This window comes from Stegostoma tigrinum, chromosome 13 (assembly GCF_030684315.1).
Source record: "Stegostoma tigrinum isolate sSteTig4 chromosome 13, sSteTig4.hap1, whole genome shotgun sequence".
NCBI classification, from domain to species: domain Eukaryota; kingdom Metazoa; phylum Chordata; class Chondrichthyes; order Orectolobiformes; family Stegostomatidae; genus Stegostoma; species Stegostoma tigrinum.
The window spans coordinates 54847119-54919207 of NC_081366.1; the positions used below are offsets into that span (position 1 = coordinate 54847119).

Here is a 72089-nt window from a genome sequence, read left to right on the forward strand (position 1 = left end):
TCTTAAATTCACTTTGTAAAGTTTTAATCTTTTCCCTAAAAACATTATTCCCATCTATGTGAACAATGTTACAGTGACTACCTCAAATTCTGTCGGCGGTCGGAATCAGGAAGGTGTGGCCACAAGCGAGGCAGGTAGAAGAATCCCAAAGGTGGTTCCTATATAACGTCAGCCCTTAAGCTAGTCTATCAGGTTTGAAAATCTTGTTCCCTGCGTGGATAAGAACAATGGTTGGAGGGAGAATGAACAAACAGACTATAGCAATGTGGTACAGGGGCCCATTCAAGAGAGGAGGGAAATGAGGCTCTAATGGTGGATAATATACTCAAGGCAACAGATATTTGTCTATGACCAGGATTGAGAGTCCTGAAGGCTGTATTCCCTGCCTTGTGCCTCGGTTTGGGATATGTCATCTGGGCTGTAGAGGAACTTAAGAGTTGGAAGGGAGATCCATTTGTCATGGCCCATGTAAGTACCAACAATATACGTAGAAAGAGGATAAAAAGGTTCTGCTGACGGAATATGAGAAGCTGCCATCTAAACTATAAAGCAAAACCAAAACGTTAGTTATCTCCAGATTGCTATCTGAGCACCAATCAAATTGGCAGAGAGTCAACAATATTAAAGAGGTAAAAGCACTGGTCAAAGATGGTTTGGAAGAAACATGTTTGAATTCATGGGACGTTGGCACCAATGCTGGGGAAGGAGACAGCTGTTCTGAATGGATAGGCCCCACCTCAATCATGCTTGGACCAGAGTCCTGGCAAAATCTCATAACTAGAGCTGCAGATAGGGCACTCAGCTAAATAGTGGGGTGCTGGGTTCAGTAACATGGTAAATCAGGGAAAAAGTTAAAATGCAAGGGGGGTTCAGAAGAGGTTGTTAAGATTTATACAACGGGTAATAGGACAGAGAATATGGAAAGGGTCAGCAATTTAACTACAGTCACTGCAGATAAGAGGACAACTATGAGAAGAGGGGGGACAGTCAATGTAGGAGTGAGAGTGTTTTATTTAAATGTGTGCAGTATGCAAAACAAGATAAATGAGCTTGTCGGGCAGATTGAAACTGGCAGTTGCACGGAGAAAGCAGAAGACAGCTAAGAGACATTTCAAAACGAAACAAAACAAAATCAAATGGCAGAGCATACTTGATGAGCAAAATGGCCTAATTCCCCACTTATATCTTACGTCCCAACAGTCATCTCTGCATGGTGTGAGGACCTTCAAGGGTGACAGGAATCTTTTGAATTCTCTAGTGCATATTAAGTCATGGAAGCTCCCTGGATATCTGGTACACGACCTTCAAGATTTGGCATAAATGGTCAAATACATTTTGAATGCTGATGGATTGGGACCCTTTTCTATTAATAATCTCTGAAGATGCTGATAGAATGCCACACAGGTCCCTAGTTGTTCCTTCAAACAGGCTACTGGCACAGAAACTCACTTTGGCTGCATATTGACAGCCACTGCAAAGGGGCGGTCACCCAGTTTTTCTGAGCACAAGCCCTGCTCTTGAAGATGACATAGTCTGGTTTAGATGATCCAGGACATCCTTAATCAGTGCCTGTACTTTCGGTCAGGCCAGTAGACCTGGGGTCTCATCGTGTTCCGCCTCCCCTTGGAGGGTCTGCATTTGATACTTCTCACTCTACAGGCTGTGCAGCAGCCATTGGAGGGTGCTGTTCTTTTTGCGCTTGTTAACAAAGTTGCAACTGCTGTTTCTTTCAATGCGGTCTTTGCATGTGAAGCAAGGGCCACAGGAGACCAGTCACATATTACAACTTAATCAGGATGAGTGTGCACGATGTCGTGTTCTATTATTCTACATGTTGTCCCAAAATATTTAAAGCCCCAATATGACCACCTTTTCAGGATGAAGACACTTCATACCAGGCTTCATCATTAACAGAACATAACTCTGAACAGAATCTTATAAGGCCCATAAATGGCAGAGGCAATGGCAAGATACTTGGAAGAATTGACAGAGAAGTTGAGCAAGGTATTTTTTAACATTGGGGGCAACAAATTACATTTTTCGATGAAATTCTCAGCATCAAAACAAGATTCTCACTGGTGAATGGAGAGAAGCATTTTCATTGAGATTATCACTCATCATCTCTATCAATGTTACATAATCTCACTTCATTGATATATAGATTCCATTCCCCCACCCACTGGATAGAAACAAGATGCAGAGAATTAACAACATGTAAGTCAAAGCAGGTACATAGGGCTCTTGTGCTGCAGTAGCAAAGTCCCTACTTCTGAGGCAAGAGACACAAGTTCAAGTCCAACCTATTCCAGAAGTTTGTAACAATGTCTCTGGAACAGGCTGATCAGAAAATATAATCAAAGCAATTGCGTAGGGCTGTTGTGGTACTATGGTAATATCCCTACCTCTGAGGCCGGTGGTGTAAGTTCAAGACCCACCAGCTCCAGAGTTAGTCGTAACATATCTGAATGCACTAATCAGGAAAAATCTCAAAGCAGATACATGGTGAATTTAGCTCACCGCCTACTCCTCCAAACCTTGATCAGCGGTCCGTGGTCAGTGGCCACTATTGTATCTGACATGCGCCAGCCTCTCCACAGCATCATAGGACATTTCAAATCCACTTACAGGACACTTCTGCACTTCTGAGTGCACCGGCACCTCTTATTGAAATGTTACTACTAGGTTACTCATAAGAACATAAGAGCCAAGAACAGGATTGGGCCATCTGGCCTTTTGTGCCTGTGCCGTCATTCAATAAGATCACAGTTGACCTTTTCATGGCCTCAGTTTCACTTACCCACCCTCTCACCAGAACCCCTAATCCTTCACTATTCCAAAGATTATCTTAGCTTTAAGAACATTCAAGAGGAAGCCTCAACCACTTCATTTGGCAGGCAGTTCCACAGATTCACAACTCTTTGGGTGAAGAGGTTCTTCTTCAATTCAGTCCTAAACCTGGATCCTCCTAATTCTGAGGCTATGCCCTCTTGTTCTAGTTTCATCCACCAGAGGAAACAACCATCTTATCTATTCCACCACCATTTTATGTTTCTATAAGATCCCCCCTCATTCTTCTAAATTCAAATGAGTATAAAATCCTAGTCTATTCAACCTTTCCTCATAAGCCAACCTTATCAACTCTAGAATCAATTTAGTGAATCTCATCTGTACTTTCTCCTGTGCCAATACATCCTTTCTCGAGTAAGGAGACCAAAACTGCACGCAACATTCCAGGTGTGACCTCACTAGCACCTTATACAGCTGCAACATAACTTCCCTGCTTTTAAACTCAATCCCTGTAGTACTGAACGACCAAATTCCATTTGCCTTCTTAATCACCTGTTGTACCTGCAAATCAACCTTCTGCGATTCATGCATAAGACACCCAGGTCCCCCTGCATAGTAGCATGCTACAATTTTTTACGTTCAAGGAATTGTCCCTTTTACTGTTATTCCTACCAAAATGGGTGACTTCACATCAATGAACATTGAAATCCATCTGCCAGGCCTTCGCCTACTCACTTAAACTATCTATATCCCTCTGCACACTTTCAGAGTCCTCTGCACATTGTGCCCTTCCACTCATCTTTGTGTCATCCACAAATTCTGACACACTAATATGGTCTCCAACTTCAAATTTCTATGTAAATTACAAACAATTGCAACAACGATTCTTGAGGCACACCACTAGCCACTGGTTGCCAACACAAAAAGCACTCATTTATCCCTACTCTTTGTTTCCTGTTAGTTAACCAATTCTCAATCCCTTACAACACTTGGCCTGTGACACTGTGCGCCTTTATCTTATGCAGCAGCCTTTTCTGCAGCACCTTCTCGAATGCCAGTCAGAAATTCAGATACATCATATCTACTAGGTCCCCATTGTCCACTGTGCTCATAACATCTTCACAGAATTCTAGCAAATTAGTCAAGCATGACCTGCCTTTAATGAACCCATGCTGCATCTACCCAATGGGGCAATTTCTATCTAGATGTCTTGCTATTTCTTCCTTAATGATAGATTTGAGCATTTTCCCCAGTGCAGAAGTTAAGCTAACTGATCTATAATGCCCCATCTTTTGTCTACCTCCGTTTTTGAACAGAGGCATCACATTGGCTGTTTTCCAATGTGCTAGAACTGCCCCAGAGTCCAGCGAATTTTAGAAAATTACCAGAAGTGCATTTGCTATTACTCCCGCCATCACTATTCATACCGTGGGATGCATTCCAGCAGGGCCAGGGGACCTGTCTACCTTTACCTCCATTAGCTTGCCCAACACTACCTCCTTCATGGTAATGATTGCGTCTAGGTCCTCATGTATTAGTCTCTTTGTCATCAAATACTGACAAGTTATTTGTGTCAGAATATCAATGAAGGTCTCAGCTTTTTCCTCATTTCCTGTTATTAAATCCCCCTTCTCATCCTCTAAACAACCAATGTTTACCTTAGCCACTATTTTTCATTTTAAACATTGACAGAAACTTTTGCTCTGTCTTTGCTATCTGAGGTAGTTTAGTGTCATAATCTATTTTACTTCTCTTTATAGCCTTATTTGTGCCTTTCTGTTGACCTTCAAACTTTTCCCAATCTTCTAGTTTCATGCTGGGTTTTGCTACTTTGTATGCCTAATGTTTTAATTTGATCTCCTGCTTTACTCCTTAGACATTCATGGCTGATTATACCTTTTCCTACAGTCGTTCTCCTTTTCAGGTGTACACTTTTGCAGAGCACTTTGAAAAACTGCTTTGAAAGTCCTCCACTGTTCCTCAACAATCCCACCATAGAGACTTTGCTTCCAGTCTACTTGAGCCAACTCCTCCCTTGTCCTACTGTAGTCTCCTTTGTTTAAGCACAGGACCCTGGTACTGGATTTTATTTCTCACTTTCTATCTGAATTCTAAATTCAACCATACTGTGATCACTCCTTCCAAGAGGTTCCCTAACTATGACACCATTAATTACTCCATCTCATTAAACATGACCAGGTCTAGGATAGTTTCCTCCCTTGTCGGTTCCATTACATGCTGTTCAAGAAACCTATCACAGATACATTCAACGAACTCCTCTTCAAGGGTCCCTTGACTGACCAGGTTCGACCAAAATCAACATGTCGATTAAAACCCCTCACGATAATTGCCATACAATTCTTACAGGCATTAGTTATTTCTTTGTTCATTGTCCGTCCCAATGTGATGTTATTATTTGGTGGCCTATAGACTAAACCAATCAGTGACGTTTTCTTCTTAGAATTTTTCATTTCCACCCAAATGGATTCAACCTTATTCTCTATTGAACCTACATGATCTCTTACAAATGCCCTGGCATCATCCTTAAATGTCAGAGCAACACTACCTCCCTTACCTTCCAGACTGTCCTTCCAAATAGTCCGATACCCCTGGATATTTAATTCCCAGTCGTGACCATCCTACAACCATGTCTCCATAATGGCTACTAAATCATACTCAGTTGTGATCATTTGTGCAGTTAACTCATCTACCTTGCTTTGAATGGTACAAACATTTAGATAAAGTGCCTTTATGTTAGTTTTTACACCTTCTTTTTAAATTTTAACATCTCTATTAATAATATCTCGAGTTTTCCTTTCTGTTAATTTCTTCCATAGTCCTCAATGTAGTTAGATCGTCCTGCATTAATGTTAACCTGCTGTTTCCTTTTCTATTTACTATTATATTTCCTCTTGTTTTACCCTTCCTTTCCCACTATTTCATTAGTTTAAAGTCCTAGTGACCACCCTACTTATCCTTTTTGCTAGAACACTGATTCTAGTTCGGTTCAGGTGGAGACCATCACAACAGTACAGATCCCTCCTGTTCCAAAACTGATGCCAATGTCCCATGAAATGGAACGCCTCTTTCCCACACCACTTCCTTAGCCACGTCTTTACTTCCCTAATTTTCTTATTCCTACGTCAATTTGCATGTGTTTTGGGAAGTAATCCAGAGATTATAATCCTTGAGGACCCATTCCTTAATTTTATTCCTATGATTTGATAATCCCCAAATAGGCCCTCCTTCCTAGCCTTGCCGATATTGTTTGCCCCAATATGGCCAACAATTGGATCCTCACAATCCCGCTCCAATATCCTTTCAAACAGGTTAGAGATATCCCTCACCAGGGCAGGCAACACACCATGTGGGGCGCTTCCCCCTCTTGAATAGCTTCCTATACCATGGTGCAATGATCAGCGGTTCATCCTCCCTACAGCAGTTTTCCTCACCCTCACAGGGAACAAGTACCTCATACTTGTTGGACAAGGTCAAGAGCTAAAGCTCCTCCGTTCCTAAATTCAGGATCCCCCTACCTGCCTCACTTGCAATCATACACTGCTGTTCGTAATCAATGACTGAATTTGAAGTACTTAATCTACCAGGTGTGACTGCTGCCTGAAACAGTGTCCAGGTACTTCTCCTCCTGGATGTACCGCAATATTTGAAGCTCCGACTCCAGCTCATCAATTTTGAGCTGAAGTTCCTCCAGCAAACAACACTTGCTGCAGATGTGGTCATTGCAGCTCACAATGGGATCAGTCAGCTCCAAATCATACAGCTACAGCACATCACCTGTCCAACCATTTCTACTTGTTTAGTTAACTTATTAGTTAGTAAATCCTGGTGAGTTAATTTATTTATTAGTTCTGGAGTGTCCTTTTCAAATTTAGGGGAAGTTTCCTAACTGCCAATCAGGTCATAGCTCTCCTGTGATGTCACCTTCCCAGTAAGATTTTGATTACTCCGGCTGCTCCTCTCTCTAAGTCCACTCCTGGAAACAAGGTCAAATAGCAAATAGAGTCTTTAGAATCATTACAATGCAGAAACAGGTCTTCTGGCCCAACAAGTTCACACTGACTCTCCGAAGAGCATCCCACCCAGACTTGCCATCCACTGTATTCCTGTAACCCTGCATTGCCTATGGCTAATCAACCTAATTTACACATCCCTAGACACTACATTAACATATGGGTAATCCACCTACCCTGCATATCTTTGGACTGTGGGAAGAAACCAGAGCTCCAGGAGAAAACTCACGCAGACACAAGTAGAATGTGCAAACTCCACACAGGCAGTCACCAGAGGCTGGAACTGAGCCCAAGTCCCTGAAGCTGTGAGGTAGTAGTGCTAACCATTGAGCTACCATGTCAGCCCACTTGTGTGCAAGGACAGGCACCCAGCTCATGCAGTGGAAAAGGCTGCATCCTATGACTGCTCACTTGCACAGAGATGACGGTAAAAATGCATAGTTATAATGTAACAACTTACGTAGAGTGACATGTCACCCATGCTTCCAATATGCCCTGAGAAGGTCTTTTTCTCCCTCCAACTCATTGGCAATCACTCGCTAATGCATATGATTGTCCACCTAGGAAAGTCCACCTAACTGGTCGTGGGTTCTGTGGGTTCTGGCTGTAGCCGATGAGCCTGATCCTAGAATCATCTCCCTGACCATACATTTGGCAGATGTTTCTGGATTGTGGAAGTGGACGGGCATTTCTCTTTTCAGTTCCCCTGCCGTACTTTCTCTTACCGACTAGTGTTCTCGAAGAATTGTGTCCCTTCATAACAGGAGATCCCTCTAAGTCAGTTTGTTCTAAACAAAGGTCTCCCATGCATTGATATCTATGTTGCATTTCTTGAGGGAAGCCTTCGAGGAGTCTTTGAAGCAGTTCCTTTGTCTTCCTCTTGTTCAGGTGCCTTCCTTGAGTTGGGCAAATAGAATTTGCTTTGGTAATCAAAACATGGGCAACCTAAGCATGAGGCCAGCCCAGCAAAGTTGGTTTCAGATGATCAAGGCCTCAATGTTAGTGCTAGTAGCTCCTTCAAGGATGCTGATGTTAACACATCTGTCCCCCTTGACTGATGTAGAAAAATCACTTTGAAACAGCACTGATGGTATTTCTGAAGAGCTTTGAGGTGACATCTGTACGCTGTCTAAGTGTCAGGGCCATATAGAAGAGTCAGAAGGTTTGACCGCCTTATCCTTAAAATTTTGTTATCGGTATGGATGTCACTGTCAGAGTCTCATCCTTAGCAATCCGAAGGTGGCAATTGCTGATTGTTTGCAACATTGAATCTCTGCATCAATGTCAGCCTTCCATAAGACATAGCTTCCTAAGTAAAAGAAATGTTCCACATTTGGGAGAATTTCTCCATTGATCTTAACAGAGGGATGAACCACAACTTGACAGATTGGTAAAATACCACTAGGTAGATGACTTGTGCAGCACATCAGCAGACACACAGTCCTTGACAGAGATGGATCCAGATTCAGGGGCAAGGAAATCTTAACATCTGAGGATCTCCTTACCACTGTACCTTTCATTCACCATTGCAGCCACTGATATCACAAGGTGGCAATCAATGGAAAGGATCCTCCTACTACATTTCAGTGAAGTCCCAGGGTAACACTGGAACCTACTGACCTTGGAAGTTACGTTGGGCAATCTCAGTGGTGTTTTTGTCTAGAGAACCCAGATATGCTGAATTGGACCTGTCCGGAGATAAAGGCACCCTCCTCAGCTAGACCTCCCACAGGTTTCAAGATAGTAGATAGGGTAGAGGTGGAAGGCCCAACCACCTCTGCAGTACCCTGAGAGATGTCTACTGGACTTGTATCTGGTTTTTCCTCTAGTTAGGAGCCTACTGACACTGCCCTGTTTCCTTGTCAAGGAGTAGACAGGGCAGAACAAACTCAAGGTCTTTCATTCCCCGTTACCTTACAATTAGTGCTGAGCACCCATGGCAAAAGTAATATACGGCCGGTTGTGCATATATCAAACACAGTCTGAGACTGAGAAAACATGTTGCACCTAAGGGGTAGATGCCGTGGTATAACAACAGCAAGGGAAGATTGTGCACGTGATACTGAGAGTGGAGAACCTGAAACTTGGTGGGAGGTGTGTGCAATATCAGAGACAGAGTGACTGCGAGGTAGCAGACAGAAGATGGCTGCATTAACCTCAGAGAGCAGATAATATGCCTTCTTCCTGGAATACTGGGTGTTTTTTCAAGACCATGGAGACCATACTGATCTGGGTGGCACCTTCAGACTAGCTGTCAGGCTCTCTTGGTGTGAACTCCACGAAAAGGACAGCCTGCTCTATATCACCCATTCTTCAGAGCCTCCAGATTCCTGAACCAAATTACTCTTATCAGCCACACTGTGGGAGAATAAGAAGAATCACATAGGACAGCTCTCAAATACCAGTGAGACACCTTTTTAAATACAGTGCCAGTGGTATATGCCGGGATATTTGTGGTAGTTAATGAGGGAAATTTGGGTATTATTGAGAAAACTTGCTCAACCTTGCAGAAATGTTCAGTGATAAGTAACAAAAATGACAATGACGAAATACAATAAGATTTAACCTTATTTATAAGTTAACTTTAACAAAAGTCAGGGAAAAGAAAGATATTTGGCAATGACGACATACAATTGTGAACAGGCATTCTATGATTTGACAGCTGATCAGGAGGACCTTGAACTTTACTTATTAGAATTCCATCTTTTAAGCTTTCTTGGTTTTCTGCCCTTTACCCACATGGACAAAAAGACAGAGACAGTGGACCCTTCTGACAAAGGGTCACCGGATCCGAAACGTTAACTCTGTTCTCTCCTCCGCAGATGCTGCCAGACCTGCTGAGCTTTTCCAGCAACTTTGTTTTTGTTCCTGATTTACAGCATCCGCAGTTCTTTGGTTTTTATTAGAGACAGTGGCTGAGATGGATTGCCGAAACATCAGCTTTCCTGCTCCTCTAATGCTGCTGTGTTCATCCAGCTCTACACCTTGTGGTCTCAGATTCTTCAGCATCTGCAGTTCCTACTGACTCTGGGTTCTATCAGTTTGCAGGTTCTGAGTGCTCCTCTCTCACTGTTGTGGCACTTAGAGCTTTATAACACTGCAGCTTGATCAGTAGGCTGTTATGAGGCAGAATTTAATTCACTCAAAAGACTCTCAATGTCATCAGTCTTGAATTCTCTATTTCACTTTACCCTACTTAACAGTGTTAAGGAATTGCACAACTCAAAAACCACAAACTTCATTTTCAAGTTAGAAAACACTTCCAGTAGTAGTTGTATAACGATCCAACCTCTTTTCAGTTTACAGTCCTAAAACAGAAAAATTTCTGAAGGGTCTAGGCCTGAAACATCAGCTTTCCTGCTCCTCTGATGCTGCTTGGCCTGTTGTGTTCATCCAGCTCTACACCTTGTTATTTCAGATTCTCCAGCATATGGAGTTCTTGCTATTTTAAAAAAAAATCTGGTATCTTACAACACCAGTGTGTATATCATATAAGCACAAGCAATAAAACTGTAGCGAGATCAGAAAGATTACAAACCATTACTGCAGTGATGTCTGAGCCCTTAGATCCATCATAAGAAAGCCTCACGTAATGACTTCAGCATGGCATGAAGGCTTCCCAAGGAAGCGCACATCATGGTTAAATAAGGAGCTGTGAGGTATGCAATCCAGATGTATCGAGCATGAAGTTTTCATGTTATTTTGGGGCAACAGATTCTGCCAGTGAGCCAACACAATAGGCCTGCACCACAAAAAGACCACTTTGCCCATCACAGAGTACGCTCCTGAATGCTAACAATTTGATGTGAAAACGTCTGAAAGGTCAGGTGAGGCTTTTAAATGCATTTGTCTGATTACATTTGTTTAGCTGACAATGACAAGGGGGCAATTAGTTTGCACAACATTGTGATCTTGATTGCTTGAGACCTAATTCTTCATGTGCATTCTTGGACAATCAGCTGATGAACCACAAATTGAAGCCACATGGATGGCATTATTAAATCGCTGCAGTTGTGACTTTTGCAATTGCCACTAGCAGGGCATCGACTTCCAAACATCCACACCTGCAGTAAAAAAAATTCACATTTGCATGCATTTAAATAAAGCTTCACATACATTATCTGCAGCATCAGCCATTTTACGCAATTATTGCAGGTGATTTTAAAATGGAGTTGGCACAATTCCAAGTGTGCATTTTCACGAGTGATTTGCAGACTCCAGCTGAGATTTAAGTTGATCCCACCATCCTTCACATTCCCTTTGAGTTGTTGTGCCTGTGGCCTTTGTACTCTTTCAGCTTTTGCGTATTTCTGTGAACTTTCTTAATACAACTACCACCAGTTATCATCAGAGCCCATGGTTTTGCAAATTTCTGTATCCTTATTGGCCCTACAGGGTTCTCAAATATATGGACCAATGACTATGACCTGTGAAAAACCTGTTCTCCCAGGCCCCTCCAACGGTCTTTGAGTTCTAACCTCGCTGGAATTGGCCCTCCTCACTGTAATCACTCCCTCAGCAACCCACTGCAATAGATCCCATCCCCAGATTTTAGCTGTCTGCATTTCCAGGACTACCCCCTGACATTATTGATCAAAAGTCCATTGCTAATGCCCCCGGGCCGACCAGAAGCTAAGCCCAGTCTAGCCTATGGAACAATATGTCCTGACTGCAGCTCATTAACAAACTGCAAAAACACAGATTGCTGGACCTTGGTAAAACTAATCACCTGACTCACCGTGATCAACCCAGTGGACTGGAATTAGACAAGTACCTTTTTGATTGTGAAGGCCAGTTCTGAATAAACACAGTGCCTCTTAAACACACTAACAATTGCTCCTCTTTGATTTCCAGACATGAGTATTTTGAATTAACCACATGCAGTGCATTTGCCCCATAAGCTGCTGGTGCATGCTGCATGTGACACTGATGTAGGCCAATGACATATAGTGACATATCCATCCTCTTGACTGTTCAGTGCTCTCCACTATGATAAGCTGCCTGTTCCTTTCTCTGCAGTAAAATAAAAGAGGGTGGTGTGTATGAAACAAGCTGCCAGAGGAAGTGGTGGAGGCAGACACAATTACACCATTTAAAAGGCATCTGGATGGGTATATGAATAGGAAAGGGTTTAAAGGGATCTGGGCCAAATGCTGGCAAATGGGACTAGAACAGACTGGAATGTCTGGTTGTGGCGGATGAGTTGGACTGAAGGGTCTTTTTCTATGTAGTATCACTCCATGACTCTATAACTGAGCATTTTCAAAACTATGCTCTGTAAAGCAATGCCATCCACAAAGGCTGGCAGTCTCCAAGTAGGTGCAAAATGAGTGCTAAGAAAACAAACTTCGAGCTACTATGACCTGTATTTACACCTGTATTGTGTAAATACATGAAATTTGTGTCTGTCCGGATGTATAACAACGAGCAGAAGTATGCATGTCGTAGATGCCCTGAGCTCCAAAGTACAATGTTGAACGGCCAAAGTGGTGCATATGTTGATCCAAGACGAAGCAAGTGATGTACTAAAGCTGCTGGTTTACTACTGCCAATGTACATGAGCAATGGTTCAAAAAAGACACCAGCCATGGAGCATATAGGGAAATAGTTGTGAATACACAGCTGAGTGATGGCCAGGCCAGACAACTAACAAGGTACAGCTGCCAGGTACCCACTGTGACTTATATATCAGTAATTTGCACCACCTAGTTTCACAGAGAATGTGAGGACAACTGGAATTGGCATAGACCCAAAGTGAATTGAGCTAATAATGAGATGCAAATGCAAGGAAATAAAATAGTTGACACTCAATAAATTTTGAAGTTACTACTTAAAGCTTAAGGGGAAAGTCACAAAACATCTTCCTGCTGTCGAGATTCTGTCCTTTTCTATTCTTGCCACACCACACCAGGGAGGAAGAATTCTGCCCACCACTGACAAATAAACTGACTAAAAAACAAGAGTGAAAACAATATTTCCACCCACATAATGACAAAGTTAAACACATTTGCTAGGAATCGTCTTGTGGAAGTCCACTCATTTGCCGTTCAAAGTACAGCAACTAACTTCTTGGGAAAATTTCCATCCATCCACAGAAATTTTCATTGATTATTCTAAAAAACTACAAATGTTAAGATTCATGCTACAATTTATCTCTAATGACTCTTAAATAGCATCATTAAATTCAGAGTTCAAATCACAAAAACATAGACCACCTTTATCTGGACCTACTTCAGCAAAATCCGAAGTGACTGAGAAGAAAGAATTATACAAATGTCAATATAATCTGCTCGGGCAGTTAAAGTGAATATGTGTTTAATTGCAAGCGTTTTAGGAATTTATTAACATGTTTAAATCCAACACATACCACACTTTTCTTCTTCTTGTTTTTGCTTTTTGCAGCATCGCTGTTAGCTGGTAAAGGAAACTTGAAGACATCACTGTTCTCTGCAGTTTCTGAATTCAAATATATTACACAGAAAATTACTATTTTTGAGTGTTTTTAGGTATTAACAATATTTGGTGCCTTCAATCCTGAAAACTCTATAATTACCAAAATGTTATGCTGGATCAGTAACTGTACAACCAAAACGCAGTTTCAGTTACAGCTTACTGGAATGATTTTCTGTTGATATTGTTACTGCACTGCAGCATCTTGGAAATCATAGAAAAATTGTGAAAATGTACATATTAGTAATTCTCCCAGACCTAGTTTAAAATGTTAACTCATACTTATGTTTTCTCTGTTATTAATGGTAGAACATTAGTCTCTAACACTGATAGTAAGACTATATGAGGACCTGTCATATTCTTGCCAAAGATTTAATAGATGCTTAAACATTGCCCAATGGTCCATAATACAATCTGCCCCCAAATTCAGTGAATTTGATTATTATTTTGCATAATTTGAAATGAAGTACGTCCAACGATGGTCTGCAGAACTATTTGCGCCATTATTTTGCGCATATCTGCATATCCATCGGAGCAGCCACCTTCAGAGAAAAAGACTGCACAGGCAGGAAATGTATGAAAAATCATGATTTATAACTTTATTAATAAGTTATGGCAGAAAACCAACCTAGAGATGCGTGAGTGTGTACAAGTGGTAACTCTGCTTGTTTCATACGCTTTGGCGGAGTGAAAGTAGCTTTTTTCACGACTCTGCGATTTTTCAAACCCACATCCAGCCTCGTCGTATGTGTGGGCGGACATATACTGCCTTCAGGTGAACACATAATATCCTGTTCCTGTTGTTCCTTGGCTTCGTTATCCACGAACCTGATAACTGCGCCAGATAAATGTCTGCCGAAGCGGTTCACATACACGGCGCTTAGGAAGCCTTTCTTACCCCGGGGCTTCGTCTTGCCGCCTTCTTCCGGCGCCATTTACCCTAAGATAATTCCAAGTTGTTCTTTAAAACAATGTATCTCGACAATCTGCCACGAAATGAAGCTTCAATACGCAAGTATAGATTCCGTTAACTCCAGTTCAATTCACGGAGCCTTACGGAGGGTATAACGCACGTGAACATGACTATCTGAAGCACGCGAACCTCTTCCCGCCCAAAGCTATACGCTGTGATTGGTTGAAACGGACCGCGGGCATCCTGGGGACTAACGCTTTGATTTCTTCGTCCTTCCCCCGGAAAGGGGACTACGATTTGCGCTGTTATTGGTTTATACGTCCCGCAGGATTCACACGGCCTATGATTGTATACAGTATCCACTGTTCCCGATGTGGCCTCCTCTACATTGGGGAAATCAAGCGGAGACTTGGAGACTGCTTTGTGGAACACCTAAGTTCGGCTCGCTACAAAGGATTGCACCTCCCAGCCGCGAACCACTTCAACACCCACTCCCACTCCTTGGATGACATGTCCGTCCTGGGCTTCCTCCAGTGCCACAACAATGCCACCCGAAGGTTGCAGGAACAGCACCTCATATTTTGCTTGGGAACCTGCAGCCCAACGGTATCAATGTGGGCTTCACAAGCTTCAAAATCTCCCCTCCCCCTATCGCATCCCAACACCAGCCCAGATCATCCTGCTGTGTTCATCCAGCTCTATACTTCGTTATCCTTGTACAGATTGGGACATGTTGGCGGTAATAACCAATCATAGCTATGATTGGTTATTACCGCCAACATGCCCCAATCTGTACAAGGATAACGAAGTATAGAGCTGGATGAACACAGCAGGCCCAGCAGCGTCAGGGGAGCCGGCAAGCTGACGTTTCGGGTCTAGACCCTTCTTCAGAAATGGGGGAGGGAAGGGGATTCTGAAATAAATAGAGAGAGTAGGGGGAGGCGGATGGAAGATGAATAAAGGGGCAGATAGACGGACAGGTCAAAGAGGCGGGGATGGAGCCATAAAGGTGACTGTAGGTGGGGAGTTAGAGTGGGGGTAGTTCAGTGCAGGGAAGACGGACAGGTCACGGGAGGCGGGGATGAGGCTGGTAGGTTGACGTTGAGGCTGAGGGTTGAGGTGGGAGCAGTGGATAGATGGGAGACAGGCTAGGGAGGCGTAGGGATGATCTGGGCTGGTGTTGGGATGCGATAGGGGGAGGGGAGATTTTGAAGCTTGTGAAGCCCACATTGATACCGTTGGGCTGCAGGTTCCCAAGCAAAATATGAGGTGCTGTTCCTGCAACCTTCGGGTGGCATTGTTGTGGCACTGGAGGAAGCCCAGGACGGACATGTCATCCAAGGAGTGGGAGTGGGTGTTGAAGTGGTTCGCGGCTGGGAGGTGCAATCCTTTGTAGCGAGCCGAACTTAAGTGTTCCACAAAGCAGTCTCCAAGTCTCCGCTTGATTTCCCCAATGTAGAGGAGGCCACATCGGGAACAGTGGATACTGTATATTACATTAGCAGATGTGTAAGTGAACATCTGTTTCATGTAGAAGGTTTTCTTGGGGCCTGGGATGGGGGTGAGGGTGAAGTGTAGGGGCAGGTGTAGCACTTCCTGCGGTTGCGGGGAAATGTGCCAGGGGTGGTGGGGCTCTTGGGGAGTGTGGAGCAGGCGAGGGACGACGGGGACAGCAGTCCCTCCGGAAAGCAGATAAGGGTGGGGAAGGAAAAATGCCCTTGGTAGTGGGGTCAGATTGTAGGTAGCAGAAGTGGCGGAGGATGATGTGTTGAATCCAGAGGTTGGTGGGGTGGTACGTGAGGACAAAGGGGATTCTGTTTTTGTTATTGAGAGGAGGGAGTGTGAGGGATGAGTTGGAAATGCAAGAAATGCGGTCAAGGCTGTTTTCAATCACTGTGGAGGGGAAGTCGCGGTCCTTGAAAAACAAGGACATCCTGAATGCCCAGGAGTGGAATGCCTCATCTCAGGAGCAGAGGAAAAGAAATTTGGAATGGGAATTCTTGCAGGAAGGTGGATGAGAGGAGGTATATTCTAGGTAGCTGTGGAGTCGGTAGGCTTGAAATAGATATCGGTTTCCAGGTCGTTGCCAGAGTTGGGAACATAGAGGTCCACGAAGGAGAGAGAGGTATCGGAGATTTGTACAATGATTGGTTAATGCCCCCAGTTCGCCCCTACATGTCAGCCCTCTTTTGCGCGACAGTATTCCAGTAAAGCAACCATTGTGGGTCAGATAATGCAACTGCTTTTTAAGTTTTTTTTGAAAGGTTAACGGCTTTTTTTTAGTACTAACATAGATGTAAGTTCCTGAAAAGGTGAGATTTTAATATCTCTTTTACTTCCTAATTTGTGGTAAAGGGTAATGAGGCCACTTTTTTTTCTTCATTTTACAGATTCTGTCCAACGTTCGAAGCATTTCCAGTCACTTCATGTTAATTCAGTTATTTTGTATGTTTAACTAATTCCAAGTTTCATTTCAGTCAGGAATGTGATACTGTGAAAACTGATTTGAAACACTTTAGCAAAATGATTTTTGTCAATATTTCATAGAATTGCTACAGTGCGGAAACAGGTCTTTTGACCCAACAAGTCCACTCTGACCCTCAGAGCATCCCACCCAGACAAATCCCCCTTGAACCCACCTAACCTACACATCCCTGAACACTATGGGCAATTTAGCATGGCCAATCCACTAAGCCTGCACATCTTTGGACTGCTGGAGGAAACCGGAGCACCTGGAGAATGTGCAAACTCCACACAGACGATTGCCGAAGGGTGGAATCAAACCCGAGTTCCTGGCGCTCTGAGGCAGCAGTGCTAACCATGGAGTCAGCGTGCTGATTTAGGGCTTTTTTTTAAGATCACTTAGTTTAACTTGCTGTATGGGACTGTTGATATTGTTTGATTCTCCTTTGTGATTAAATAGTCCTGCTGAACAAGGACTTGATGAACTCTGGACAACGTTGCAATTATGTCACAGCTTTATATCACCGAGTCTTAATTGTAACGTGTGTGGAGTTTGAATGCTCTGCACTAGCTGTGCATGAACACAAGAAGCTACAAATCAGGTCTTGGTATATCTATCATTACTATATGTATTAGCATATAATAAATAATGCTATTTTGAAGTCTCATCCTGAAGACAGTTCTTGATATTGCCTCTTCTCAACAAGTCTGTCTTGAACACAAATTCATTGTGTCATCAAACCACAAACTAAAAAGAAGTGAGGCTATCACAACCACCAATGAGACATGCAAGAACACAAGAACTGGTCCAAATATTAAACAAAAGCAGAAAATGCCAGAATTAGAGTAAATATGAGCTACACTGGAAAGCTAAGATAATAAAATGTGAGGCTGGATGAACACAGCAGGCCCAGCAGCATCTCAGGAGCACAAAAGCTGACGTTTCGGGCCTAGACCCTTCATCAGAGAGGGGGATGGGGTGAGAGTTCTGGAATAAATAGGGAGAGAGGGGGAGGCGGACCGAAGATGGTGAGAAAAGAATATAGGTAGAGAGGGGATAGGTCAGCCCAGGGAAGAAGGACAGGTCAAGGAGGTGGGATGAGGTTAGTAGGTAGGAGATGGAGGTGCGGCTTGGGGTGGGAGAAAGGGATGGGTGAGAGGAAGAACAGGTTAGGGAGGCAGAGACAGGTTGGACTGGTTTTGGGATGCAGTGGGTGGAGGGGAAGAGCTGGGCTGGTTGTGTGGTGCGGTGGGGGGAAGCCACGCCGGGTACAGTGGATGCAGTATACTACATTGGCAGATGTGCAGGTGAACCTCTGCTTAATGTGGAAAGTCATCTTGGGGCCTAGGATAGGGGTGAGGGAGAAGGTCCCATCTACAATCCGACCCCACCACCCAAGACATTTTTCCATCCCCACCCCTGTCTGCTTTCCGGAGAGACCACTCTCTCCGTGACTCCCTTGTTCGCTCCACACTGCCCTCCAACCCCACCACACCCGGCACCTTCCCCTGCAACCGCAGGAAATGCTACACTTGCCCCCACACCTCCTCCCTCACCCTTATCCCAGGCCCCAAGATGAGTTTCCACATTAAGCAGAGGTTCACCTGCATATCTGCCAAAGTGGTATACTGCATCCACTGTACCCGGTGTGGCAACATCTACATTGGGGAAACCAAGCGGAGGCTTGGGGACCGCTTTGCAGAACACCTCCGCTCGGTTCGCAATAAACAACTGCACCTCCCAGTCGCAAACCATTTCCACTCCCCCTCCCATTCTTTAGATGACATGTCCATCATTGGCCTCCTGCAGTGCCACAATGATGCCACCCGAAGGTTGCAGGAACAGCAACTCATATTCCGCTTGGGAACCCTGCAGCCCAATGGTATCAATGTGGACTTCACCAGCTTCAAAATCTCCCCTTCCCCCACCACATCCCAGAACCAGTTCAACCTGTCTCTGCCTCCCTAACCTGTTCTTCCTCTCACCCATCCCTTCCTCCCACCCCAAGCCGCACCTCCATCTCCTACCTACTAACCTCATCCCACCTCCTTGACCTGTCCGTCTTCCCTGGACTGACCTATCCCCTCCCTACCTCCCCACCTATACTCTCTCCAATTATCTTCTTTTCTCTCCGTCTTTGGTCCGCCTCCCCCTCTCTCCCTATTTATTCCAGAACCCTCACCCCATCCCCCTCTCTGATGAAGGGTCTAGGCCCGAAACGTCAGCTTTTGTGCTCCTGAGATGCTGCTGGGCCTGCTGTGTTCATCCAGCCTCACATTTTATTATCTTGGATTCTCCAGCATCTGCAGTTCCCATTATACACTGGAAAGCTGCTACATTAGCAACAGTGGTGAGCTATGTGTTAGTAGACTCAGATTTTTTGGAGTGCAGAATTCATTTACATCACTCCTTTGAATCTGACCTCAACAATAGGATTTACCACATGTGAGCACTGTTACTTCAATCTGGACCATCGCTCACATCTGCACAGGGAACCAGTGATATCAGTAGATGTGAAAACATCCCCTTTTCCTAAGTCACTTTTCTAAGAAAAGTCATGTTAAAAACTTAAGCCTAAGAAATCTAGTGTGACTGGATTCTTAACAGTTAGCTCATGAGTATCTGTTGCTAATCAAAATGACGTAAAATTAAAAGAAAAGAATATATCTTGTGTTAAGGATCAGTAGGAAACTACCAGATTGGGAAAGTTTTTTTTCAAAAAACGAGAAGAAAAATAAAATTGAGGGTAAATGTACAAGTGATATCAAGATAGACAGCAAGAGCTTCTTTAAATATATAAAGATGAAGATAGACACTGCAGTAAACATAGGCTCCTGAGAGAATGAGCCTGGGGAAATAATAATGGAGAATCAGCAATTCCCAGACGAGTTGGATATATATCTTGCACTGTCTTGGCAGTAGAAGACACTATCAGCATTCAAAATTACTAAATAAAGGGTAAAAGGAGGGAGTAAATAAATAAAATGACTATCACTAGAGAAAAAGTAACACAGAAACTAATGGGATTAAAGGCTGAAAAGCCTCTGGACCTAATGTGACACATCCTAAGATTGTAAAGGAGGTGCCTACTGCAATAGTGGATGGGTTTTGGCCAGAAGATTAGAGCTGAATATTATTTAAATGAAGAAAGACTGCAGAAGACTATAGAACAGAAGAATTTGGGAGTCCTTGTGCATGAATGACAGAAAGTTGGCATCCAAGTTCAGCATGAAATAAGAAGGATAAATGTGACGTCGGGCTTAATTTCAAAGGGAATGAAATATAAAATCTGGTATGTTTTGCAAAGACTATGCAAAGCACTAGTCTAGCAAAGACTATACGATGCGATTGGGGTGGTATGGTGGCTCAGTGGCTAGTACTGCTGCCTGACAGCACTAGGGACCCAGGTTTGATTCCACCCTTAGGCAACTGACTGTGTGGAGTTCTCCCCATGTCTGTGTTTCCTTCCAAAGTCCATAGATGTGCAGACTAGATGGTTTGGCCATGTTAAATTACCATGTACTGTATAGGGGGATGGGTCTGGGCAGGATGCTCCAAGGGTCATTGCAGACATGCTGGGCCGAAGAGCCTGTTTCAACACTAGGGATTCTGTGAACTATAAGAGGGATGGTCAATGCAATACTAAGGGTACATGAACACTGTATACAAAACAAATTGAATGAGCTTGTAGCACAGATTGAAATTGTGATGTATATTCAATATGAAATTGTATGATGTTGTGAGCATCACAGAGATGTAGCTCCAAGGGGATCAGGGAACTAAATATCCAAGGATACTTATCCTATTGAAAGAACAGGCACGTGCATAAAGAATGGAATTCCCTTTTTATTAAGAAATGAAATGAAATTAATAACAGGAAGCAATAAAAGAATAAATAGGAAAAGAAGTAAAAATAAAAATCAGAAGAAATAAAATGTGTGGGTAGAGTTGAAGAATCACAAAGGGAAAAAGATCCTGATGAGAGTTATTTACAGCCCTCCTAGCAGTAGTCAGGATGTAGGCTCGAAAATAAATCAGAAGATACAAAAGATATGTAAGAAAGGCACTGTTCCAATGATCATGGGAGAATTAAGTATGCAAGTGGACTGGAAAAATCAGGTTTGAAGCAGATTCCAAGAAACAGAATTTGTGGAATGTCAATGAGATACTTTTTTGGAACAGTTTCTGGTATAGACCACATGGAAACAGACAATTCTGTATTTGGGGATGGAATGAAACAGACTTGATATGGAAGCCTAAGGTGAAGGAACAACTGGGGGGCAGTGACTATAATGTGACAGAATTCACTGCAGGTTGAGAGGAAGAAGTTTGAATCCACTGTAATGGTATTACAATTGAGTAATGGTAACTACAAAGATGTGTAGAGCTGGCCAGAGTTGATTGGAAGGTGGGGTCTAGCAAGGAAGACGGCGGAGTCGCAATGGCAAAATTTTTCGGGAAGCACAGCAAAAATTCCTCCCAAGGAAGAAGAAGCATACCAAGATGATGATGAGGCAACTTGGCTGACAAGGGAGGTCAGGGACAATATAAAAGCAAAAGAAGGAGTGTACAATTTGGTGAAGATTAGTGTAGAAAATGCAGCAGAGGAGGATTCCATGTGAAAACACTACAAGCCACTATATGCCAAGAGGGCATAAAGCTGTCACCACAAAATTTGCTTAGTCTCTCAGCAAGGCTTTCTTTACGGTCAGCAGCAAGTACTTTTGATTGTAATTGACCACCAAATCCAATACAGTGGAAGATATTAGTATCCATTGCACCACAAAATCTACTCTCAAAGTGGAGTCAAAAGCTGAGAAGATAACTTTATTCTGAACGCCTTTTGATCTGCTACTTCATAACAGTAACACATTTGTAAATTGCATGTAATTTCATAGAGTCATTCAGATGTACAGCACGAAAACAGACCCATCGGTCCAACTCATCCATGCCAACCAGATATTCAACATTAACCTAGTCCCATTTGCCAACAATTATCACATATCCCTCTAAACCCTTCCTAATCATATAACAACCAGATGCCTTTTGAATGTTGTAATTCCTACACACACCACCCTCTGCATGAAAAAGTTGCTGCTCAAGTCCCTATTAAACCTTTCCTCTCTCATCTAGTTTTTGACTCTCCTGCCCTGGGAAAAACACCTTGACTTTTCACCCCATCCTTGCCCTACATAATTTATCAACTTCTATAAGGTTACCCCTCGTCCTCTGATGCGCCAGAAAAAATGGCCCCAGCCTCTTCAGCCGCTCCCTATAGGTCAACCTCGTAAGCCTATTCCGAACCCTTTCAAATTTCACAACGTATCTAAATTTGATTGATGTGATAGACTTACATAAATATATTTTACTGTCTGGCACTATGTTTTCCTTTCATCATAGTTTTGAATTTTTCCAAAACGAATGAGAATGATGAGCAAGCATTAAAATCAGAAACTAGCTACACTGGTGGGATATTTTGTAATATGAAGGGTAATGCTAAACATCTTATCAGACTAAGAATGACAATGATTCCTGAATAGAGGCAAAATGCATACAGAATCTTTAATATGGCGTTCTAAGCAACAAAACACTAATTAAAAATACTGAAATCATTCAAACCAGAATTGATCAAATATAATTCACGGCTACCTCATGACCAAGTGTGTTGAGACATTATGGGAGAAGATGATCATCTTGACAAAATACTAACGGTTGACATGGATAGGAAACAAACCATGGAAGTGATCTCTTGAATTACAATAGCTATAATATTATCAAGTTCAATATAATCTAGGCTCAACATAGAGAAGATTGACGACCAGCTATGTAAAACATCAACTTTATTGGAAACACAGGTGATTTACTGTTACTGGTTAATAGAGGAAAATAAATACCACAGGTGATTTGGTGATGGGAATATAAAGCATTCGGTTGTGTATAAAAGTACATCTAGATATAACAAAAAAAGGGCCAACTTAAAGGGGAAAAGTAACATGTTTTAATAAGTTAATTTAGGAGTTTTATTTAACAGTGCTTTACAATGAGACAGAAAGAAAGTGGAAAATTCTTCAGCATTTTTTTAAAGCCTAGTTGTAAAGGGTGCAAAACACAGCCAAAATTCCAAAGTTACACTGTTAACTATGACACATGCTGTATTAATCAGAAAAGTGCACATGTTTGCATGCAGACTTCCTATCTCCAGGCGGCAGGGAAGACTGATACACAAAGAAACTGTTGTGACTCCCTTAAACAAACCTGCCTACAGCTACCTTTGGTTACAAACAAGCTGAAGGACTTCTAAATGGAATCCAGAAGATTTCAGGATAGTGAAAGGGAACATGTTTAGAATTAGAATTAGGCTTTTTGAAAATTTTGGCAAAGATCTGTAGCTCAGGTTATGGATTATATCGGACTCCTCAACAAAAGTCCCCAAACCACCAGAAATCGTGGTGGCCCACAAGCCCACAGCCACTCTACGACAAACACTTATGAGGATTAAAGACCCCATTGCCACAACATGCAGAATTAAAGTAGTTTATAAAATACCATGCAATGACTGCCACAAACATTACATTGGACATATAGGAAGGAAACTAGCCATCAGAAAACATGAACATCAACTTGCAGCAAAACGGTGCAACGTATTCTCCTTTATGTCAATACATTCAGACAATGAAGGCCATCAATTTAGCTGGGACAAGGTAAGCATAGTAGCCCAAGCCAAACATAGACATGCACGGAATTCCTGGAAGCATGGTTCTCCACCCATACTTCAATGAACAAACATGTAAAGTTGGACCCCAAATACAAACATATACAGATCAAAACCGAAAATGATAGTACTCACCACAACAGACCAGACAGTATAACTTCCAAGTGAAGTAGAATATCACCACTTCATCCGAAGCTGCACTGATGATGTCACCTAGCATGGTGATGAAACATCTGAACAAAAACAAGCCAGCTCAGCGAGCAAGTCAACTACCTCAGAATTAGGTTTTATTGACACCTGTACTCATGTACATGAATAAAGGAGTACATTGAAATGTGTTCAATGTCACCATTCCCTGCACCATCGTAGGTACAAAGATACCTAAGTTACAAAATCTTAGGTATAAAGTAGAAAAATAAAGAAAGAAAGTTAACACTTCAGCATTATAGTCCTTCTTTAGCTATGTACCTGCAGAAGCTCAACAGTGGACCTTCCCCATGAGGATTCGCATCTACTCCGTGCTGGCCCATTTTTTCACCGCCATTGGGCTCGATCTCTTTCCCCACATCAGCTGGGCTCAATTTCCACCCTAATCCCCCTCCCCCATGACCCCCTTCTCACTGTTGGACGCAATTCCACCCCAGCCCCCCCAGCCCCCCCCCCCCCCCCCCCCCCCCCCCCACTGGATTTAATCTGCTCAGGGCTGTTGTCTTGTCACCAACCAGCATCCAAGCTCACCAGTGGCCCCACTGTCCACTGCTATCCAGGCTCACCAGCCATCTTGTCATCTAATTACTAATTAGTAATTACTCTAATTACTACAAATGTGCTATTAACTTAGGTGCTCCTTTGGTATATTTGGAGCATTTTCATAATCAAGGAGCTCTGGTCGGGTCCTAAAAAACATGACTGGTAGACTAGATCTGCAGCAAGTGGTGTTCCCACATTCATATTGAGAATACCCTCCAAAGGTTTGTATGGCACTGTCATCATGCTGAATAGGACAGACTTCAAACAGATACAGTAACTCAAGACTGTGCATGCATGAGGTGCTGTGAGCTGTCAACATCAGCAGAATTGTACTCCAGTACAATCTGCAACCTCATCACCTGCTCAACCATTACTATCAAGCCAGGGCATCAACTGGCTCAAGGGAGAGTGCAGGAAGGCACACCAGGAACAGCACCAAGCACACTTAAAAATTATGTGTCAACCTGGTGAAGCTACCAAACATGATTACTCACACACCAAACAGCACAAGCAACAAGCAACAGACATAAGCAATCCCGCAGCCAACAGATCAGATCTAAGCTCTGCAGTCCTGTCAGTCATGAATGGTGGTTGACAATTAACCAACTCACTGGAGGAGGAGTCTCCACAAATACTCTCATCCTTGGTGATGGAAAAGTCCAACATTTCAATATAAAAGATTAGGCTGAAGCATTCACAGCATGTTCAGCCAGAAGTGCTGAGTGGATGATACATCTCAGCCTCCTCCACTGGTCCCCAGCATCATAGTTACCATCTTCAGCTAATCTGATTCACTCCATGTGATATCAAGTAATGGTTGGAGGCACTGGATGGTGCTAAGGCTATTGCCCCAACAATGTTCTGGCAATAGGTCTGAAGACGTGCAGTTCAGAATTTGCCGCTCCCCTAAACAAGCTTTTCAGTGCAGTTATAACAGTGGCATTTACCCGCAAATATGAAAACTTACCCATGTAGTTCATGTACAAAATGCAGGACAAATCCAACTAGGCTAATTACCACTCCATCAGTTTATTCTCCATCATGTGATGGTAAAATGATGGTCGGTGTCACCAACAGTGCTAACAAGTGGCACCTGTTCAGTGACTCCCAGCCTGGCTTCCATCAGGCCATTCATCTCCTGAACTCAGTACATTCTTGGTTCAAACATGGACAAAAGTTGAAGTCCAGAAGTGAAAGAAACAGCACTTGACATCAAGGCCTCACTTGACCAAGTGTGGTATCAAGGAGCCCTAGCAAAACTGGAATCAATGGGAATCCACTGATCAAAATCGTACCTGGCACAAAGGAACATGGTAATAAAATGTGAGGCTGGATGAACACAGCAGGCCAAGCAGCATCTCAGGAGCACAAAAGCTGACGTTTCGGGCCTAGACCCGAAACGTCAGCTTTTGTGCTCCTGAGATGCTGCTTGGCCTGCTGTGTTCATCCAGCCTCACATTTTATTATCTTGGAATCTCCAGCATCTGCAGTTCCCATTATCTCTGATACAAAGGAACATGGTTGTGACTATTGAGCATCGGTAATCTCAGCCCTGCAACATCTCTGCAAGAGTTCCTAATGGTAGTGTCCTTCAGCTGCTTCGTCAATGACCTTTCCTCTGTCATAAGGTGAGAAGTGGGAATGTTCGCTAATGATTGCACAACACTCTGCACCATTCGCAACTCCTCAGATATTGAAGCAGTCCATGTTTAAATGCAGCAATATCTGGACATATACAAGCTTGGGTTAACAAGCAACATGTGTGTCACACAAATGTCAGGCAATGACAATCTCCAATAAAAGGCAATCTTATCACTGTCCCTCAACATTCAATGGTGTTACCATCACTGAATTCACCTTCCAAACCCACAACCACTTTCATCTAGAAGGTCAAGGGCAGCAGATACATGTGAATACTGCCACCTGCAAGTTTCCCTCCAAGCCACTCACTATCCTGACATGGAAATATATCATCATTCCTTCGCATTCGCTGGATCAAAACACTGGGATTCCATCCCTAAGGGCATTGTGGGTGAACCCACAGCATGTGGGCTGTAGGGGGTCAAGAAGGCAGTACTTCACTGCCTTCTCAAGGGCAAGTAAGGTCAGACAATAAATGCTGGCCAGCCAGTGACATTCACGTCCTATGAATGAATAGAAAAAATTAAAGATGTCTAAGGAGAGCAAGGTCATGCATTTTTTTATAAATCAGTTTTTAACTTTTTTGAATGGAAGTTGGTTATGTTAGAATTCTGGCAGTTAATATTTGCAGGATTCCTTGAGGGGAATCTTTTATCTCCACTTTATTGCCTAGCCTATTTTTGTTCTCTTAAAATTTATGTTTCAAAGTAGTTACATTTATTTTAACCTTTAATGTCATTGTTGTGGTTAGTTCACTCGCTGAGCTGGTTCCACCTATAGATCTCTAAGATTCTTGAATAGATTTGTAAGGAACACCAGGCAGGAAAACACAACAGCTCTTCATCAGAGGCTGCACTGATGATGTTACCCAGCAGGGTAATGAAACGTCTGTGAACCAAAGACCCAGCTCGGCGAGCAAACCAACCACAGTCCCCACAACCCGATCTACAAATCTACTCAAGGACCTTTAATGACATTTTCGTGACAAAGACACACAACCATTCAAGACATTCAAGGAAAGAGATCACACAAAGACTGATCAGAGGAAAGACCATAAGTGAAAGGGGAGTAAGAGGAGTTGAATGAGATTCAGGTAAATAGGAAACAGGAGAGAGAATAAGCACAGAGAAAGGAATCTTAAAGTACTGGATTGAAGGGGAAAAAATTAGACTTGCATCAGGGATAGAAATATAGTATAAATGCTAATGACATAACATTGCCCTTTAGGAGGTGATGTCAGAGCATGTGTGGTCCAAGCTTTGTGTGACATAAGCCAACATATGGTCTTAATCACATGACTGGTAGGAAACCTGAGTAAATGGTGTGTATTTTTTCATTCCTCTCAATTTCTCTACTGTTGTCCAACTGATTTTGGGTGGTCCATTTTCTCATTTCTGTACATAATTAGGTGGAATAAAGCAGAGGCAAATAAAGAGATATTTTATATGCAAATGATACCTAATAATTGCACTGAAACACTGACACCAGCAAGACACACATCTTTGAAAGTAGAGCTCCTGGAGTGGCTATTTATTATAATAATAGTCACAACTATTACTGTTCAACTTTTACAACGTTTATAATAACCCTTACTATTCAATTTATTGACCCATTTTTGTTTTCACATGGTGGTCAGAAGGCTGAAGATTATTTTGACCAAACATGTTAGTTCTAATTCCACACTCATTGTAGTTTCCGTTTCATAGCTTTCAATTTCAGTTGATTTGATGTGAAACTGGAAGACATGCAAAGTCCAATCCAGTCTGCTAATTTTACCAACATAAATCAAAAAAGACTTCAAAAAAGTCCAGTGATAATAGGAACTGCTGGGCCTGCTGTGTTCATCCAGCCTCACATTTTATTATCTTCAAAAAAGTCCAGTCTTCTGCAATAGCTAAAATTACTTTACCAATTTAGACTTGTTAGTTGCGAAAGTAAAGTACCTGTCTCAATCAAGTAGGTGTTATTTAAATATTAATTTGGCACATGGCAAAGATTTCCTGCATTATGCTTTCTAGTAGGTAGCAAATCATTTTCTAATGATTTCCTACTTTAAAAGTTACATCTAAGATGGCAAGAAATTAGCTGTCAACATTGGTTGGTTTAAGATACAGTAAGTAAATTGATTTTGCTGTTTCGAATACAAAACAATTTCTTAATTTTATTTAATATATTGGCAGTTAGGTTCTCGAATTATTATCTCCATGATGAAATGTGGGTGGGAGTATTATTTTTGCCCCTCTTTGTTCATCACTTCATTAGCAACTTAACATGCATCCTAGAAACAATTAGTATACAAGTACAGCAAATAATTAAGAAGGCTAATGGAATGCTATCATTTTTTACAAGTGGGACTGAGCATAAAAGTAAAGAAATTGTGCTTCAGTTTTACAGGGGATTGGTGAGACAACATTTCAAATACTTTGTGCAAGTTTGGACTCCTTGTTTAAGGAAACATATAAATCTGTTGGACAAGTGGAATTCATCAAAACTGTCAAAATGTGGGCAGAGTTTTCAGAATAGGTACGGATTGGCCTGAAGCCTCCCTTCTGAGATGAAAGCTCTTGTTAAAAAGATTCATTTTTTCAGCTATGTTGTTGCAGAAGTTTGCATTGAAAGGTCTCCATGAAGGCATGTGTAATTGTAATTATGGCCAGATAACATGGCACGATTATGGTGAGGTGGTGGCATGTGGAATTGTTTTTGGACTAGGAATTCAGAGCCCAGGTAATACACTGGCAGACTGGGTTTGAATTCCACCATCGTGACTAATCAATTATAAAATGTTGTGGCTATTTCAAGTTTTTTGATTCCAGAAGTGCTGATTTTGACAGTTAAATAGTTATGTGGAGATTCTTGGTTCTGCAGTTAGCTGAAAGGTGTGTGTCTAGTTTCCTTCAACAGTAGCTATACTACCTTGACTTTTTCCAGCAATCAGGAGACAGACTTTATTTCTTTTGACCTCTACACAGGAAATTGTGGGAATTTTTCATCGCTTTCCTTCACAGCACAATGGGACTCAAACCCAAAGCTAGCACAAACAAGCACTCCAGAGTACAGAGACCAGGGTTTGAACACAAAACATGTCTTTGCCCCAAAATGTCTTACTTTTTCAATTTGATTTGACTTATTGTTGTCACATGTATCTAACTATAGTGAAAAGGCTTGTTTTACAAGCAGTACAGGCAGATTATAGCAAACAAGGACATAGAGGTCAAAGGGTGCTTAGACAGAGCGAGGCATTCAGGTTACAGAGTACAGGAGGTGCACAATTCAAGATTAACATTATTTGAAGTTAGAGGGTCCATTCGTCAGCTTAATAATGGCAGGGAAGAAGCTATTCTTGAACCTGTTTGTGCATGTGTTCAAGCTTCTGTATCTTCTGCCTGACAGAAGAGGTTGTAGGAGAACATTACATTATATCATGATGTTGGCAGCCTTTCTGTGGCAACAAGAATTGGAAATGGAGTCATTGGATGGGACATTGGTTTCTGTGATGATCTGAACTGTGACACAACCTCCTGTAGTTTCTTATGGCCCTGAGCACAGCAGATGCCATACCCAGCTGTTATGCATCTGGATAGTATGCTTTCTCTAGGGCATCTGTAAAAGTTGGTGAGGGTCCTTATGGACAAGCTGAATTTTCTAAGCTGCCTGAGGAAAAAGAAGCATTGTTGTGCCTTTTTGACCATTGCATCTATGTGGGAATTCCAGGGCAGGTTGTTGGTTATTGTCCTTGACAGTCTCAACCCTCACCACCTCACCTCCATTGATGTAGATGAGGGTGTGTCCTTCTCCTTTCTTCCTGAAGTCAATGATTAGTTCTTTTGCTTTGCTGACATTGAGAGAGAAATTATCATTGCACAACGACACCAAGCCATGTATCTCCTTTCTGTATTCTTATTCATCATTGTTTGATATCCGTCTTACCATGGTGTTGTTGTCAGCAAACTTGAAGAAGGTGTTCATTCAGAATTTGGCTACCAAGTTATGGGCGTACTGGTAGTAGAGGGGGCTGAGAATGCATCCTTGGGGTGGCTGCAGTGTTGAGGGTTATCAGGTAGGAGGTGCAGTTGTCTATCTTCAGTGATTTCAGCCTATGGCTCAGAAAGCTGAGGATCCCGTTGCAGAGGGTGGAGTTGAGACCCAGGTCTCAGAGTTTTGAGATTAGTCTGAAGAGGATTATGATGTTGAATTCAGAGCTGTAGTTGATGAGTAGGAGTTTGACGTAGGTATCCTCGTTATCCAGATGTTCCCAGGATGAGTGTAGAGCTAGGGAAATGGCATTCACTATAGACCTGTTTCATCAGTCAGCAAGTTGCTGGAGATCAAGCCTACTCATATCCTGTCTGCAGTTTGGTACACAACCCATATAAAATGGTTTCCTGCTGCAAGGGTGGAGGTGGGTCATTAGCCCCTTATTATCTCTGAATCCAAAACAGATCATTGTTCATTTCTTTGAATAGCTTCTTTCTGCATGAAGTGTTGCCATCTGAAGTTTACTTAATACTCTAAGTGCAAATTTACATGCTCCCTTTCCATTGTGTCATCCATTTAGTGATTGACCAACATGGCTGGGGTGTCCTTTAAAAAATAAACATAAACTGTAATTAAAAGTTCAATATATTTGCAAGTAATCTGGTTTGTGATCCATTGTCATAACAATATCAAGAAACAATTGACCACACTGGAGCAGCTAAGGCTATGTAACCTAACAACTTTCTGTTTCTTGTTCTGAGGAGTTTTTTCTCCGGAATTGGCTGTGCCTCTGACCAAGTTATTCCAGTTCAGTAGCACCATTGACATCTTCTCCGCAAAGTGGAAAAATGTTCTGGTAGGTCCTTTTCACAAAAAGGACACATTCATCAATGACTGCTCCCATCAATACACACACAGTCATCAGCAAAATGATGAAAGATCCAAAAATATTGCTATCAAGCAACACCTAATCATTAGTAACCTCTCCAGTACTCATTTGCATCAGAAAGTATCTCTTGGCTTCAAACTCATCACAGCATTGGTATAAACATGGTCAAAATTCCAGAGATAAAGTAAGACCAACTGCAGAATTGAAGTCATCGAGGATCACGGAAAATTTCATAGTGGTGTCAAACGCAGCACAAAGGAAGAAATTTGTGATTGGAAGACAATCATCTCAGCCCTAGGATATCACTGCAGCAGGTTCGCAGGTAGCATCATCCCTAACTGCTTAATCCATGACCATCACTCAATCAAGATCAAAAGTAGAATATTCATAATGTCTGATTCTATTTGTGAGTTTTCAGATAATGAAGTAGTCTATGCCTGCATGAACAAGCCCTGGACAACATTTAAGTTTGGGATAATACTGGCAATTAACACTTGAGCCATTTAAATACCATAATGCTCAGCAGCAACATAGAGTTGTACAGTACAGCTTGGAAACAGACCCTTCAATCCAATTAATCCATGCAGACCAGATATCCTAAATTAACCTAGCCACATTTGCCACCATTTGACACATAACCCTGTAAACCCTTCCTAACCATATACCCATCCAGGTGTCTTTTAAATGCTGTTATTGTATCTGCCTCCACCACTTCCTCTGGCACCTCATTCCATACAATGCACTACCCTCTGCATGAAAACAGTTGCCCCTGGGTCAAAGAACAAAGAAAAGAACAAAGAAAATTACAGCACCGGAACAGGCCCTTCGGCCCTCCAAGCCTGCGCTGATCGAGATCCTCTGTCAAAATCTGTCACCTATTTTCTAAGGGTCTGTATCCCTTTGCTCCCTGCCCATCCATGTACCTGTCCAGATACATCTTAAAATACACTATTGTGTCTGCGTCTACCACATCCGCTGGCAACATGTATCAGGCACCCACCACCCTCCGTGTAAAGAACTTTCCACGCATATCTCCCATAAACTTTCCTCCTCTCACTTTGAACTCATGACCCCTAGTAATTGAGTCCCCCACTCTGGGAAAAAGCTTTTTGCTATCCACCTTGTCAATACAAAGAACAAAGAAAAGAACACCTTGTCAATACAAAGAACAAAGAAAAGAACAAAGAAAATTACAGCACCGGAACAGGCCCTTCGGCCCTCCTCATGAGGGTCAATACCCCTCATGATTTTGTAGACCTCAATCAGGTTCCCCCTCAGTCTCCATCTTTCTAATGAAAATAATCCTAACCTACTCAACCTTTCTTCATTGCTAGGGTCCCTTTTATATATTTCACCTCTCACCTGAAACTCATGCCCTCTAGATTTGGACTCCCCCACCCTGGAGGAAACATCTTGGCTATTTAACCTAACCATGACCCTCATGATTTTACAAACTCGCTATAAGGTCACCCCTCAGCCTCTGATGCTCCAGGGGAAATAACCCCAGCCGATTCAGCCTCTCCCTATAGCTCAAATCCTGGCAAAATCCTTGTAAATCATTTCTGATCCCTTTCAAGTTTCAAAACATCATTCCTCTAGCAAGGTGACCAGAATTACATGCAGTATTCCAAAAGTGGCCTAACTAATGTCCTGTACAGCTTCAACATGACTTCCCAACTCCTATACTCAATGCACTGACAAATAAAACTGAGCATACCAAATGCCTTCTTCACTATCCTGTCTACTTGGGAGTCCACTTCCAAGGAACTATGAACCTGCACTACGAGGTCTCTTTGTTCAACAATACTCCTCAGGAACTTATCATTAAGTGTAGAAGTCCTGCTCTGACTTGCCTTCCCAAAATGCAACACCTCACATTTATCAAGAACCTTCCCTTAACTTGCAACAAGATTATCCCCATTTGTCCTATAATCAGTATCCACTGGCAAGATTACAATGGACCAGAAAGTTATCTTTACCAGCCATTTTGTAGTGTGCCTACAAACCCAGAGGCTGGATAATCTGCTGTGACTAATTCACCTACTGACTCTCTGAAAGCTGTGTATTTTGATTTGATTTGATTTATTGTTATCACATGTGCTGAGATACAGTGAGAAGTGTTGTTTGACATGCTCTGCAGATGGATTGTACCATACAAAGTGCACCAGGTAACAGGACAGAGTGCAGAATACAGTGTTACAGCAGCAGACAAGGTGTAAAGGGAGACATTAACATTTGAGAGGTCTGTCAAAAGCCTTATAACAGTGGGGAGAAGCTGTTGTTGAATCTGTTCATATGTGTATTCAAACTTTAATGTTTTCTATCTCACAGGAGAGTATAGCCAGTGTGGAAGGGCTCTTTGAGTGGGTCCAGACACAAAGCGTTAGCTTTCCGGCTCTTCTACTGCTGCTTGACCTGCTGTGTTCATCCAGCTCTACACCTTGTTATCTTTGATTATGTTGGTTGCTTTCCTGAAGCAGTGGGAAGTATAGATGGAGTCAATGGATGGATATGACTGGAATGCTGTCTACTTTCCTGGAATTTTCTATCTCCACTATCATTCAAGAAGCTCCACAGCTTCCAAAAGTCGCCCAGTTGACCGAGATCCTTTTCACCACCATACTCTTTCACTTTAGCGCTGCCAGACTAGGGCTGCAATGCGTTATCGCCTACAAGTTGCAGTGCAACAACACAGCAAGGTTTTATTTTGATATTAACCCCAACAAATTTAGTCACTACTAGCGAGTTTTGAGAACACTACTTTTGAGTCACTACTTTTATACAGGGAGCTAAAGGAACAAAATACATTCACATTATCAATTTTTGAAAATGATATACAATGCGTCTCAATATCGTTTTAAGAATTTCAAAACAGGACGATTTACAAATGCTTTTAATGCCAATGTGTCGTTTCTCGTGACTGAACTGGTAACGCACATGGTGTATTTAGGTTTCTCTCGTTTTGGACCTGCATACTTCCGGCGTTCCCTTTGAGGGTTTTTAGTCCCACCTTCTGGTTCCTTCTCTGGTTCCACTGACGAGTTTCCCCACCACCCCGATCCCAATCATCCAAACGGCAGGGGTCGCCATACTGTACTGGACATGTTTGCTTTGAAATTTTCTGGATTCATCGTCTGATTTAGTCCAATCAAACGGCCGCTTACCGCTGTGTATCATTTAAAAAGTTGTGGTGAAAGTCTGGGGTTGTTTAGTCAGTGACTGAGCGTTATCAATTTTTGCTGTGAGTCTGGTAACTTTACGTGTTGGGTTGTGAGCAACTTGTTCGAGCATGTACTTTAAGTTTAGAAAGTCTTACGTTTTAAGCTGTTGTATCAAGTCACTTAGTGTAGTTTGGATTCGATTAATGGTGTTAGAGGAATAAACAATAGTACTTTAACGTGATTGACACGCTTTTTGAATTTTTTAATCAACTAACCAGCAATAATGATTTAATTTGAGGTTAATTTCTTGTAAAAATACCAAAAGTTGTAATGTGGGTCGTATTCTATTCTGGCTGCTCGTTTGTCAGTGAAAGCAAATAGTCACATGACTGAACTTTCCGAGTTACCGGAAAACTCTAGTTGTGATCGATAGCTTGAGTGAATAGTATTGCAATAAGAATATCTTTCAACTTAATGTGACTTGGGCTGACTTTCGCCTTAGAAGATATTCTGGTGTATGAGGCGATGTCTGTATCAGTGAACTTTTTTTAACGGAAAAAATCATTGATCCTCTAACAAATTAATTATCAGAATTTAAGGGAAGATAACGCTATTTTTAATGTCTCCACTAATGTTGATTCTTAGGCCGCAAACTTTAGTTTTGTGTAGGGCTTTTAGTTGGCTTTCTTTTACCCACGAGTTTAAAAAGTCCTCGATTGTATTTTGTATGAGCAACAGCTTCTTGCTGTTGCTTCGACATTGAGTTCTGACTATTTTGTTTTCTCCATCTGATCCTTACCGTTGTGCTGTACGACAGTGGCTTGCGGTTTGATCAGCTCGGGAACTAACCGGAAGACTCTTGCAGATCAGATATCGTAAGAACTGCAGATGCTGGAGTCGTAAGTGTGGAGCTGGAAGAACACCAGCAGGCCAGGCATCATTAGGGACCCTTCTTGGGTCCCGACCCGAGACATCAACTTTCCCGTTCCTCGGATGTTGCCTGGCTTGTTGTTGGCCTCCAGCTCCGCACTGTTGTCCCTTGCAGATCCTAACTGCTTGGGTAAATTCGTTTTCTAAACGGAGATTCCGCCATGAATGTTCATTATTTTGTATGGGCATGTTTCTCAAATATTTTAAAGCTCTTAAACTCGCCACTTAATGTTCACGTTTAAATACTTAATGTGCAACTAAACCGAAACTTCTGGGCTACGTAGTCATCAAATCTTTATTTTAATTAAACTTAATGCATTGTTTTTTTAAGTGATCTGTACCAGATATGGCAGTGAGAATATTTGTCGAGAAGGAAAATGAGTTACTCGGTAACTATACAAAGAACTACCCGAAGTTATTTTCTGGTTCGGGTAAGTGTTATATGGCTGATGCAAATTGCCTTTTTAAAGAAATGATCGCATACCTGAGTAAGAGGTTTCGTCAACTTGCTGTTATTTATATGATCTTTATCACTCGGAATGCAATGACCTTAATTTGTGACACTCATCTTTGGCCAGAAATTAAGACTTTTTTGAAGAAATAATTGCTTATTTGTGAGCTCTTGTGGTGTAGTGAAAGAGTCCTTGCCTCTGGGCTGAAAGACATGAGTCCAAGTTTCTCCACCTCCAGAAATGTATAGTAAAAGCTCTAATCCTATCTTTCTAAATCAACTTGTTAATTTAAAACCTTCTACTTTTAGTCATCTGACCTGATTTCTTAGCGGCTGGATGTTTCAACTTCTAAAATAGTGCTTCAAACACCAGGTGCTAAGTTGTTCTTAAATTGCAACTTCAGAATTTTGACTCTTAAACTTCTTTTGTTTATGGCAATAAGCCTCTTCAATCTGGCTGGCCTAGATTGAATTACTTTATTGAAGTGTTGTCACTTTTTTAAATGATGACAAATCAAAATTTGCCAACTATATTGTTGCTGGTATGCAACACAAAACCTGTACTCTTGACTGAACTCAAGTGAATGTAAAACCTCCTTGTTTTCAGCTACAGTTGAAAACTCTGTACTGCAGACTCCACGAACTGGAAAGGTGTTAACTACAACTCCTCGCTTACAACCATCTGCAAGAAAAGCTCTAGGGGATGTGAACTGTCCTTTACGAGCAGGCAGTATACCTGGTCACTTGCTGAATAAGAAACCAGATAGAAGCCACAAGAGGAAAAACAATGCTTGGATCATAAAAGCTGCCAAGGTAATTGAATATGAAGCTGTTCAGTTTTTCAGGGAGCTGGGGATGTGGGGAATGCAGAAAATTTGTGAGAAACAATGTTAGACTTTATAGGCCATAAAGCAGCTCTTGTGGTGCAATGGTCGTGTTCTACCTCTGGTCCTGAAGACCTGTGTTCAAGCCCCACTTGCTTTAAAGGTCTGCTTATGATGCATCCTAACCATGTTGATTAGAAAATAACAGACCTGGGGCTCTGACAGTGATAGTTGTGCAACCTTTAGAAGCTGTGCTTTCTGGTTCAAGACTCTCCTACCTGAGGTGTCATAACATTGCTGAACAGGTTGGTGTTTTTTATTTTTTAAAGAAAATAGTGTGTAACCTATAAAACTTGTTTTGAAATGCCTGGAAGCATTTGACTATAATGTGCTAATTAGAACTACTTCTTCCAGCCCTCTGAAAACTCTTCCAATTTGGAACCACCAAAGTGCTCTGAAAAGTCTGAAGACTACCCTGAAATGGAAACTTTTATTCCATACAATCCCCTTGGTAAGAAACAAACTTTGGATATGGATTAATGAGTAAAATCAAAGGTAACAAATCACAAAAAACAAGACTAGTGCATGTTTTTGTGGTGGATGAAGATTTTTGACCAATGATCAACATTCTCTCCGTGTCTGTGTGGGTTTCCTCCCACAATCCAAGGATGTGCAGGCTAGGTGGATTGGCCATGCTAAATTGCCTGTAATGTTCAGGGGTGTGTGGGTTATAGGGGATGGATCTGGGTGGGATGCTCCAAGGGGCAGTGTGGACCTGCTGGGCTGAAGGGCCTGTTTCCACACTGTAGGGAATCTAATGGAGGGTTTTTCAATGAAAGGTGTTTTAGTGGTCAAAAACTGTATATTGCAAACTAATTGCTGGTAGTATCTCCATATCAACATGGAAGTTTGTTTTTGTAAACTCAATTCTGAAGGGGTTGCTTTTGAGGGGGAGTGACTTCTGGATCCCTCAAGTGTTCTCCGGGCATTCTTTCTTCTCCATTTTCCCCACCAGCAACCTATACAAAGTTACTTAACTTATATACAGCAATGAAAAGATTACTGTACAAGCATTGGGATTTTTTACTTGATTTCTAATTGTGGTAAAGATGACAAAAAATTGTGAAGGGCTTTTGAGAACAAATTAAATTTTTAGTCACAAATTGGGTCCAGTATTATCCCTTGACTAACATTACTACAAAGCTGGTACTAGATGTTTGACCTTTCTGGACTTTCTTATAAATTATTATAAATTTAATAACCTGCTTAAATTCAATTCCTTCAAGCACTTTTTTAGGCCATGAAACATCCACATGCTTGTGGGCCACTGTCTTGGCATGAACACCCTGATTGGGTGTGTACTGTGTACAAATCTGCATAGGGGATCCAATGATTCAAAAATATTCTCCTTGTATGGACAATCCTATTGCCTTTGTTTATCCCAACAACTTTTATGGATACATTTCTACTTTGAGTAGTGCACTTTTGCATGGCAAAATTTTTTAGTTTTTCCAAATGTTATACATATTTAATTACAGATTTTGAGGAGTTTAATGTGCCAAAGGAACATAAACTTGATCACACTTGCCTGGCTGGTCTACCACTCCTCTTTCTTGAGAAAGAAGAAGCATTAATTGAAAAGGTGCTGAATAAAATCCCTTCACCTCCCAACTGGCCATCACTTGTACAAGAATCCAGTAAGTACAGAGTTTTACTTTAAGGTTGGTTTTAATGTCCATCCATGAGGCCTGAATTTGCATTGAGTTTCCTTTTTTGTATTTTTGTCACTAAGATCTCCAATGCTGCCAGTTTTTGCAATGATCCTGCTCACAGTTGCTGCTAACCCTCCAGCTGACAACTTTTCAGATTGTGGTTTGTCTGCACGCTGTATACCCTGAGAATGTTCTTGCTGTCTTGCACAGATCACCATGATCCTTCCTGAGGGATGACCTTGGGGAATAAGGATATAGGGTTGGTAAGGAGGAAGCAAATGGGTGGGGAGAAAAACCTGACCTTATTTAGACTTGCACTGCAATATAAACACTTTCTTTCAATTTTCAGGACCTGGTTTTTCATGTTTAACATTCTGCAAGACCTTGGACAAGGTTTTTAGTGGGTGGAAAGGGGAAAATCAATCCAGTTTCTGAAATTTTCAGAAATGCAACTACAGTTTTTGAGCAGAACCTGGTGCAAAAGAATTGTTCATTGTGTTGTGTATATCTGGGAAAATTTTTCTTTTTTTGGCTTGCAGGCTTATTTGACTTCGACATGCATGCTGACATTTTGGCAGACTTGGATGAAGTTGAATTGCCGACAATTGAAGATGACTTCTTGTAAAGATCTATGAATTGAAATTTCATCTTGCCTTTGCTATTAAATGTAAGCTGAAGTTTATCTGGATGATATTGCAATATGTTTGGGTTTTGAATGCATGGTTTGTGGAGGAAAACTCCTCACCTTGAACTTTTTAAACCTCTGTAATCTAGCCAACCTTCAAACACTTTCACTCTTTTGTAGTGATGTAGCACTGATTTTGCTGTTAATAAACTGGAAGAACCACAAAATGTACTGAATTTTGACTTCATGTTTGTCACTGTTCCAGGGTAGGGGCATTTTGGAAAACTGCATCTGCATACAGTGCTTTAGCTGTCTCTGCACCCTCTAAGACCTCTGGCTTTCTCTAATTTGACAGACCTTGAGTGTTCAGCCCACTAATGTATTTCAATCACTTTGGTCCTCCCTCTTTTCTGTCATTGTATTTGGTTAATGTCCATTTCAAATAATGCTCCTGTTTTTTCACTTTGAGGGAGTGTTGCTTGCATTATTGCCTAGTTATCCATTGGATCTCCAGGGGTTTCTTTTCTAATAGAATGTACATGTATTGAGAATCTCTAATAATTCATTTATTTAGAGGGGTTTTAGTTTCCTAATATGAATGCAACTGGCTTAAAACTTATTACTTTTGGAGTTGCATACATTACACTCCAACCTAAAGTGACCTGTCCTAGGTAACCCCTTAATTACTGTCCAATCTTGTTTTTTATGTAAACAAAAGTTTATTTCCAAGTAATTGTTCTAGGAAACTGCCTCAAATGCATTGAATATTTCTCCCTCCATACTGAACTGAGGTTGAGAAATGCAACATACAAAGTATTTGCAAACCTAGTGTTCACATTTTTAGTGGAACACCAGGATAGTGTGGTGTTATGTAGAAGTGTGTGCTATCTCTTTTTTACAATGTCATCTTCCCTTGGGCAGTTCAGCAAAACCAGTGTATGAATCCTTTTAATAAAATGTGAGGCTGGACGAACACAGCAGGCCAAGCAGCATCTCAGGAGCACAAAAGCTGACGTTTCGGGCCTAGACCCTTCATCAGAGAGGGGGATGGGGGGAGGGAACTGGAATAAATAGGGAGAGAGGGGGAGGCGGACCGAAGATGGAGAGTAAAGAAGATAGGTGGAGAGGGTGTAGGTGGGGAGGTAGGGAGGGGATAGGTCAGTCCAGGGAAGACGGACAGGTCAAGGAGGTGGGATGAGGTTAGTAGGTAGCTGGGGGTGCGGCTTGGGGTGGGAGGAAGGGATGGGTGAGAGGAAGAACCGGTTAGGGAGGCAGAGACAGGTTGGACTGGTTTTGGGATGCAGTGGGTGGGGGGGAAGAGCCCCCCACTGCACCACACAACCAGCCCAGCTCTTCCCCCCCACCCACTGCATCCCAAAACCAGTCCAACCTGTCTCTGCCTCCCTAACCGGTTCTTCCTCTCACCCATCCCTTCCTCCCACCCCAAGCCGCACCCCCAGCTACCTACTAACCTCATCCCACCTCCTTGACCTGTCCGTCTTCCCTGGACTGACCTATCCCCTCCCTACCTCCCCACCTACACCCTCTCCACCTATCTTCTTTACTCTCCATCTTCGGTCCGCCTCCCCCTCTCTCCCTATTTATTCCAGTTCCCTCCCCCCATTCCCCTCTCTGATGAAGGGTCTAGGCCCGAAACGTCAGCTTTTGTGCTCCTGAGATGCTGCTTGGCCTGCTGTGTTCGTCCAGCCTCACATTTTATTATCTTGGAATCTCCAGCATCTGCAGTTCCCATTATCTATGAATCCTTTTAGGCCTTCAATACTAACTCCATTTTCAGTGAAATTGTCCCTTTTTTTGTCTGTGCTATATAACCATTTTCAACAATTGCCTTTTTAAAAATCTCAGATGTGCAACTTTAAGAGCTGGAGTGTCTAGCAACTCCCTTGATAAACCTCTGCAGAGAAAGTACAATGTAAAATTGGCTACTTTGACTTGTTGGTTTAATACTCTATATAAAATCCAAAAGAACTGCAGATGGGTCACTGGACCCAACATGTTAAACCCACTTTTCCTTGGCAGATGCAGCCAGACCAGTGAGCTTTTCTAGTAACTTTTTGTTTTGACCAATACTCAGGATTGTTTAAATTCATGTGACTACTTGATACCTCCTTTCAGATGATAAAACACTCTCAATGTTGGCCTCATTGAGTGTATACATTGTGGGTTCTGTAAGAATCGGGAAGACTATTTCTCCATGATCTGGAATTTTAATTGAATTGTACAGTAGACTTTAAGTTTGACAGTATCATAGATTGCTAAAGTAGCAAGTGGGGAAGCTGTCTTCAGCCACCTATCTTGTATTTCTCAACAAATAGTTGTTCTTAAGTGTTGTAATAGTCTCCTATTCAAGTAATGTCTTTTTGTGTAAGTTAATTTCTCAATTGGCTCCAATATCATCAATATTAAAATTATATTCTCAAACTAGCCACAAACATGCAGGTAATAGTATGATGTATAAAAGTATTGGACTGGAATACCTCCATTCTGATAACAATAGATGTTCAGGCAAAGCCCATTAATCGTGCTCATGATTTGAGGTGAGCTTCCTTTTACATTATTCATCACTCACTATTACCATGCCATTTTATTCCTTTCTTCAGGATCTTGACAGGTGGGTTTTCTCTTCTATGCAATTCTTCAAACTTGATTGTGCCAGAGTCTCCATTCTTGACTTAGCTAAGGTTTATAAATTGCATTGCAGTTTAGTAAGATTACCTATGCTGAAGTCTTGCTGACGATAGTGACAGACCTGCCAAAGATGTGAAAAACCTAGATTTGGCCCCTCTCTTCTATTGAAGGCAAGGAATTCACACTTGCCATAGTAAATGCAAGTGATCATCTTGGCCAGACCAAGGCTTGCCCCCACCCAAATTCCAGAGTGATCTTTTCCAACCTGACCAGTGGGGGGGGCAGGAAAGCTGGCATTTAAGATGCTGCTTGGCCTGTGTTCATCCAGCTCTACACCTTTAGTTTTTCATTCTGAGATAACGATCACTTTAGACCAAGACTTGTTTCAGCTCTCCAGCAGAGCTAATCAGTAATTCATCAAGAACAAGGCCAATATACTCATTGCCTGTTTTTTGTTCTGGTCTTGAGTTTTGAAAATGTAGGAAGGCCATTGTAAAGATCTGGTTGCAAGCTTTCCTAAAATATGCTGTGGAGATGCTGCTGTTTTGGACTGCTAGACAAGGTCAGAAGTCACAACACCAGGTTGTAGTCCAATTTCTTTAAATCTCAAACTTTGTGCTGCTCCTTTGCCCCTGACATACAGTGCTCTGAAAGTTTGAGATTCCAAATAAACTTTTGGAATATAACCTGGTGTTGTGGCTTCTGATGTTCATAATTGGAAATTGTACAGACAGACTCCCTTGCCCACAGAGAGTGCACATCTAGAATCTATTGGTTAGAGGTGTAAGTTCAGATGACCTTTTTTTTTAAACAAAGGTAGAGGTTTTATTTAACTTGTACTTGAGTTGCTAATCTTGTTGTGAGCGGCAGTTTAGAGACTGAAGCTACCAGGCTGAGAACAAAGCAACTGCTTGATATCCAAGAATCATTTTGACCAAATTCTAACAGAATTAATTAAAAGGAGTGTAAATGTGTTTTATTCACTGCTTTATAAATTAGAGGAGGTATTCCATTCTGGTTGTCAACGAAAGTGATACTTAGTAAATTGTTTGTTGAAGAAAATCACTTTGAGATATTGTTGATTCAAGATTTGGTGTTTTTTTTCTTGTTTCTAAATCTTAGGTTTTAAGAAAACTAACATAGTCAAAGAAGTCATAACAAATTAACAACCTGCATACACTTAAGCAAGAACAAAAACATAGAATTGCTGAGCTCTTCCAACAATTTAAGGGTCACTGGACTCCACTCCTTCTTCCTTCACTGCTGCTACCAGAACTGCTGAGCTTTTCCAGTAACTTTTTTTTGTTCCTGACTTACAGTATCTGCAGTTCTTTTGGGTTTCATACACTTAGGTGGTTTCTTTGAAACATTCCAAAATTAGGAACATAAAACAAAAATTCTAACAAGTAGATGAATGATTTGAGGTGAGAATAAAACAACTTCATGGATAGAATAGTCCCACAACTAACAGTATTGTAGAAATATTAATTTTACCAAAAGAAATCAACAGGTAACTTTGACATTTGAACAATGACCTGATATTGTCTTGCGTGTGCGTGTGGTCAGCAGTGCCCTCGTGGACTTTCATGATAGATACTTTCTCCTTTTACAGAAAGGTTACAGCACTAGTCTAAGGGTCCCCCCATCCTGTGGGGAGGAGGGTTAGGAGGAGACCTCATGTTCACATCAGCCAGTGAGAACTGGAACCATAATGTTGGCATTACCAGCTGTCACATTATTAATAAACATTCCAAAACACTACTTGTATCAGGGCTCTTGTGTGCAGTAGTACACGTTTGTGTCTACAGTTGGATTTAAGTGCTTTGCTTGAGCTGGATATTTGTCCATGATTGAAGTGCACAGGCCAGACTCTCCCAATCCTAGAAAATGAGAAATACTGAAGAAACTATGCAGGTCTGGCTGTGACAAATTATCCAAGCACTGGATCAGAGATAGTAAGAACTCTGCTGCAGTCACAGATAACACAATGTGGAGCTGGAGGAATGCAGCAGAAAAGTGAGCTTGCTTGCTTGTCAGCTACAGATCTACTGTGTTCCTGTAGCTCTAAGCTACTATAATCACTGGGTCAGTGATAAATGGGAACTTCAGATGCTGGAGAATCCAAGCCAAAAGTGTGCAGCTGGATGAACACAGCAGGCCAAGCAGCATCTCAGGAGCACAAAAGCTGATGTTTTGGGCAGAGACCCTTCATCAGAGAGGGAACTGGAATAAATAGGGAGAGAGGGGGAGGCGAACTGAAGATGTTGAGAAAAGAAGATAGGTAGAGAGGGGAGTATAGGGGAAGGGACAGGTCAAGGAGGCAGGAAGGAAATGGAGTTGTGGCTTAAGGTGGAAGGAAGGGATGGGTGAGAGGAAGAACAGGTTAGGGAAGCAGAGACAGGCTAGGCTGGTTTTGGGATTGAGTTGGGGGGGGGGGAGAGAACTGGGCTGGTTTTGGGATGCAGTAGGGGAAGGGGAGGTTTTGAAGCTTGTGAAGTCCACATTGATACCATTGGGCTGCAGGGTTCCCAAGTGGAATGAGTTGCTGTTCCTGCAACCTTCGGGTGGCATCACTGTGGCACTGCAAGAGGCCCATGATGGACATGTCGTCTGAGAAATGGGAGGGGGAGTTGAAATGGTTCGCGACTGGGAGGTGCAGTTGTTTGTTGCGAACCGAGCGGAGGTGTTCTGCAAAGCAGTCCCCAAGCCTCTGCTTGGTTTCCCCAATGTAGAGGAAGCCACACCGTGTACAATGGATACAATATACCACATTGGCAGATGTGCAGGTGAACATCTTGATATGGAAGGTCACCTTGGGGCCTGGGATGGAGGTGTGGGGGCAAGTGTAGCACTTCCTGCGACTGCAGGGGAAGGTGGTGGGGTTGGAGGGGAAACCAAGTGGAGGCTTGGGGACCGCTTTGCAGAACACCTCGGCTCGGTTCGCAACAAACAACTGCACCTCCCAGTCGCGAACCATTTCAACTCCCCTGCCCATTCCTCAGACGACATGTCCATCATGAGCCTCCTGCAGTGCCACAATGATGCCACCCGAAGGCTGCAGGAACAGCAACTCATATTCTGCTTGGGAACCCTGCAGCCCAATGGTATCAATGTGGACTTCACAAGCTTCAGAATCTCCCCTTCCCCCACTGCATCCCAAAACCAGCCCAGTTCTTCCTCTTCCTCTTCCCCTTCCTCCCCCCCGCCCCATTGCATCACAAAACCAGCCCAGCGTCTCTGCTTCCCTAACCTGTTCTTCCTCTCACCCATCCCTTCCTTCCACCTTAAGCCTCACCTCCATTTCCTACCTACCACCTCATCCCGCCTCCTTGACCTGTTTATCTCCCCTGGACTGACCTATCCCCTCCTCACCTATACTCCCCTCTCTACCCATCTTCGGTCCGCCTCTCCCTATTTATTCCAGTTCCCTCTCTGAAGGGTCTAGGCCCGAAACGTCAGCTTTTGTGCTCCTGAGATGCTGCTTGGCCTGCTGTGTTCATCCAGCTCCACACTTTTGCTATCTATATCACTTGGTCAGTTGCGTTTCGCTTTGCAGTACCACCACCTTTTTGGAACAAAAACTGAAGTTGTTGGAAAAGCTCAGCAGATCTGGCAGCCGCTGTCAAGAAAGGAAAAAAAAACTCAGCATTAACGTTTTGGTCCAAAGCCCCCTCGTACCTCCACCATCTTTTTGGAGTTCACCTGAGGCACCTCCGTGCAGTAACGCGAGATTTGACATCTGACAAATAACACAACGCGCATGCGTACGCTCTCTTTTCACCAGCGGCCATTGAGGACTGAGCAGTAGGGTAAGGATTGAGCTGGTGATATCCGTTAACATCTTAGTGTTTCCTAGCTTGACTGCGGTAATGTGATCCTGGATACTGAGTCGGATACCGATTCGCAGGTCATATGTGGTAATATTTTTAAGAAAGGGATTGTGGAATGGTGTTAGATTTGAAGTGTAATGTAAGAACTGGTGGGGCCCACAGAGCAGGCGGTAGAGACAAGGCGGGGACCCAGAGAGCCCCTGTTCCCCGGTGTTACCCAGTTCCTGCTGGAGTCATGTCCCCGATGTTACCCAGCTGCCGATTGGGTACAGAAGGTTGGTTTCGGGCCCGGTGTAATAAATCTCCTGATTGATCTGACGCCGCCTTACTTTACCTTTATATTTCAAAGCTCTGGTATGAATCCTTTTAACTCACGTTTTCCAGTCTAACAACGAGCAGCTGATTTAACGTTCGTGTTTCTCCTGTGTGCAGCCAATATGAAGTTCAACCCCTTTGTCACATCTTCCCGGAGGAAGAATCGCAAGAGGCACTTCAATGCTCCATCTCACATTCGCAGGAAAATTATGTCCTCTCCACTCTCCAAGGAGCTGAGGCAGAAATACAACGTTCGCTCGATGCCCATACGCAAGGATGATGAGGTTCAGGTAAGTGAAGTAAATTTTTTTTTATTAAATGTGCAGCTTAGAAATAAACATGTGGTTGCATTTACAGCATCACCCAGCCTTGCTGTGCACTTTATCTTTCTGTTTCAGATACTGATTACTATTGGCTTCTAACATTTTGTGCTTCCACACTTCATTCACATCTGTGCAGATGCTGTGGCTTCATAATTGTGATTCCAGAAGTAGAGGGAGTTACATGAAAACATGAACAGACATCTGTAAAATAATGTGCTCAGTGGAACTGATGCTGTCAGACCCATGTATTTGGAATTCTGCCATTTTCTTAAGAGAGAAAGGCAGTGCAGTTCAGAATTTCTCTCCTTTTCAAACTTACAGCAGTTTCTTCAGGTTTTTTTAAAACACATTGATATAGGAGTGTTACAGCGGACCTACAGTATTATTTTGTATTGGTGGTAGTTAACAGTTTTTAGAATGAAATAAGTATTGACACTAGTAAACTTCGTAATGTCATTAGCATGTGCTATTTGGCATCGCTTTCTTGAAAGTTTGGGTGACCAGTTGTGCTGCTTCCATCATTATATTTATGTCTGCCTTTGCTGTCATCTACAGTCTAGTAATTAGGTTTTCGGGATGCTGAGATAACATTCCCTTATCCAGTTAGCGTTGATTTTTTGTTTCTATATTTTATGGAGCTTTGTTCTGCAGCTTGCTTTGAGGCTTTGACCTGGCATCCTCCTCTTGAGCTGTGGAATCTTTGTCGTGTTTAGTGTGGATGAGATTACTTGTTGACAGTGCTTGGGTAGATGAACCATCGCTGTTCTATTTTAACATATTTTAGTCATCATCCATTACCTTTATGCTTCCTAGGTTCAAATTCCTGTGTCATATCTTACCACCTTCTCAGACCCATGTTCTTCTGATTGTTAACACTTATGTGTTACCAATTCCATTTGCTTCCCTATTGGTGACTGTTCCTTTGATCAATCAGGATGGCTTAGAATTTTGTCCCACAACAAGTCTTTGCTCTTGCGAGCCATCCATTACAACTCCTCTCTTTTGACTGATCGTTCATCCAGGCCTCCTAAAATCAACTTAATTCAAATTTCCCTGTTTTTCTGCTTCTGTGAAGCAGTCTGCCTGTGAATGTTCTTCTTTAACTCTGCATATATTTGTAAATTGTGCATGTGTATCCTTCCACTGTGGAATCAGGCCATCGAATCATCTGAAGAACATTCCATTTCCCATTTCTCTCCCTGTAACCCCGCATTTCCCATAGTTAATTCACCTAAGTTGAACATGCCTGGATACTAGGCAATTTAGCACGGCCAATCCACCTAATCTGTACATCGTTGGACTATGGCAGGAAACCGGAGCACCAATAGGAAGCCCACACCGACATGGGGAGTGTGTGCAAGCCCCACACAGACAGTTATCCAAGATGAATCAAACCTGGGTCCCTGGAATCACTGATCCAACATGCTGCTACTCAAGAACATTGTACTTCTTACTTCCTAATGCATCAGGAATTGAAGAACAATTGTTTACCTTGAAATAATGAAACTGTTTCATCCGATGATGAGCTTAAAGCATAAATGTTTTGATTCTAATATATTGATCTTAAGAAAGAAGGTAATGTTGCAGCTGTACAAGACATTTTTGAAATACTGTGCGCAGTCCTGGTCTCCCTGCTGTAGGAAGGATGTGGTGAAACTTGAAAGGGTTCAGAAAAGATGACAAGGATGTTGCCGGGACTGGAGGGTCTGAGTTAAAGGAAGAGGCTGAGTAGTCTGGGGCTGTTTTCTCTGGAGAATGGGAGGCTGAAGGGTGACCTTTTATAGAAGTTTACAAAATCATGAGGGGCATTGATAGGGTAAATAGCTGTGGTCTTTCCCTGGGTGGGGAGTCAAAAACTAGAGGGAATAGGTTTGTGATGAGAGGGAAAAGATTTAAAATGGACCCAAGGGGCATTTTTTTTCTTGCAGAGAGTGATACTTGTATGGAATGAGCTGCCAGGGGAAGTGTACAGGCTAATACAATTACAACATTTAAAAGGCATGGGTATATGAGTAGGAAGGGCTGAGGGGGATATGGGCCAAATGCTGGCAAATGGGACTAGATTAAATTTAGGATATATGATTGGTGTGGACGAGTTGAACTGAAGAGTTTGTTTCAGTCCTGTACATCTGTATGACTGTAAGAAAGTTTCCAGAAATTGCTAAAACACAAGCACAGCAGTTTCAATAAACAGCATGCATATACAAGAAATTATAATAACTCTAATGTTAAAATAACATGTTCGATATTTGTTATCTTGTGTGCAGGTCGTCCGAGGACATTACAAGGGTCAACAGATCGGTAAAGTTGTCCAAGTATACAGAAAGAAGTATGTAATCTATATTGAGCGTGTGCAACGTGAAAAAGCCAATGGCACCACAGTTCATGTTGGCATTCACCCCAGCAAGGTATGAACGGCAGAATTTTTTGTGGTTAATAACACCAAGTGAGTCTTGTCAAATTAGTGTAGTAATATGGACAGCAGGGTAACTAAACAGATGCCCTGCTTTTGGGCTGATCATTGTGACAAAATTTTCAACTATACATCATAAGTTAATTCAACAATATATCTAGATTTGAGCATGTGGCTGAAGCTGATCCTTTCAGTGCAGTGCAGGGAATGCTGCACAGTCTGTGGTGCCAGCTTGAGGATGAGACATTGCCTTCAGTGAAGATTGGAAAAACATGTAATGTTTATTTAGAGGGCAGCATGGAAATTCAATCAGAAACCCAGCCAGTGTTGATTCCTCAGTAAACTCTGCCGTTCCTGATGTGAGACCTTGTCTGCAAATTAATTAATATGTTTTGTTGTTTTCAAGGTCACCATATTTCAAAATCACTCTTGATATTTTGAGTCATTGTGAATGTTTTCTTGTTTTTCTCCAATATCTAATGATCTTGGAATTTGCCATTCTCAAACTAGCATATAAGTTTATAGTTTTCAAAATTCTACGGTTTTGAGTTTCTGTTATAAACTGATGGGTTGCGTGAGGTTAGATCCATTGTTTACAGTTGCAGGTTTTGGATAGAACAGAGTCTGGATCCAGTTTGATTAATCAACAGAAATATCCACCTATAGGCTACCCTGTGACCTCACAAAAAAGATAGGGCATGTACTTGTCTTCATCACAAATGAAAGTTTAAGGAGCATGTATAAATGAGAGTAATTATGATGGAGGAGGTTTTTCAGTTCATCCTGATTGTCTGCAAATTAATATTGCCAGCTTTATTCCCCTGCTCTGTCCCCACAGCCTCGTAAGTTTATTATGCTTGAGTGTCTAGGGAATTTTTCTTTTGAGATCACTCATTGTGTATGAGAGTAGTAGAAGCACAGATGGTGGATTCCAGGTCTTTACTATTTGCTGCAGAAAAGGATTCCCACGTGTTATGTAAATAAAGCATGGACTCGGTCTCTTAGCATGTAGTTAGTACGTACATTGTTAAAGCTATTGATCTCAAAGTGGCACGATAGCCCACTTACAGCTATGACATCTCAAGGCTATGCAAGAGCTTTTTAGAGCCTGAAAGTAACTGAGTGTGACATTTTGCTGTAGGCTTTCCTCAATAACTCCCTGTTTCCTAAGTTAATTGTTGAGCAGAATTTTACGTTCTCCGGTTAGTTTGTATGATGCGCATATCCCTTGTTTGGGGTGGTGGTGAGAATTTCTAAAACCTGGTTTCTATCTAATACCTTACACAAATAGCACCCTACGTTGAATGGAAGTGAGGACAAGTTGACATTGTTAAATTCTACAAGCGACATAGATTGGAAGTCCAGTCCAATTTTGTATGTCTGATCAAGTAGCTTTCTGCTGCAAATCAACCATGGTTAGTTCCATACCCAAGTACTGTATTAGTAATATTATGAGATTAATAATTCTGACACTCAGTCTAATGATGTATTAAGTTTGACATGAGCTTGCTCAAAATTATGGTACTCCCTAACAACTGAATCTATCTCATTTATGTTAAAACAAAAAAAAACAGCTTCTTATCACCTTTTCTGGGCCAATTGGGATGAACAACTATTGCTGGAGTTGTTAGTGGCACTCACATGCTAAATAAAATTCCACTAGAAGTTTTAAATTTAGCTAATGAAACAAATCTAGATTAGAGAGATTAAGAGATAATAAAGTGTGAAGCTGGATGAACACAGCAGGCCAAGCAGCAGCTCAGGAGCACAAAAGCTGACGTTTCAGCCCTAGACCCTTCATCAGAGAGACAGAATCTAGATTAGAGTTTGCTATGGCGAGAGAGAAGTGATGCCGCAACTAACAGGTCAATTCAGGCTATGCAAACCTACCACATCTGAACATGATTAGGACTGGACAATTAAATAACTAAAGGAATTGAGGCTGCTTCATGACATTCCCTATCCTCCGAGCATGATATTTGAGTTTAACGGATGAAACCACCATATTTACAGTCATTTTCAGCTAGAGGTACTAAGGGAATTCATTTCTTCATCCACCTGAGGTACCCACCATCATAGAAGCTAAACTTCAGCCAGTATGCTTATTCAAGGTTTTATTGTAAAATTGTTTAGCACACTGAAAATGTTATCAGCTCCCAACTTTAGAACTGTGTTTCAGAATTAGTTGTGTGTCTAATCAAGCTTTTCCAGTGCAGCTACAATGCTAAGCAGAGGATCAAATGCTGCTTGGCTTATGGCCATATTCCAAAGAGAAGAACAAATCCAAACCAGCTAAGATAACCCAATCAGTCTGTTTTCAGTCATCATCAAATTGATGAGAAGTGTCACTGTGTTTTACAGGGCAGTGCACAGGTACCACAATAATCTGCTCATTTTGGCATCTGCCTCTCCTGCTTGGATCCAGAATTAATACAGCTTAATAAATAGCTGGGGCCCTAACAGATATCTTTGCAGTGTCCTTAGACACGGGTGAGGCCCCAGAGGACTGGAGACTTGCTAATGTTGTCCCCTTGTTTAAAAAGGGCAGCAAGGATAATCCAGGTAATTATCGACCGGTGAGCCTGACGTCAGTGGTAGGGAAGCTACTGGAGAAGATACTGAGGGATAGGATCTATTCCCATTTGGAAGAAAATGGGCTTATCAGTGATAGGCAACATGGTTTTGTACAGGGAAGGTCATGTCTTACCAACTTAATAGAATTCTTTGAGGACGTGACAAAGTTGATTGATGAGGGAAAGGCTGTAGATGTCATATACATGGACTTCAGTAAGGCGTTTGATAAGGTTTCCCATGGCAGGCTGATGGAGAAAATGAAGTCACATGGGGTCCAGGGTGTGCTAGCTAGATGGATTAAAAAAAACTGGCTGGGCAACAGGAGACAGAGGGTAGTAGTAGAAGGGAGTTTCTCAAATTGGAGACCTGTAACCAGTGGTGTTCCACAGGGATCTGTGCTGGGACCACTGTTGTTTGTGATATATGTAAATGATCTGGAGAAAGGTGTAGGTGGTCTGATCAGCAAGTTTGCTGATGACACTAAGGTTGGTGGAGTAGCTGATAGTGAAGGGGACTGTCAGAAATTACAGCAGAATATAGATAGACTGGAGAGTTGGGTAGATAAATGGCAGATGGAGTTCAATCCGGGCAAATGCGAGGGTATGCATTTTGGAAGATCAAATTCAAGGGCAAACTATACAGTAAATGGAAAAGTCTTGGGGAAAATTGATGAACAGAGAGATCTGGGTGTTCAGGTCCATTGTTCCCTGAAGGTGACAACGCAGGTCAATAGGGTGGTCAAGAAGGCATATGGCATGCTTTCCTTCATTGGGCGGGGTATTGAGTACAAGAGTTGGCAGGTCATGTTGCAGTTGTATAGGACTTTGGTTCGGCCACATTTGGAGTACTGTGTACAGTTCTGGTTGCCACATTACCAAAAGGATGTGGATGCTTTAGAGAGGGTGCAGAGAACGTTCACCAGGATGTTGCCTGGTATGGAGGGTGCTAGCTATGAAGAGAGGTTGAATAGATTAGGATTATTTTCAATAGAAAGACAGAGATTGAGGGGGGACCTGATTGAGGTCTACAAAATCATGAGGGGTATAGACAGGGTGGATAGCAAAAGCTTTTTCCCAGAGTGAGGGACTCAATTACTAGGGGTCATGAGTTCAAAGTGAGAGGAGGAAAGTTTAAGGGAGATATGCGTCGAAAGTTCTTTACACAGAGGGTGGAGGGCGCCTGGAACACGTTGCCAGCGGATGTGGTAGATGCAGACATGTTAGCGTCTTTTAAGATATATTTGGACAGGTACATGGATGGGCAGGGAGCAAATGGACACAGACCGTTAGAAAATAGATGACAGGTTAGACAGAGGATCTTGATCGGCGCAGGCTTGGAGGGCCGAAGGGCCTGTTCCTGTGCTGTAGGTTTCTTTGTTTCTTGCATGGGCCTTCTATATATCAGAACGCTATTTGGTGACGGTTCCATATTCTTTAGTTTCTTTTGCAACTATTCAGATGATGTTGCGGTCCTAAATATGTAGCAAGACCTAGATGATATTCATAGGCTGCTAAGTGGTACTTGCATCATGTACCATCATACAAACAAGGAGCAGAAGGAGATCATTCAGCCCCTTGACCCCAGCTGATATGATTGTAACCTCAAACCCCATTTCTGCCTACACTGATGACCTTGTCTACTGAGTCTAAATACATAGAACTTAGAAATAAAAAGTGGAAGATAGTGTTTTACTATAGACAACCCGACGGTCAGCGGGAGATAGAGGAGCAAATATGTAAGGATATAGCAGACAGCTGCACGAATAATAGGGTTGTGATAGTGGCCCTGAACCCTAATGAACTGAATTTTGATATCACGTTGCCTGCAAACAGCATCCACCCTCCAATCAACTTTTGCAAGGTCCTGTCTAAGACCATCAAAATTGGCCTTGCCCCAATTTAGAGTTTTATCTTGTGGGTCAGACCTATCTTTTTCCAGAGCTGTTTTAAAACTAGTGTAGTTATGATCACTGGTCCCAAAGTCCTCCCCCACTAAGACTTCTATCACTTGCCCTGCCTTATTTGGCAAAAGGAGGTGAAGTTTTGCCCAGTCGCTAGTGGGATGTTTACTTACTGCATGAGGAATACTTCCTGAACACATTCAGTAAATTTCTCTTCATCCAAGCCTTTAACACTACAGCAGCCCCAGTCAATGTTAGGGAAGTTAAAATGCCCCACTATCACAACCCTATTATTCGTGCAGCTGTCTGCTATATCCTTACATATTTGCTCCTCTATCTCCCGCCGACCATCAGGGTGTCTATTGTAAAACACTATCTTCCACTTTTTATTTCTAAGTTCTATGTATTTAGACTCAGAAGACAAGGTCATCAGTGTAGGCAGAAATGGGATTTGAGGTTTCAATCATATCAGCTGGGGTCAAGGGGCTGAATGATCTCCTTCTGCTCCTTGTTTGTATGATGGCACATGATGCAAGTACCACTTAGCAGCCTATGAATATCATCTAGATCTTGCTACATATTTAGGACCGCAACATCATCTGAACAGTTGCAAAAGAAACTATCATGTTCCTGTTAGTGAACAGTGTGTGGCACAAGTAAGAAACCCTGGATGATGTGAGTTAATGAGGCCCTGATCAAGAAAAAGGGGAAGAGGCATATAATGTATATAGGCAGCTGGAATCAAGTGAATTCCTTGAGTACACGGATTGCCGGAGTACATTTGAGAGAGAAATCAGCAGGACTAAAAGCAACGAGATGGCTTTGGCAGATAACATAAAGGAGAATCCAGAGAGATTCTACAAGTACATGAGTGACTAGGGTGAGAAAGGGGCCTTATAAAGATCAGCAAAGTCACCTGTGGAGCCACGAGCGATGGGCGAGATCCTAACTGAATATTTCTTGTCAGTCTTTACTGTTGAGAAAGGTATGAATGCTAGGGAACTTTGAGAACTAAACAGTAATGTATCAAAGTGAATCCACGTTACAGAAGAGGAGATGCTGGCAGTCTTAAAACACATTAAAGTAGATAAATCCCTGACACCTGATGAAGTGTATCACAGGACTTTGTGGGAGGGTGGGGAGGAAATTGTAGGGCCATTACAGTGCAGGCAAATTCCTGGGAACTGCAGACCGATGACCCTAATGTGTGTGGCAGGTAAGTTGTTAGAGGGGATTCTGAGAGACAGAATCCACAGGCATTTGGAGAAGCAAGTACTCATTGGAGATAGCATGTCTTTGTGTCTGGGAAATTGTGTCTTATGAATTTGATTCAGTTTTTGTTTTTGAAGGAGTAACCAAGAAAGTAGATGAGGGCAGTGTGGTAGATGTATACAGACACTTCAGCAAGGCCTTTGACAAGGTACCGCATCATAGTTTGCTGAGTAAGGTTAAATCCCATGGGGTCCAGGGAAAGCCATCCAATTGGACACAAAATTTGCTTGGTGTTAGAAGAGTCAGGCAGTGCTAGAGTGTTGTTTTTCAGACTGGAAGCTTGTGACCGATATTGTGCAATTGGGGTTGGTGCTGGTTCCATTCTTATTCTTCATTTATATGATTGATTTGGATGAGAATTTGGGCGGTATGTTTAGTAAGTTTGCAGATGACACCAAGATTGGTGGTATCGTGGAAAGTGGAGAAGCTTATCTGGGATTGCAGTGAGCTGTAGATCAACTAAGCCAGTAGACTGAGGAATGGCAGGTGGACTTTAATTTGGATAAATGCAAGATGTTGCATTTTGGTAGGTCAAACTGGGGCAGGACTAAATAATCAATGGTAGGGCCCTAGAGAATGTTAGAACAGAGAGAGATCTAGAGTATAGGTTCATAGCTGTTTGAACGTAGGGCCACAGGTGAACAGCACGTTGAAGAACGCTTTTGGCATGCTTGCTTTTGTCAGTCAAACCATTGAGTAAGGAAGTTGGGATGCATTGTGGTAGCTGTATAACACTTTGGTGAGGCCACATTTGGAGTACTGCGTACAGTTCTGGTAGAAAGTGTAGTATTGAACTAGAAAGAGTGCAGAAAAGATTTACTGGGATGTTACCTGGACTGGAAGTTTTGAATTATAAGGAGAGGTTGAATAGCTTGGGACTTGTATCCATGGAATGTAGGAGATTGAGGTGACCAAGTAGAGGCCTATAAAATTGTGAGAGGCACAGATAAGGTGGATAGCCAACAGCTTTTTCCCATGTATGGGGAAGCTAAAACTGAGGGCATAGGTTTAAAGTGAGAGGGGAGAGGTACAAAAGAGTCCAAGAGGCAATTTTTTTCACACAAGGTGGTGAATGTCTGGAACAGGCTGCCAGAGGTGGTGGTGGAACTAGTACAGTTTTGTCATTTTAAGAAACATTTAGATATGGATGGAATAGGTATGGAAAGATATGAAACTAGTTTAACTGAAAACTGGGCGGCATGGGCATGTTTGACCGAAGCGCCTTTTTCCATGCTGTAGACCTATATATCGGATTCTTGTTTAAACAAGAAAACATCCACCTTTTATATTTAAAAAAATCAAGAACTGTGCTTTATGAGAATACAAAATCTCAATTAATCCCACTCTTGTTGGGGAATGATCAAAGGAATTTACCCTGACATTCAATGGCTTTCCTATGGTTTAATCGCCCACCATCAACACGCATGGATTACGTTTGATTAGACACTTAACTTGACCTATCACATAAGCATTGTAGCTACAAGAGTAGCTCAGAGCTTTGTTATTCAGCAGAAAGTGACCTAAATCCTTATTGGGCAAAGTCTTGGAAAAGACGTGTTTCTCCCCAAATACTGCCAGACATGTGTCTCCAGCACTTTGTTTTTATTTCAGCTCCTCAGTATTTCACTTCTATTTATGTTTAATGAGAGTTGAATTTGGCAGTAAATTACACTGGACCAGGATAACAAAAGGCTTTTCTGCTGAAGGGTCTAGGCCTGAAACGTTAGCTTTTGTGCTCCTAAGATGCTGCTTGGCCTGCTGTGTTCATCCAGCTCCACACTCTGTTATCTCAGATTCTCCAGCATCTACAGTTCCCATTATCTCTACACTGGACCAGGATTTGGGTTGTATTAATTCTTGAACTCTTAGTTCTTAGCTCAGTATGTTGCAGAAAGTATTTAACTTTTAAAGAAAGGGGTAAATATTTAATGCAGCTCATTTGATTGGCACCCTTTTTTTCAGCAAAGCCATCACTGGTGACATGATGAATAATTTCCTATTCTGTAAACTTGTATGTTTCTTGTATGCTGGCCGGCATTCCTTATTCAGTTACTGTGAAAACAGTTTTGTTTATGATCTTGCTATTTTGTTCACTTCAAATCATGGCACTTGAAAATAAACCATTGTATTTTGAGATATTTTCAGTTATGACATTTTAAGTAGGAGTTAAATGATAGGTGATGGTTTTATTCCCTTTGAGAGAGGGGTGGGAGGGCAAGATTTTTGGGCATGAAGGAGGAGTGCATCAAAAATGCTAGAACTCTGCATTTATTTATAGCTACTGACTGGCTGTTACACTGTTTCATACTGGCCTCTGTTTAGCATCGTTGCGTATGAAGAATTAACAGCAAAAATTCATGTAATTTCTTACAGGTAGTTATTACCAGGCTAAAGCTTGACAAAGATCGCAAGAAGATCCTGGAACGCAAGGCAAAATCTCGCCAAGTTGGCAAAGATAAGGGCAAATATAAGGAAGAATCTGTTGAAAAAATGCAGGAGTAATTAAATGTTCCACTTTGGCTACTTTCAATAAAGACTCAAAACAAATCATGTGCTAGCTTTCTTTTGATGAAACCTTTTAGCAGTGTTGTTCAGAAATGTGGATTGTATCTTTCAATTATTTTGGGGAAACTTGTGAATTCAGTTTAATTAACAAGAATGAACTTGGCGTTCCTACACTGAAATTTTTCATGTGGATATTCCTTTTTTTATGTGTCCAAAGCACCAAGTTCGGCTCAAGGTGGCATTCTTTTCACATTTTCCTTCCAGTGGGAAAGTATCTTGCAACATTGTGGGTGTACCTACATCAAATGAGCTTCAGTGGTTCAAGGAGGGAATTCACTGTCATCTCGCGGACAACTAGGAATAGAGATGAAATGCTGTTCAGTCAGCGACACGTGCATCCCATGAGAGAACAAATAAAAATGAAATAAGTAATATATATTTATATTAGGATGGTGTTAGACTGTGACGATGAAGAATTTGTTGGGAGGGGTAGCATTTGGATTAAATTGAATCTTTAATAGAAAGGAGAGTTAAATATGTGATGAACATCACAAATTTTAACCACTCATTCTTGTTAAGCTGCCAGTACCTTAAACCCATCTGCCTTAACACCTAAGTTCCCTCCTTTTGAGGTTAAGAAATATCTACCATTTAGTGGAATTCTTGCTCTGGGGCCATGGAATTCTATTCAATTAATGTTTTGTCACTCTGTCTCCTCAGGAATGTATTTAAAATATATTGGACCTTAAATGCATTTTTTTTAAGGTATTGACTGTTGGACATCGTGCTGGTACTTAAGCTCTTCAGTGGGGAGAGCTGGGTCAAATATACTATGTGCAGGTAACAGCAGAGAAACTTCCAGGATCCCATGAGCGTGAGGCAAGTGGCACACTGAGCTTGGATGCACACTGGGAAGAAATCAGGTGCTTGGTGATTGCCTTCTAAAGGATGCAGTTCACAGGCAACATGCAGAGGTGCAATAGTCCAGCTTTCATTTCTCCATTCATTCTGCCGACTGCACCTTTTTTAAGATACTAAATGTTTTTAGATATTTTAATTACCTATTTAGCGATGCCACAATTCTTATTTTTTTACTGCTTATCAATTTTTATTTGGAAAATTTATCCTGTTCCAAAGCTCATGCATTTTGATTATGATTCATAAGTTCATTAAAAAATTCTTGAAGCAATTCTGAAATAAAAATAGTTCCCTGCTGCATATTTTAAAAATCTTAAGTTCAACCTGTTATCTCCACTTCACTAAGTGATGTGGGTCAGGGTTCAGCATCCTGAAGCCTGACTAAACAGAATTCTCAGTCTTGGAACAGAAATTGCCGGAAACTCAAAAGGTCTGCCAACGTCTGGAGAGAAAGCAGAGTTAATGTGTTGAGGCCAGCTGCCAGATCTGCTGAATCTCCAGCAATCTCTTGGTTTCCACTTTTCAGAATGTGCAGTTCTTATTCCCAGTCTTGACATATTTCCATCATGGCCTGACCTGGGCAAACTTTGTTTCAGACTGCTGAGCACTCTTGGCATTACGGCTTCTCCGTTGGGCAATTCTGCATGTGTTTTGAGGTGGGAAGCTGTTTCAGTTTCCCTGAGTGCAACCACAATTTTCTTGCTTGTAAAACATCGGCTAGAATACCTTTCCTCCACTTGTGTCCTATCCCCTTTATTGACCAGCAATTCAAGTTGAACAGGGGTTGCGTTATTGAAAATTAACACTTAAAATTATAGGAAAATTCAGTTTGTAATGTTTTTAAGAATTTACAAAATGAGTCAAAAATTAATTTTTGAACCATAAGGGGGGTTGAAACAAATTGGAGATTGTAATGTTCACTGGTTCAAAGTTTTATGTAGTCAACAGCAAATCCTGTTTAGAAAGCAGTTCCAATGTCATAAAATGTCCCAAGGAGTTAAAGAACAATCAAGTTCAATGAAAAGAGAGATCAGTGATTAATGAGAAAGAATGCGTAAACAAGGATGAGGGTTTTGAAGTGGATGAGATGCGTAACAAGGCAGCAGTGTAGGCCTGAGAAGACAGGTGAAGACTGAATGCAACTTGCTGTGACTAAAGATATGGGCAGTGGAGTTTGGTTGACTTTGATTTTACGCAAGAGAAAATGTAGTCCAATGAGGTACATATTAGAATAGTCAAACCCAGAGGCAGCAAAGACCCAGATGAGGGTTTCAGCAGCAAATGAATTGAGCTGGAGCAATGTTACATAGATGGAAATGGGTGATCTTAACCAATGGTGCTGATATAATAGTGAGAAACTCATCTTGGGGTCAGAATTTTCTGGTTCAGCCTCCGAAAAGGATGAAATCAGAGCCCACTGAATGGAATTTGTCATAGGGAGAGAAATAGTTCATGTTCTAATGTTAGTACTTACTTGTATTATTCATGTATTAAATGCATTAAACAATGAAATGTTGAGGCACTCATTATTTGATACAAATCTATTGGACCAGGAAAATACACCTATTTTCTAATGATTACAGGTATTTGAAATGATGTAGAAGCTTTTGCATTTATTGCAAATCAAAGTGTTATATGGTTTATTGTCTTGAAAAATTGGACTTTTTTCCTTTCAGCTTTGTGTTTGTTTACTTGAGTTCCTGAACACCTTTCTCCCCTTTCACCTCTGATCAACCTTTGGTTGCCTTTCTAGAATTCTTCTAACTTAGAACAAAGCACAGAAGCAGGCCCCTCAGCCCACCAAGACTGTGCTGACACATGATGCCCTTCTAAACTAAAAAAACCTTGCCTCAACACAGTCCATATCCCTCTATCCCCTGCCTATTTGAATATCTGTCAAGATTCATCTTAAAGGTGGATACAATAGTAACAATTTCCACCACCTCTGGCAGTGCATTTTAGGCACTTAGCAACTTCTGTTTTAAAAAAAAGCTTGCCTTTCACGCCTCTCCAATAACATACACCTTTTTACCTGAATCCTAAGTCACCTAATATTTGATATTTCTACCTGGGCAAAAAGACTTCTGACTATCCATTCTATCCATGCCTCTCATAATTTTGTAAACCTCTAGAGCTCGCCCATCGTCTTTCAACATTGAAGTGAAAACAAAGATTGTCCAATCTCTCATCTTAGCTATTATTGTCCAAACTAGGCAACATTCAAAATCTCCCCTTCCCCCACCGCATCCCAAAACCAGACCAGTTCGTCCCCTTCCCCCACTGCACCACACAATCAGCCCAGCTCTTCCCCTCCACCCACTGCATCCCAAAACCAGTCCAACCTGTCTCTGCCTCCCTAACCTGTTCTTCCTCTCACCCATCCCTTCCTCCCACCCCAAGCCGCACCTCCATCTCCTACTTACCAACCTCATCCCACCTCCTTGACCTGTCCATCTTCCCTGGACTGACCTATCCCCTCCCTACCTCCCCACCTATACTCTCTTCTCCACCTATCTTCTCTCCATCTTCGTTCCGCTTCCCCCCCCCCCTCCCTATTTATTCCAGAACCCTCACCCCATCCCCCTCTCTGATGAAGGGTCTAGGTCCGAAACATCAGCTTTTGTGCTCCTGAGATGCTGCTGGGCCTGCTGTGTTCATCCAGCCTCATATTTTATTAACCAACATCCTGGTAAACCATGTTTGTACCCTCCGCAATGCCTTCAGATCCTGCTGAAGTGCAGTGACCGGAACTGTACACAATATTCCAAATGTGGCGTAGCTGAAATTCTATTCAGCTGCAACATGACTTGCCAATTTTTACACCCTACGCCCAACTGATGAAGGTAAGCATGCTATGTACCTTCTTGACCACCTTATCAATTTGTGTTGCCACTTTTGGGGAACTGTGGACCTGTAAACCTAGAACCTTCTGTATATTGGTGCTACCAAGGGTTCTGCCATATTCCTGTATATTTTCCCTCCTGCATTAGATCTTGCTAAATACATTGGCTCACATTTGTCTGGATTACATTTTGTCTGCCATTTCCCTGCTCAAGTCTTCAACTTATCTGGCAATTCTCCTCACTGTCTATAGCTCCCCTCAATATGTGTCATCCACAAACTCACTAAGCAGCCTGTCTGGCTTTTTTTAGGACTAAATTCACTATAGTGTGGAAACAGGCCCTTTGGCCCAACAAGTCCACGCCGCCCCTTGCACCATCCAACCCAGAACCATTCCCCTATAACCCACACACCCCTGAACACTGCAGGCAATTTAGCATGGCCGATCCACCTATCCTGCACACCTTTGGACTGTAGGAGGAAACTGGAGCAAACCTACACAGACACGGGGAGAATGTGCAAACTCCACACAGTCAGTTGCCCGAGGCTGGAATCCAACCCGGGTCCCTGGCACTGTGAGGCTGCAGTGCTAACCACAGCCAACGTGCCACCCCAAATCATATGCCCCAACCGTGTTCTTCTCCAAATCATTTATGTATATTACAAACAAAGAGGTCTCAACACTGATTCCTGTGGAACACCACTGATCACAGATCTCCAGTCAGAAAAAACACCCTTCCACCACTATGTCTTCTTTGACTAAGCCAGTTCTATATCCATCTTAACAGCTAACTGTGGATACCATATGACTTGTCCTTTTGTGTCAGTCTGCCATGAAGGACTTTGTCAAAGACCTCACTAAAGCACAAATCGATAATATGTACCATCCTGCCCTCATGAATCAACTTTTTCACTTGCTGAAAAAAATCAAGTTTGATACAAGAGTTTCTCTACATAAAGCCAGGCTGTCTATCTCTAAGTAAATCCTATCCCTAAGTATCTTCCCCAATAATTTCCTTACAGCTGACGCACAGCTGGCTTATAATTTCCCAAATTATCCATGTGCCTTCTTAAACAAAGGATCAACATGAGCTATTCTGTAGTCCTCTGGGACCTCTTCTGTGATTAAAGAGAATACAAAGGTTTTGTACAAGGTCCCAGCAATTTCTTCACCTGCGTCCCTCAGCATTCTGGGATAGATCCCATCAGGTCCTGGGGACTTGTTCTCCTTAATGCTTTTCAAAACACCCAACACCTTTTTTATATTGACATGCCCTAAGATATCAATATACCCTTCCTGAGATTCACCATCCACCATGTCCTCCCTTGTGAATACCAATGCAAACTATCCTTTAAGGACCTCACTCACTTCCTCTGGCTCCATTCACAATTTCCCTCCTTTGTTCTTGAATGGACCTACCCTTTCCCTAGCTACCCTCTTCTTCCTTGTATATTTATAGAATGCCTTGGGATTTTCATTAATCCTGTTTGCCAAAATAATTCCATGACCCAATTTAGCCTTCCTAATTCCTGGTTTGAGTTCTTTTCTGTGATTTTGTTTTCTTCGTGGGCTGTTTGTTTTCAGTTTCCTACATCTTACATATGTCTCCTTTTGCTTTTTGGCTAAGCTGTTAATTTCTTCCTCAGTCCAACGTTCCCAAATTTTGTCATTTTTATCCTTTGTTTTATCAAAAAAATGCAGGACCTGAACTCCAATCAACTGGCCTTTAAAAGATTCCTCATGCCAGATGTGGACTTCGATCACCTGGTCAATATTGCCCAATACCAAGTCTAGTTTAGTCCTTTCCCCAGTTGTACTATTTGTATATAGTTTTAAAAAACTACCCTGGATATACCTAATGAATTCCCACTGCCGTCCCTTTCTGCCACAAGTCTGTGGCACTCCGGAAGTTTTGGTTAATACAGGGCAAGTTAAAATCATCCACCACAAACTTTTTAAAAATATTTTTCCATAATCTTTCCACATATCTATTCCTCTATCAACCAATAGCTGTTGGGAATCCTGTTTTACATTCCCATCAGTGATTGCACCCTTCCTATCCCTTAATTCTACCTATATGGCCTTGGTGAATTAGCCCTCCAAGGTATCCTCCCTCTGTACAGCTGTGATATTCGGCTTTGCCAGTAGGTCCAACACCTCTTCTACACACCTCTTCATCTCCTCTGAAGCATCTAAATCCAGGAAATAAACTACCAGTCTTGTCCCTCCGTCAACCATGTTCCATACCTGCTCTCTGTTTGTTCTCCCTCTTAGTTTTACTGGCCTTAGTGCTGAATCCTCCTTGGTCATTTTGCTTGCTGACCTACTTCTGTGGTCAACCACCCTACCGCAATCACACTGATTTAAACCATATTGAGTGGCATAATCAACTCTCCTTTCCAGGATGTTGGTGCCCCTCCATTTTAGGTCCAACCTGTCCCAGAAGATTATCCCAACGATCCACAAACCTGAACACTTTCCTCTTCCACCAGCTCGTTAATCACATATGTAATTGTACTATCTTCCTATTCCTAGCCTCACTGGCATGTGGCACAGGCAGTAATCTCAAGATTACAACCCGAGAGGTCCTGCTTTTCAAATTCCTTCTTAACTCCCTTTGTAGGACCTCCTCTGTCTTTCTGCCAATTGTAAATATAAATTACAACTAATATAAATTACAACCTCTGGTTGCTCATCGTGTCCCTTCAGAATTTCCTGTGCCTGCTCAGAGACATCTTTGACACTGGCACCAGGGATTAATGTCATTTATTTTTCATCTCACTCTTGTGTAGTACTTTAGAATAATTTACTGTTCTTCATAAATTATGTTTTTTTCTGCCTGCTACAGATCTAATCTGGTTTAATTTTTCATGTGATTTGACAAATGTCATTTTAATCAGGTGAATGGGGAAATAAGCTATGACTTTTACCATCATAGTCAGCGCTGGCATGACTAAAAATCACTGTCACTTTCTTTTTGTATTGAAGACTTTTAAGTGATTCTCTTAAGATAAAATTTGATATATGCAAATCTCATTCATTGGTGCCATTTATTGCATCTTTGTTAACGTATCTTTAATTTTAATAATATGGTCTCTGACCCAGGGCTGCGAAACAGCTGTTGTGTTTGAGAAGAGATAAATGTGACAGTTTCAGTACAGACTTGGTGTATATTAAGAGTTATTACTGAAATATAATTATTGATAGGCCACAAAGTTGCACTTTTGAAGAATTGACCGAAGATTTTGTTTGAATTAAAAATGTGCCAATCTCAAGTGTATTTCAGAACATTTGGTGCAATTGTTAACTGCAAACTTGAACTCCATTGTGGACAGACTGAATATATAGAGGTGAGATTAGGACATACATGTTAAATTACAGTGCTATTTATCTAAAATGCCACTGATGATTTCTTCCCCGCTGCTACAGCCAATAAAACTATAATGCAAAGCTCCTTTAAAATGTAAATAAAAGCAAAGCTTTCTATTTGCGTAATGCAATTCAACAATCTGAAATAAAAAATAAAATGCAATTACAACATTAATTCTGATGGCTGTCTTGAGAACGCAAGTAAATCAGGAATGTCATTTTCAGCAGCTTCTGTTCACTTCCCTTTTACTTCCATTGTTTTACAAGTCTGCCGCTCATGTTTTCTCTCAAAATACAGGACAGCATAGTGGCTCTGTGGTTAGCACTGCAGCCTTACAGCGCCAGGGACCCAAGCTCAAATCCACCCTCTGGTGACTGTGTTGAGTTTGCACATTCTCCCCATTTCTGCATGGGTTTCCTTCATGTTCTCTGATTTCCTCCCACAGTCCAAAGACGTGCACATTGGTTGTATTGGCCATGATAAGTTGCCTTTAGTGTCTGGAGATGTGCAGGCTATGTCATTGGTTAAGAAGGGTTGCAAGGGGGTGGGTCTGGGGGTATTGCCCTTTGGAGGGTCAGTGCAGACTTGAGGGACTGAATGGCCTGCTTCCACACTAGGAATTCTATGATTTTGTTATCTGCAATGCCTACTCATCCATTTCATTGGTATCATAACACACTGATTACAGACATGCTTGCTAATATTCCACACTCTTAAGTAGCCAACATATGTGTGATATCATACTCTTGTGCATTAAAAATTTGACTAGCTGCAGGATCACTGTTTTAGCAATAGGCATTAATTTGAACAGAAATGCCTTACACATGCCATAGTGTAGATAAATGTACCAATGCACCAACAGATTGAAGAACAAATTCTTCCCCACTGTTATTTGACATCTTGAGTGGATGTTTTGAATTTCAACTTTAATGTTATGGAGGTGCCAGTGTTGGACTAGGGACAATGTCAGAAGCCACATGACACCAAGTTATAATCCAACAAGTTTATTTGAAATCACAAGCTTTTGGAGCATGGTCCCTTCATCAGGTGAAGTGAGAGAGCAGCATGCAGACATGGAATTTACAGGCAGCGAGATCAAAAAATCGTACAAATACTGTGAGTGGAGTGTTGAAGAAAAAGTTTCTGCAGGTGATCAAAAGTGTCAGACAGATGCCCTATAATCTGATTAAATGAGGCAGAGAGATAATTATTAAACAATTAAAAATAAGACAATGCTGAGGCTGAGACATAATTATAAAAAGCATCTAAAACTAAAGTGGTGGTGGAGACAAACCAAATAACTGGAATTACATGATAGGTATAAGTCACATGCCGAGGCTCTAACCAAAGTAATAACTATTCCAAAATAATACAAACTAATTAAGGTAGGGAGATCTTAACAATTTATTAAGGTGATGGTGTCAAAACAGATAGTAAGCAAAATTTCACAGATAAAGGACAGTGTGGTGGGGTTACATGTAGCATTATATGAGCCCAAGATGATGGTTGAGGCTGTCTTCATTGGTATAGAACTTGACTATCAGTTTCTGCTTGGCAATTTCGCTTTGTTGTATATCTCAAAGGGCATTTGGTATATTTTTCTGTATCTGTAAAATCTTCCTTACCTGTTTTGACATCATCATTTTGATAAATTGTTATGATCTCTCTACCTTAATTAGTTTGTATAATTTTGGATTACCTATGCATAAACCCTTGGCATGTGGCTCTTATACCTATCATGTTATTCCAGTCATTTGGTTTGTTTCCAGTGTCATTTTGTTTAATTTTTTTTGTAACTATCTCACTGCCTCATTTAATCAGATTATAGGTCATCTCTTGTCTTGTTATTTGGCTGTTGATTCTTAACTCACACTGTCTGACACTTATGATCACCTGCAGAAACTTATTATCGAACACTCCACTCACACTATTCTTTTGATCTCTCTGCTCTTGATCTCTCTGCCTTTAAATTCTGTGCCCGTGTGTTCCTCTCTCACTTTTCTTGACAAAGGGGCCACACTCCAAAATTATGATTTCAAATAAACCTGTTGGACTATAACCTGGTGTTGTGTGACTTCTGACTTTATTGTTGATCTTGCTCTTTCTGCATCTTCTCTGCAGTCATGACATTGCATTCCTCCCTCTGTTCTATTACCCTTAAGCACTTTGTACTGTCTATTCTGTACGGCAAAACAAAACTTTTTACTGCACCTGCACGTTACAATAACAAATAAAATCGATAAAATGTACTTAGAGTGTACTTAACAAGTATCTATCATCATTCAGTTCAAAGCTTAAGCTTCTCAAACCTTTGGAATTCTGGTATAAATTTCGCAAACATTGTGCCACTTTTACGTTTCCGATCATCAGTCATAAACAATACCTTGTTCTCATTAGAGTTGTGGAAAATGTTGACTCGTATGACATGCGCAAAGGAAATAAAGCAAACTCAAAAATCAAAATAAATATACGCTCTGATTTTTTTAATCAATAATATGAATCATGAGATTATGCCTCCAATTACTGTATTCATTTTGTCCTATGAATCAAAATTGATGTAGCCATATTTGGATTCCCAATTAATATTGGCCCACACTGATAGCAAAAGAAGAGCTAACATTACTTAAGCAAAACCGAACACTATACATTTTTTTTATTTAGAGCTGTCACTTTCACAAGTATGCTATCTGGTTTTGCTTCAAAGAGTTTTAGGAAGTGTCTAAACCTTTATTTTCTGTGTAAGAACTGTGAACATGAGCTGGTTCCTCTAAATGTTCAATATCGCTATCTGAATTTTCCTGTGATTTGTCTCGGTGAATCATCTTGTAAACTACCTTTGTTGATCCTTGGCGTGAGGGTGAACGGCTCAATGGCTTCAATGTTGTTAGTTCATCTTCGGTAAGGAGTGGTGACACAAGCCCATCAAGGCCGCCAGAAGGTGATCTTCGTGGAGATCTGCGTCTGCTGATCACAAACGCTCCACCCATGTGTTCCTCTTTGCGGACAGCTTCCACCTGCTTATGATGGGAACTGTTTATCCCAGCAGATATAGTGAGTTGAGGTTTACGGTTAATATCTTTTCCAAATGCTAAGTCATCCTCATCTGTATTTTCATCGTCTGCTTCAATCATTCCTTCATAGTTATCTCCCAATTGAGATATGTTCTGGGAACGTTTCTGAGAGAAATTGTCAGGTTCACGCCGAGACAACGAATGGCATAGGAAGCACAGTCGCTCTCTCTTTGACTCACTTCTGCCATATCTAGATGCTTTGCCCTTTTTTAATAAACGTGAGTTCGCTATGTCATCACCAGCATTTGACAGTTGCAGAAGTTGTGCAAATGTTGCATAATCTGTGGAAAGGTCTGAAACAGAACGGAACACTTGTTGGTAGTCCAAGTATGAAGTATGTTTGACCAGTCTCTCTGACAGCGTTTTGGCTGTTAACAGTGTTTGTTCAGCATTATCGGTCACATCACTAGCGTAAGAGAGCACCTCTTCAGAGTATTTAAACGCAAGCTGTGCTTTTTTCTCACTCTCTCTCGCCTTTTGAGCTGTTTTTGCTGCTGTGGTCACTAAGTCAACCAACGCTCGAATCAAACTCTCTTCACTTTGAGGGGAAAATGAGCTGCTGCTAGCATTGGTCTCTGGTTTACTCCCTGTCGACTCCTTGTGAGACTTCAGAGATCCCTGGGGGAGGGGGTGGACTTGATTCTTATCTTCCACCTCCATCTCAGTACTGAATAAGAAAGTTCATGTTGTTAGAAATTGATGCAGTACAAAATGATGTGAACTGCAGTATTATGATGCAAGCATGATGTAACAGAAAAGAGCAGAACTCAAAAATTGGAGCATCTAAAAACATAGTGGCAGGTGATGAAAATAGGATATGTGTTGTGTCTTTCCACCCCATGGTAATACTGTATAGAAGTTCAATGCCTTTAGTTAGATATAAATTGATACCTTCAATATTACAATTTAGCATTGTATGTCTAATGGTGTTGTTCATTGTAAAAGTATTGATATGGCAATTTACACTGCTGACTATCAGAATTGGGGCATGTCGCTGAGGGCACTGGAAAACCGGAGTATGATTTCTTGGGACTGGAATTCACCTTTAATCAGAACTTACAGCGTACTGGAAACAATAAGGTAGGTGTTTGAATCAGGAGTAATCAAAGGATGTCTCAGGTCCTGACAATATTGTACACTTCTGCAATGAAGAATACCAGCTATTATGTATTGTGGAGGACTGATCTGAGAACTAGTAAAAGAAGAGATTTTAGAGCTTTTAAGGAGAGATTGAGCCTGGTAGTGTTGAGGGGAACAATATATTGTGGAAGAAGGAGTTCATAAGAATAAAAGCCCATAACTCTCTTTGAAAACCACACTCTGACTCTAACTATGTGCCTAATTATCTGTCTCACCAAAGTACCAAAGCTTCTTAACAACATTAGCTCTGGCAAAGGTTTTTCTCCAGGATCCAAGAGCTAAACTTACAATGTAAATTTCCTCCAACCAGAGGAAAGGAAAATCACAAGATGGAAGTCTATAGTCCCTTAGGCTCTTAATGCAGAGAAATAGAAAATCTAGTGCTGATCTGGTTTGCTAATTTCACAAGATTAGAATTTGTATTTATGTGAACATCTTTAATATGAAATCCACAGATATTTCACAGAAACATAAAAATATTTTTAAAAATCAACATCAAATCAAAGAGTGATTTATTCTTTGATGAAAACATATTTCCCTTTAAACAAATATTACCTGTCAATCTTGCCTCAAATATTTTAAGCCTTTTTCTTAAGCGTTGTGCCGAAGGAACACTTTCATATTTAAAAAAATATACATTATCCATAATATTTGTAAAAGCATATTCCAGGAAGAAACTCTTCCCAGTCATAAAATGATCAAGAACAAAAGGGCACATTAAAAATGGCTTGGAGAAGAAATCAACGTGACGTGAAAAATCTAAGGATGCACTGCTTGGAATTGCAAATGGAAGCAACTTCAATCAAGCCACTGATAGGAATTGTGATGGAGGCAAGCCTAATTGAGGAATTCAAGAGGTTATTAGATAATTATTTACACAGAAAATAATACTCAGCGTAATGAACAAGTTATTCAAATTACAGTAGGACATCATATTCATTTGGAGAACTGATGCAGACATGATGGGCCAAATGACCTTTTTCGGCACCATAACAATTCTTTGTCACTTAAAAACAATGTTCAAACTGAAAATAATAGGAAGTTCAATAAAATTTAACATCTACAAATGGTATATTGCAATCTGAAGTGGCTCAGTACAATTTGACACTAGAGATACAATATTTTGAGAGATTGTCCTTGAAGTGGACAGAACGTATCCCATGACACTTAAAAGAAGTGCCTGAACAGCCCTTGGTGACCAATATTTATTTTGCAACAAATGACTAAAAGAAAAATCGTCTGATCATTTATCTCACTGCATTTGAGGGAATTTTAAATGAAAAAATGATTGATTCATTTTATAACCTTTGCTACAATAAAGTAGTAATTAATTTACGGTGAAGCACATAGGGATATTTCTGTAGTCATGAAAGGGATTGTGTCCATTCAAATTTTCTGCTTTTTATAAACAAAGGAACTACTACTGTGCTGTATTGAGAACAAATTTCTGATAAAACTCATAGATGCTAACAATGCAAAATTTTATTTTTGGCAGAGGAAAATCCAAAATAGTGTTTATTTTTGCTGTTCTGGGTGTTACTTAATCTTGTTCCAGTGTTGCCCAAATAAGTCAATTTTGCTTTGACAAGTTCAATTTTTGCCAGATTTGAGACCAAAATGGCTCTTTGTAGCAGATCACAGAGCTTTTTTCAAGTGTGGTAAATATAATTTCCAGGTTTGGCTGAAATCATTGATGCAAACAAAGTGGTTACACAGTACTTCAGTGACTTCGTTGGTTAATCATTGGAAAGCTGTTGGTGCATTTTGCATTCCATAAATAAAGTTCATGTTATGTTACAAAAACTGATATTTTCTTGGCTTTATCAATGAATGGAATTTACCAATATCCTTTAACAAGTCAATTTGTATAATGAATTTTGCATAAAAACCAAAAGAACCGTGGATGCTGTAAATCAGGAATGAAAACAAAGTTGCTGGAAAAGCTCAGCAGGTCTGGCAGCATCCATGGAGGAGAAAACAGAATTAACGTTTCGGGTCCGGTGAACGTTCCTCAGAACTCAGAATTTATTCTGGTTATGAGCGAAGATTTGTAGCCCGGTTGCTGGTTGTAGATGTTGTTGTATTCACCGAGCTGGGAGGTTTGATAGCAGACTTCATCCCTTCACTGAGTGATATCCTCAGTGCTACGGAGCCTCCTGTGAAGTGCTGTTGTCTTGTGCCTATTTGAATTTATTTGGTCTGGTTTTTGCTGCTTCTGGTAGAGATGCCAATTCAGGTTGTGCGCTGTGATGGTCATTATATTGGGTCTAATTCAATGTGTTTGTTGATGGAGTCCTCGGCACAGCTCCACACGACAGCTAACGAACAGAATAACCAATACACTGTGGAACCTACACAAAATAGATAACAAAAGCAGAATTACAAAAGGATGAAACCAGAAGGCAACAACACTCCAAGATTCTACGGACTGCCCAAGGTACGCAAGTCTGACATACTCCTCAGACCAATTGTGGCTCTACTAGGAACCCATCACGCAAATTAGCAATGGAACTATAACCAAAACTTAAACATCTAATCAGTAGTTCAAGACACACCATATAATCAACACAAGAATTCCTGGACATCAAGAACACAAACATAGACAAAGAAGTGGTGATGATCTTGTTCGATGTAACTGCATTGTTTATGTCAATCGACAGAAACCTAGCAAAAGAAACCATATTCAACGTACTAGACAAACACAACAGACGACAGAATGAGGAACAGCTCAATAAACACTGCATACTCAAACTACTAGATTAACAACCCACTTTGCATTCAATGGCAGGATATATGAGCACATCAAAGGGACTCCAAAGGCTCACCCATCTCTGGACGGATAGCTGAAGAGTCATGCAAAGACTGAAACAAACAGCCCTCCCACAGATCCAACCCAAGCCCTGGATCAAATACGTGGATGATATTTTTGTAATTATAAAAAGAACATAAATTGAGAACACCCAATAACTCAGGGATCAAAGTTACAAGACAGGAGGAAAGCAACAACAGTCTCCCATTTCTGGAGGTGATGATGGAAAGGAAAGACAGTAGTGAAGTAGATAGGAAATCCACACATACTGACCAGGTCTTAAACTATTGCAGCAACCACCCCAACTCACGCAAGAGGAGCTGCGTTAGGACCCTGTTCAAAAGGGCCGCTACACACTGCAGCACACCTGATCTGCAGAAGCAAAAAGCAGAACACCTCTACAAGGTCTTTACCGGGAATTGATACCCCCACAGCTTCATCCACAGATGCCTAACCAACAGATAACCAGGACACACCAAAATCCGAAAGAATAGCCACCATATCATATATATAAAAACACCTCAGAACTGACTACTCAGACCATGAGGAATCATGATAGCACACAAACTGGCAGCCACACTAAGACAGTGATTGGCCAGGATTAAAGACTCAATAGATACCATGGACAGGACGAATGTGATTTACAAGATCCCATGTGGAGACTGCACAAAACACTACATGGGACATACAGGCAGACAACAAGCAACCCACATCCATGAACACCAGCTAGCAGCTAAATGACGTGACCTTGGTTTCAGTACACACAGACAAGAAAAACCACACTTTCAAATGGGACAACACTACTATCATAGGACATGTCAAACAAAGGACAGCCAGGGTAATTCTTGGAGGCTTCACATTCATCTGCAGGCTCCATCAACATCCACATTGAATTAGACCCAATATACCAACCATTACAACACACAACTGGAACCGGGACATACCGGAGGACGCAAAAATTGGACTAAATACATCTGAACTAGCAGAAGACAACAACGTTCGCAGGAGGCTCCATAGCGCTGAGGATGTCACCCGGTAAGGGGACAAAATGTCTGCTATCAAACTTCCCAGCTCCGCAAAAACACCAACATCTACAAGTAGCTCTATTCATAGAACAGATTAACAGTTCAATCTTGACTTGGAGACAACACATGACTTATTTAATTTCAGTGCCATCATGTTAAGTGAGCTCCAGCTACTATGACTTTGTTCGATAATGTCATTGCCCAATATGAACTTAAATCTGTTTCCCTACTTGAAATAACTTTTCTGTATTGTGTCTGTGAGGATGTTATTTTATAGGTAATGCAACTCTAACATTAGTATCATGTATGGCCAGTTACACTTTTCCTTGCATACTTACATAATTTGGTTTAAGAGTCTGTTAAAGACTTTGTTAGTCATTGATAATTTTCTGGAAGTCACACAATATTCTATCTAACAATTTAAGTACATCTACACAATCCAGTCTAATTACCGGAGGATCAATATTTAAATTTTCAATTTCTGATTCATTCTAGAGTCGTTCTGTAATCTTATTTTCACTCCTTACTTCTTTCACTATCGTGAATAGACTTTTCACCTTACTGTACTCCTCGTCATACTATCTCTAAAATATCAAGGTTTCTGCTGACACCAACAGTGCAATGATAAATTCTGGCTATGCATGCTCCCTTCCGTTTTTTTACAGACTGCACATTATAGAGCAGTCTTCAAAGATATAATTTTTCAGTCATGATTTTAACATTTTAATGTTTGTTTATTTAAATTTAAGTTAGATATTTTGCAGCTACTTCAGATGCTCCAGGATGTCAACAGATGCAGCCTTAACAAAATAATG

The 72089-nt window shown here is 41.5% G+C and overlaps 2 protein-coding genes across 7 annotated transcripts; both read left to right on the forward strand.

The window, feature by feature from the left end:
• Positions 1–33691: 33691 nt before the first annotated feature.
• On the forward strand, positions 33692–38545 carry pttg1 (PTTG1 regulator of sister chromatid separation, securin). 5 transcript variants are annotated; one of them, XM_048543563.2, is made up of 6 exons: positions 33692–33856; positions 35038–35137; positions 35765–35970; positions 36396–36492; positions 37520–37678; positions 38233–38545. In XM_048543563.2, the coding sequence occupies exons 2-6, from the start codon at positions 35053–35055 to the stop codon at positions 38316–38318; spliced, it is 633 nt and encodes a 210-aa protein (XP_048399520.1). In that variant the 5' UTR covers positions 33692–33856; positions 35038–35052; the 3' UTR covers positions 38319–38545. The 5 variants fall into 5 exon arrangements, with proteins under 5 accessions (XP_048399520.1, XP_048399521.1, XP_048399523.1 ...); XM_048543564.2 differs by lacking the exon at positions 33692–33856 and adding an exon at positions 34173–34303; XM_048543566.2 differs by lacking the exon at positions 33692–33856 and adding an exon at positions 34173–34291.
• Positions 38546–44644: 6099 nt separating this feature from the next.
• rpl26 (ribosomal protein L26) lies at positions 44645–56141 on the forward strand. 2 transcript variants are annotated; one of them, XM_048543639.1, is made up of 4 exons: positions 44645–44776; positions 45230–45402; positions 47703–47843; positions 55968–56141. In XM_048543639.1, exons 2-4 carry the CDS (start codon positions 45235–45237, stop codon positions 56094–56096), a joined length of 438 nt encoding a protein of 145 aa, XP_048399596.1. In that variant the 5' UTR covers positions 44645–44776; positions 45230–45234; the 3' UTR covers positions 56097–56141. The 2 variants fall into 2 exon arrangements, with proteins under 2 accessions (XP_048399596.1, XP_048399597.1); XM_048543640.2 differs by lacking the exon at positions 44645–44776 and adding an exon at positions 44780–44874.
• Positions 56142–72089: the final 15948 nt, after the last annotated feature.

What these genes read in the sequence shown, in the direction of transcription:
- pttg1 (XM_048543563.2), top strand. Translation starts at nt 35,053, where the DNA reads ATGGCAGTGAGAATATTTGTCGAGAAGGAAAATGAGTTACTCGGTAAC. An exon ending in GGATCATAAAAGCTGCCAAG is followed by an intron (nt 35,971 to 36,395) that starts GTAATTGAATAT and finishes TACTTCTTCCAG; the next exon opens with CCCTCTGAAAACTCTTCCAA. An exon ending in TATTCCATACAATCCCCTTG is followed by an intron (nt 36,493 to 37,519) that starts GTAAGAAACAAA and finishes ATTTAATTACAG; the next exon opens with ATTTTGAGGAGTTTAATGTG.
- rpl26 (XM_048543639.1), top strand. Translation starts at nt 45,235, where the DNA reads ATGAAGTTCAACCCCTTTGTCACATCTTCCCGGAGGAAGAATCGCAAG. An exon ending in GCAAGGATGATGAGGTTCAG is followed by an intron (nt 45,403 to 47,702) that starts GTAAGTGAAGTA and finishes TCTTGTGTGCAG; the next exon opens with GTCGTCCGAGGACATTACAA. An exon ending in TTGGCATTCACCCCAGCAAG is followed by an intron (nt 47,844 to 55,967) that starts GTATGAACGGCA and finishes AATTTCTTACAG; the next exon opens with GTAGTTATTACCAGGCTAAA.